At 42.6% G+C, this 61,271-nt stretch overlaps 4 protein-coding genes across 4 annotated transcripts; 3 read left to right on the plus strand and 1 right to left on the minus strand.

Annotated features, from left to right (window-relative positions):
• The first annotated feature begins 8,887 nt into the window (after positions 1-8,887).
• On the plus strand, positions 8,888-13,938 carry parm1 (prostate androgen-regulated mucin-like protein 1). Its single transcript, XM_053411037.1, has 4 exons — positions 8,888-9,047; positions 10,053-10,979; positions 12,515-12,593; positions 12,892-13,938. Exons 1-4 carry the CDS (start codon positions 9,017-9,019, stop codon positions 12,968-12,970), a joined length of 1,116 nt encoding a protein of 371 aa, XP_053267012.1. The 5' UTR covers positions 8,888-9,016; the 3' UTR covers positions 12,971-13,938.
• Positions 13,939-20,086: 6,148 nt separating this feature from the next.
• LOC128425325 (dentin sialophosphoprotein) lies at positions 20,087-21,929 on the plus strand. Its single transcript, XM_053411885.1, has 3 exons — positions 20,087-20,226; positions 20,482-20,549; positions 21,158-21,929. Exons 2-3 carry the CDS (start codon positions 20,490-20,492, stop codon positions 21,593-21,595), a joined length of 498 nt encoding a protein of 165 aa, XP_053267860.1. The 5' UTR covers positions 20,087-20,226; positions 20,482-20,489; the 3' UTR covers positions 21,596-21,929.
• A 1,994-nt stretch (positions 21,930-23,923) lies between these two features.
• Positions 23,924-28,615, minus strand: spp1 (secreted phosphoprotein 1). Its single transcript, XM_053410676.1, has 7 exons — positions 28,501-28,615; positions 26,074-26,145; positions 25,855-25,965; positions 25,432-25,476; positions 25,192-25,311; positions 24,593-24,937; positions 23,924-24,301 (listed from the first exon to the last, which is right to left on the minus strand). The coding sequence occupies exons 2-7, from the start codon at positions 26,125-26,127 to the stop codon at positions 23,924-23,926; spliced, it is 1,053 nt and encodes a 350-aa protein (XP_053266651.1). The 5' UTR covers positions 26,128-26,145; positions 28,501-28,615.
• Positions 28,616-47,851: 19,236 nt separating this feature from the next.
• On the plus strand, positions 47,852-58,578 carry sh3bp2 (SH3-domain binding protein 2). Its single transcript, XM_053411463.1, is given in 14 exon segments — positions 47,852-49,684; positions 53,672-53,811; positions 53,917-54,019; positions 54,214-54,331; positions 54,450-54,517; positions 54,790-54,875; positions 54,958-55,035; positions 55,171-55,178; positions 55,180-55,913; positions 56,223-56,340; positions 56,457-56,512; positions 57,257-57,332; positions 57,556-57,615; positions 57,705-58,578. Coding segments are annotated over 14 exon segments (1,935 nt in total). The 5' UTR covers positions 47,852-49,583; the 3' UTR covers positions 57,894-58,578.
• The last annotated feature ends 2,693 nt before the right edge of the window (positions 58,579-61,271 follow it).

Here is a 61,271-nt window from a genome sequence, read left to right on the forward strand (position 1 = left end):
CCAGCTTCACAGTCTCCTTCCACTCAATCAAACTGCACCACTTTGTCTACACTCGCAGATATCAGTCGCCCAAATGTTCCTGATTCTGTTCATCAGGATTCATGAATTATTCCCTGAGGAATTGGTGAGAAATGAAGCTATTTGGAAATGTGAAAGAAAGTGAAAATGATTCCTGTCTTTTCCTTCGTCTCATGGTAATTTGTTCGGTAGTTGTTGTGTAATCCTGCCGACAAACAAACAAACAAACAAACAGACAAACACGCAACCTGGACGGCGGTAAAAACCAATAACCTTCTCCCCAACAATACTCAAGCAGGTTTTCATGGTGAATCAGAACCTCGTCTGGATTCTGAAGCAAACGTTCCTGCAGCTCTTCTCTAAACAAGTGTCCCGTGTTATTAACTGCAGAGACGCTTTGAAAAACACGTGGCAGGAGATTCACAGAAACTGATCAAAGTCACTTTCAGCAGCTTCACGGTAGCTGCTCACCCAAATTATAAAATAGTCAAAACATTCACTCTCCTCACTGAGTTCCCGATCAAACACCAGATTCCAAATTTGGAGAAGAGATGTCCGAGTACTTCAGTAACATAAACCAAGACGAGTGCAGTTCTGTATTTGTTTCCCAGCACAGGAGTTCAAGCCTGTGTCTCTGTTTAGACTGGGAACGATTTATTGTACACAGTGATTTGTCCAAGCTGCTCTTTCACAACGTGGTTTCCATCCAGGCGGCGTTTTGAAATGTTAAATTACGCTGCTTGTCCTGTGAGAAGTGGACTCGAGCCATAAAGCACTCCGACGAGAGCAGACGTGGAACAGACGTTTCCCGTTTGAACCTGGGTCGTGTTGTGAAGTTGATAATGGTCATAATGGAACATGTCCCACAAACACGGTTCCCGGGGGGGGGGGGGGGGGGGGGGGGGGGGGACGTAAGACTGTACACGGCAAGTGCATTGATCCAGGATTATTCAGCCTCATAGGAGTTGAAAACATGACGACAAAAACATGTATGAAAGACAAAAAGATTGGACGACACGGTTGGTGTTCGTCTTAAAGAGTGAGAAGAAGTGCATGCATGACAAAAGAGGTTGGAATAAATAGTGACTGGCTTGAAAAGTGGATTATACATCGTTATGGCCACATTAACAGATAATATTCAGGCCATAAGACTTTTAAACTCCTCTGAACTGCAATAACTCACCAAACCAGCACCGTGGCATATTTGCATATTTGCACTACTGCACAAATTGCACTATTGTTGTTTTATTTTATTTCTCTCTTCATCTGTAAATATTTATATATATATATATTTTATTTTCTATTTTCAATGTTGATGTTCTATTTTATACTATTTCTATATTTTTTGGGGGGTTGTAATTACTTGAGCATTGCTAGAAGAGAACCTGTGACTCAAGCATTTCATTGCCAGCGACTCCTTAATGTTATTGTTGTGCATTTGACATTAAAAATCTTGAATCTTGAATCTTGAATCTAATGAAAAGGGATGTGCACAACCAGCCTGCTTCTTAATTGGACACAAACATTTCTATATGTCGATTTGAGATTAATAAGAGAAAGAGCAGAGGGGTTCAGACCCTGAAGGAACTGGCTTGTTAGTCCTCTTGTGGATTTAAGTTCCAGTTCACGACCCTGGAATAATCGTGTCTTTTTTCTTTTTTTTTGCCACCAGTAATTATTGAGGTCAAAGTATAAATATGCAAGGCTGGAAATTGATATGCACAGTGAAACAGCTCTAATCATCTCCCCTCTTATATCATAACCAGAGCAAAACCAGACAAATGTAGCCATGGTTTTACCTGAAATTACAAAATGCAAAATAAAACTGGCGGCAAAATAGTTCACAAACCTTGCCTCCTCTATGTTAGTGGATGGGACAGAACAGGAAACCAGGGGACGGCCGTTATAGATAAAGTGTAAAATAACCCTTTTCTGTCACATGTTCTACGATGATTTGCTAAAATATCACTAAAACAAAAAGTGCTGCTGTGAATATTAAATATAATGACTGTTATTTGAAATGTTGAAAGGGAAGTAAATGCGATCAGCCCACGGTTTGTGACGCTGAGCCGTGATACATCCAACACGAGTCTGTGTGCGCACGCCACTCAGCGATCTGCCCCGACGCCTCCCGGGGACATCACCTTTCCGAGGAGCAACATGGCAGACGGGCTCGTTGAGAGAGCGGCGGCTCACCCACGAGGCCACTGATGGCCGCAATCAGCAGAAGAAGGAAGAAGGGGACTTGAGACGGCAGCTCATCAGCTCTGATAAGGTCTTTTGTATCACCTCTGATTGAGTTGCAATACTTAGACGATGCAGTTGTAATGACATCCATCTCCGGCCGGGGCCTGGGTGTGTTGCCTGAGAATCACGTTGTGTTCATGTGTGTGCGTGGGCGCCGCCGGGATGAGGGGAGGACGTGAGGAGTGTTTGTGTTCCGGGAAAATGTAAACAAGGAGAAATTCAATCTACAGTCACACAATCGGACACAATGTGAATTCAAGATAAGTGAGAAAGTAGACGCCACACTTTGAAAAGGACGTTTACATTATGGACGTTGTGAATTACAGTGACTCCACCGAAGAGGAAATATAGTTTGTGGTGTTTAACCGACATTAACCAGGGAACCTTCTGGGGATTTATACATTTCTGCACCAGGGCTCTCACGTTTCATTCGGGGGCCTGTTTTCAAATTCTACTTTAGATGCGGATCACACGTCTTCAGTCGTCTAATGATCCAGGAGAGGGTGCTCACTGTCAGTTTGACCTATTTCATGCCCTCTTGACCAATGAGATGAAAGCCAACGATGCTGGTGAGCAAAATCGTGGACAATCAGGACATTGAAGTATTTTACCGGGTTCCACGCGGCAAAGTAACAAACAGAGGTCATGTTGTCTGTTGACTTTTTACCATGCAACTGACAGGTTCACCCTCAGAGTTCACTTTGTCTTTGATTTATATCTTAATATCTCATATTGTCGTCGGTGCTTTCAATCTCAACCAGACTAAATATATAAAAGCTTCTCAGATGTGAGTGGTTCTGAGTATTTCATTTTCTAAAAGCACAAATTGAGAATGTTTTCGTTTTGGACTGTTTGCTCAAAAAGCTAAATTATGTCAATTATGTTTGGAGAATCTGAGAAAGAGCTTTTGTGACAATTTTCTGAAGTGAATAAGTGACGGCTGCCTTTCATACTCCTGCTTCATTTCACCGATCCATCAAGAGGGGATGCAATCTACCTCAGATTCGTCTGATGCAACACTGGTCTGTACATTTGGAATTCAAACCGGTCGTTACTGGTCACTTCTTCCCAGAGCATCTCCTCCAAACCCCTGCTGGTACGATCAGAAGTAACCGAGGCATCTTCACCTAAAGACAAACCCAGATAAACTGCTTTTGTGCAACAGAATCACACCGTGCAATTCAGATTGTGTAGTTTAAAGAATTGTGATCCACAAGAATAAAGACAAATTGAGGTTTGAAGTCCACTTAGTGGCCGTTCAGACCTCTGGGACCTTGATAAGATGATCGGTGGTGGTCCTCGTCAGTCCCCTTGATTACCTGCTTGATTCTGACTTCCTGCTGTTTGCTGCTGGACGAATGTGAACAGCAGGTTGATCACAGCGTCTCTGCAGAAAACAGCTCCCTGCTGCTGCTGCTGCTGGAAACCAGGATGACGAGAGGTCGGCAAAACAACAACAAACCTCATGTACAAAGGAACCATTTTATGAGAATGTTATTTTGTGTCCAAATGTACGGTATCACCAACAGAGAAACAGTGTGTGTGTCTCTCTAAATTCTATTTGAAGGTTTATTTCTAATAAAAACACAGTGAGTCTCTGTCCAGAGCAGAAAGCAGTGAGACAGAAAACAATAAATCCAGAGAAATATGTATATGTCAGTAAAATGTGCTGCCTTTACAGCCTCCTCTTCTGGTTTCAGCAAGATACTACAACCGATCTCTCTATTTTCTATCTATAGTTAACGGAGACATTTGAGAATGAGCAGGACAGTATGGAGCGTGGTCGGGATGAAATGAGAAATCAGTTTCCATGTGACCTATTTTCTCTGGGCTTCAAATCAGAGCTCAGCTGCTGATCTCGGGCTTTGCCAGCGGGTGGAGAGAAAGACGCCGTGGTTCCTTTTGGCCTGGGATTAAAATCCTCTGAGGGTTGGGTGGAAATCTTCTGCCTGTCCCCCGAAGCTCCTGTCTCCTTATTTGTCTTTTTCCAGATTCATGAGGTCAACGTGACCTTTGACCACTAAAATCGGATCAATTCATCTTTGACTCCAGTCGGACATGAGGTGTCGTGGTGAAGGCAACAACAAACATGTTTTGAGAGGCCACCGGGACCTTCGACCTTCGACCCCCCCGATTCTAATCAGTTTAAATCACCATTCGTCCCAAAACTGAGGTGAACCTGAAATATTGTGTTTACAAGACATGCTTTGTTAGGTCCAAGTTATCATGACCCTTTGACCTCTGACCACCAAACTCTAATGAGTTCATCCAAGAGTCCAACTGTTCGTCTGTGCCACATTTGAAGAAGCCAATATCTTCAGCCAACGAATATCTCAACTCGCTTTACCCAACAGTAGATTCATAATTAAAGCAGAAATTATGTTTAGAATAGACAACGAAGCCACTTAACATTCAGATTCTCCTCAGTCTCCTGCTGAGCTCCTGAAGAGCTCCTGCCCTCTGCTCGTCTTTCTGTAAAAGTCACCACGCACAACTCTGTGTAAATAAGTACAGACAAACTTCTTCCCTGTGGCATTTCTTAAAGTTGTGCAGGCTTTCATATGGTGCTTGTGTCTGAAAATACCCTCGAGTGATTACCCAGAATGACACTTTATTCCCCGGAACAAAGCCTCACCTCTATAATCTCAAAATGCCAGAGTTCCTGTCAGTCACAGAGCCTTGTTTATTTGTGCCTTCCGGTTTCTACAGTTGGAAACAGTCTGCAGCAGCAGCCGCCTCACACACGTTATAGAGCAGCTCACAGGACGAACTACTGGAAACCATGTTTATCTCAAAGGAATCAAACTTCCATTAAAATCCCATTATAATTCACGTGAGGACACAGTTATTAAAATGAATTAGTAGGTGTTTAGACAGAATTCAGATCCTCAGGGAGAAAACATCATCGTTCTATCAGTTAGAAAATGCCCATTGAAGATAATTGAGCTGGACTGATATGAGACGCCTCAGATAAAAATCACGATGATGAAATATCATTTAATAGCTACAGATAAAATAAGATCAGTCATCAGCATAATTAAGGTTAAATTAATGAACATGCAGGATAACATTTTTACTGGCACGGGTAGTTGTGGAGAAGAGTTGAAAAGTGACCAGAAATGTGTGTGTATGTTGAGTTTAATGGAATTTAAAACTATACGTGTGCTTTGTATGATCCAACAGAACTTAGTTTGCATTGATTATTGATTATTGCCAATTAGCCAAACGTGACCTTTTAAATCCCTGTCTTTAGTTAGATGGAAAATCTAAAACCAGAAGATATTCAGTTCTCACATCCTGTACGACAAGAGCAAAAGGGTTCGTTTAGCATTAATGTCGACGTCCTGCTCATATCCTCACAAATACACTAGTATTATTGCAGTGTTACTAATCACAATCTATTTTGTATGGCAAAGACAGATTTAAACTCTCTGTACTTTCTCATATTGACATCTTCTCCCAGCGGCTGTCGATCGATCGTTAGAATCGACCCCCCCCCCCCCCCCCCCCCCGTCTTCACAGAGACCTGTGGGACTTCATCAGAACAATGTGTGAAACAGAAATCCCCAAAATTTAAAAAAGATAAAAGGTGCCAAAGACCAAAAGGTTCCCGGATGATCCATTTATCTGACTGAGTCCAGGATGCAGCCGCCGCATCAATCACCACATTCCTGCCGTCAATATAAATGCAAATCTTACGGACCTGGTTCGGCTGTTTGGATTACGACTTCGCAGAGGACTGTGCAAAATGATGCTGGGAAATGTCACCGGCTCATTAAGGTCGGGCGACTGCCAACACGGGGACGACGATGACACTGAGAAGAGCAACGATACTTTGGGGCCTTCTTTAAACAGAGAACCATGAAATCACTTCCACCTGCTCATGACAACCAGTGAGCTTCTATCAGTACTAGTCATGTAGTTTATTTCCCATCTTCTATTTCTCCTTGACTTTCTTTATTTAGATATCCACTAATTGATTTGATTTCTGTCTTTAACACGAGATGATGTGTTACACAGGTTTCAGGGTCACGGCTACATCAGGTCATAGGAATTCAGGAGGAGTAAAGTGTTGGAGGAACAGCTATTAAGAAGGAAAATATTAACGTTTCTGGCTTTGAAATCTAATTCAGAATATTATACCCCACTCAGAATTTATCATAATGTGCTTAAATGTTTCTCTTGCTTTGATAGGTCCCCCTCTGTGCTTGTGTTTAATGATAATTAGCGAACATGCAGGGTGAAGTGGACAAACACACACAGACAGACGGATCCCTCTTTTCAGCTCTTACTCTAGAGGTGGATAAACTCCAGCTCCATTCAAACAGCACATTTGAATCAAACTGCTTTCGCCACTCCACAGATAATTACCCCCGTTGTTCCTTTGACTAATAGGCACCTGAAAAAAAATCGCTTTAATGTTGTAGCCTCTTGGTATTTTGCAGCCGCACCATCCCTCCACCTCCGGTGTTACATGAAGTTCTGTCATGACCGTGTGGGCGCTGGTTCAAACTCCAGGAAAAACCAAAGGTCCACCTGTGAGGACTCCAGCTGCTTCCTCACGGTGCTTCTAAACGTCCTCATCATCACTTGCACCTTCAAGATCTATCACTTATGCCACGTTCCATCTTACTTCTCAGATATTGGAGAAGTACAGTTCTTGTTATTCATTCAAGCCAGGCTTTCCTTCACCGCCCTTCCCCACGGAGGTTTCAGTGGCACAGCGTGAGGAGTCCGTTATCCTGGCCTCTCACTCAGGTGCATGAGAACCTCTCATTAATACAACACTGACTCACATTAGAAATGGTGCTGGTTCCAGCTTCTTAATCATGAGAATTTAGACGTTTGAATTCATGTCCCTCCAGGATTTTATATGTCGAGCAGACTGAAAATGAATTAAACACAAAGTAATTAAGTGTATTTTGTCATGTTGTTGACAATATGACCAGAGCCATGTATTGTGAGCTCAGTCAACTTCTAGTCTTTAGTATTTTATCATGTTTTTATCTGTAGTTTTTATTTCTGCCATGAATTACTTTCATTTTTGAAAGCACAGGCCACATTGTAAATGAATATGCTGCCATCTGCTGGTTCATAATACAAACTAGAGTTCTGGCAATTTTCGGGAAAATGTTTTCTAGAGGCCTCCAAACAAATTTAAAAATCACCTACATGTCTTCATTGCTTACTTGTTTATTTTTAGGACATTTTTTAAATCCTGATCTCCATTTCTAAACTTTTAGTCCCATGACTATCTTACTTCAAACTCTAGGACATAGAGTCTGTGTTGTTGAAACCAGGGTTTGCTGCAGCAAGGTCTCTCCAGGGGAGATCACACCAGTCGTTTCAAATCCAACATCACATAATGTCTGAGACTGAGCAGGTGACATTTTCATATCAAGCATTGAAAGACACTTTGAAAGAGACAAAAGGACTTTCAGCTCGTTCTTGTGAAAGTCTTCAGGGACAGAAACAGACACAAAAAGAGACACCAATGTTTTTTTGGAGTCAATAAAAATGTTCTAGCTTCAGAACCCTGGACAACTTGTGGGATCCTTTTCATTGAAGACCAGATAAAACCACTGCTAAGTTTGTGAGCATTGTGAGTTTCCACACTTTCACTCTTTCTTTAAACTGGTTTCCTGATAAATGCAAACACAACACGGTCAGTTCCTCCCTCCGGCTCCTCTGATCAATCACCTGCAGCCAGAAGCTCGACTGGACACCACAGGGAGCAGAGAACTTAGAGCTTCATGAGGACTCTCGTCTCTACGGCTGCTGGGTCTCTAGATGGAAGTTATGATGGTGGCCTTCAACAATTCTTCTTTATTTAAAGACATTATATTTATATTCAAGTGTGACTGAGTCAACAGAATTAATCAGAGACTACAGGACAGATTCCCATGGAAATTGTTGGAAGGATGTGATTAGTCAGGAAAGAACCAGCCAATCAGACTCAATGAAATGTTTATGTGCTGCCCTCTGCTGGCGTGGATTTATAATTACAACCAAAATGATTTATGATTAAAATTAATCTTATCTTTATTGACAGAAAAAGAGCACATTTGATTATTTATTAATTCAATGAATAAAATGACATCAGCACTTATCCAGAATAATAAAAAAGTTTAATACATTATATTAATATTTACTAAAATATGCTCTATTTCTACACTTAATAAATCCTCATGCAGAAGCACAGAGCTGTGTATGAGGAAATATTATTCTTCTAGAATATTTCCGAAATGTTCACATAGTGTACATAGTTTTGCTGCAGCGACATCATAATAGAAAACAATAAAATAAAGTAAATAAATTGATTCGTAGGCTTAATAATTAATACATCAATACTGTTTACACATTTATTTTTCATTTAATGACTTCTAATACAGGTAATACATAAATGACATGCTCATGCAGTAGTAGTATAGAACACTGTATGGGAAGCTTCAGTGATATTGGTGATAATAACCATGTAGCTGTACTATGAAGTACAATGAAATACAAAAAGAATAAACCAAAACATGTCAGGTACTGCTTCCCTTTGGTGTTGAGTTTTAACGACTGCTTTTCTTTATGATCCTCTGTGGTCACCGTGAAGCCTCGCCCCCCCCCGGCTTCTACAATCAGTCACCAACATTCACAGCCACACACACACACACACACACACACACTCACACTCCAGCGTCCCACAGGGGAGTCGAGCTCAGAGCTGCAGCAGTTTGTGGAGATACAAACGGTAGAACACACGATGAGGGTCCGCCTGCTCCCTCTGATAACATGTGAGTACTCTGTTTCGTTTCCTGACTCAGCCTCTCAGCCTCCATTCGTTTCCTTCTGCTGTGAACGAGGATCTCGGTGTCATTAGACGTAATAAAACTTACAATAGTTGTGAGATTCTGACCCGAGGAGGGAACACTTATCTCCATTAATGAGTTAGTAATACTGAATACGCAGGTTCATTGTAGGAGAGTTCTTCTGACTGGGTGATGGAGCTCGGATCTGTCCAGGTGTTGCTCTAGTTTCCGTTTGTGTCAGATTATTTCCTGTACACTAAAGTCGGGCTTGTTTCAAAGCTTCCTTGTAAATATTTAAATTCTGATTTGTTTGAGCTGGTATACAGATGAAGTTAACTTTCACTTTAAATGGCAGAGGGACATAAAGTGACACAACCAAATGTTTCCTCAATGTTTAATGATTGATGTGGTGCAGAGCCTCGACATCTCTGTTTAACAAGTAAAGAATTACAGGAAATATTTATAAACTACAGGTTCTTCTTCTTTGACTTTGACCTTTATTGGGAAACCTGTGGGTAGACTGAGGTAACTGGAATATACATGACCGAAACCAACCTGCCCACGTCGCAGGATGATAAAAACACTTTCCATTAATTTCCTGTTCCCTAAAAAAGTCAGTTTAAAACATTCAGATTTATTCTTTAATGAAACTCACCACAATCACAGCGTTGTTTCCTCTGACACAGAGATTATGTCTTCACTGCTTCTGTTTGTATGATTGTAAGAAGGTTGTCGAATAAATTGTTAAAGAGGCAAATACATCTTGGTGTAAATCCCGATCCCTTAACAATGTGGAATTTGAAGTAATTTGGACACGAGATCCCTTCATAGCAGATCTTTACTTCAGGTTCTATGATCTTTACATGATGCAGCTCAATTACTACAGGTCGCTTCAGAAAGAATTCTGCAACCAGCAAACAGCCGGGTTTAGAACCAGCACCGCAATAGTTTAAAATATACGACAAGTAACAAACATGATTTGTCTTGAAGGTCTACTGTTGACATGGAGCCATTCAAACATGGCAACAAGCACTTCATCCACAGCAGCAGACTCCTCCTCACCTACACCAACCTCTACAAGCAACTACACCACTTCCATCCTCTCCATCACCAGTGATATCTCTCCTAGCACCACCGCCAGTACCTTAGCAAGACCCATCATCAACACCACTGCAGGAACCTTAGCAAGCACCACCACAACCACCACCGCCAGTATCTTACCAAACACCATCATCAGCACCGCCGCAGGAACCTTAGCAAGCACCACCACAACCACCACCGCCAGTATCTTACCAAGCACCATCATCAGCACCACCGCAGGAACCTTAGCAAGCACCACCACAAGCACCACCGCCAGTATCTTAGCAAGCACCATCATCAGCACCGCTGCAGGAACCTTAGCAAGCACCACCACAACCACCACCGCCAGTATCTTACCAAGCACCATCATCAACACCACCGCAGGAACCTTACCAAGCACCACCACAAGCACCACCGACAGCACCAGCAGCAGCGACAGCACCTCCAACAGCCCCACCGACATCACCACCGTCAGCCCCAACGACAGCACCACCACCACCACCTTACCAAGCACCACCAACATCACCACCGACACCACCACCACCAACAGCCCCATCGACACCACCACCACCACCTTACCAAGCACCACCAACAGCACCTCCAACAGCCCCACCGACATCACCACCGTCAGCTCCAACGACAGCACCACCACCATCACCTTACCAAGCACCACCACCATCACCTTACCAAGCACCACCAACAGCCCCACCGACACCACCACCGCCAGTACCTTACCAAGCACCACCTTCGGCACCACCGTCACTACCAGCACCACAAGTACAACCCAAACCTCGACACTGGATCAGGACGGACACAAGTCCGAAGCGCTGAGCTCAGGTACAAAGCACCATAATGATATTTGGTTATATTTTGTGTTGGTAAGTCTGGGAAAGCCAGCAAGCTGTATGATGTGTGTCTCAGTCTGAAGAATCTGGTCATGATCAGCACTGAGAGCCCGGGTAGGGGGCATGCGGCCAGGTGGCAAAAGTTATATTGTCAAACACTATACAAAGCTGTGTGTTAAATTCAGAAAGAACACAATATCCTACAGTATTATCTGTAAACTATGTGTGTGTGTGTGTCAAAATGTGGATGAACGAGTCAGATATTGTCGTATGTTTGCCCAACGCATGACCCCTCCCACAGGAAACCAGCAAATAGAAGGTGACGTGCACAGAGTCAATGCATCCTAGTATCTGTTCCTCCTCCTGTGTGACCTGATTAAGTGTCTGAGGTTAATCTGAGGTTAAAGAGTGAACGTAAGAGCCTCTCACGCTGCTCTGTTTGCTTTACAGTCAAGTCTTCATCACCAGGATGTTCTTCCCCCGCCCAGTCTATCACTCCCTAAACTGCGTGACCTTTGACCTGACCTGCGTTACATAACATACACAGCATTGTGAAATTGTAATGACTCATCACAAGATATTACAAGACAGTTTACCCTGGTTTGTAATAATTACCCAGTTGTGTTCTCTACTGCTAGATATTTGTATTCAGCCATTTTTTCTAATTACTTGTGTCTGAGCTGTTAAACAAAGACAACTTCCATCTCAGGATCAGTCTATATTAAATCTGATAATACGTCTGAACTAAGAACTTTTATGGTGTCCTTCTCAGGTGGTAGACTTTGAACTACACTCTCTGTGAGGGACCAAATTAATACTATTCCACAGCAGAATTAGCAGGTACACAAACACGCAGGTGTTTTTAAATGCCGATTGTATTTATTCCCATTGCAGACAAGAGCCCGATATTACAGAGTTCTTTGACCAGTAGAAAAGGGGAAATTGAGAATAATGTCAGGAACTACATTGGAAATATTTCCCCTGCAGTTATGTGCCTTAGTGGGTAAATACGAGTTCAGGAACTACAGTTAGATACTGGCTGCACGATAGAAATGAAGTGATTTGGATTTTTGGTTTGTTTTATTGATTGAATTCTGGACTTACCAATTCTCACACACATACACACACACACACACACACACACACACACACACACACACACACACACACACACACAACCCACATAACACAAACACACACACACAGACTATCAGGAGGGTGTTGCACCAGTTCCCCGTAATGAGATAACTAATTACTGCTGAAGCTCAAAGTTCAGTTTGGTTTGCTGTAAAACAGAAGTTATCATTCTGAAGAGATGTGTCCATAAAGTCAGAGTTAGTTATCAGGACAAGTCGGTCACACAGAGAGAAGTGTAAACAGCCTGGACACCTCAGGGAACGTGCGTCCTTCTGAACCCACCGAGCTCATTGACACACCTTTAGAAACTGTTTACAACAAGTTTACAACACATTGATTGTCTTTTAAACCTAATAATATTTGCATATTCTCCTATGTGTCTCTTTCCAGGAAGCATTGCAGCTATTGTCTTCCTGTTCCTTATTATCGTCCTCGTAGTGCTGGGCGGACTGTACTACTACAGGATCCAGTGAGTCCTATGCTTTTGATTATTGTCAGATTGTTTAGCTGTTGTCGTTTTTTTGTATCTGTGTTCCTCAAAAATGTCTGCCTCCAACCTGCAGAGGAAGAATCCTGCCGGACTGTTATTTCTGTAGAAAGCTGCTTGCAAAATATTAAATTAAATTAATGAGAAATCTTCGTACAACCGAAGGATCTATCTTTATTTCTTCTTATCCTCCGTCAATAAAATTACAGAGAATAACTTTGTGTGATTTCTGTCGTATTGGTAAACTAATTTATCTCTCACTCTATTTTTCCGCTTACAGACGAGCATCCTATGGTCGTCTACAGGACAGAGAATACAGCAATTTGGTAAACTTCCCCAACCCTATGTATGACCCCTGATGTCCCACCTTTGGACCTCCGACTCTGGAAGTGACACCGACAGTCCTCGGTCTGCAGAGGGAGCCGTTTGAATCCAGTGTTGTTATCGTGTGTAATTGTGCTCGTGTGTAAAAGTTCTGCAACATTACTGTGATACTTGGTCCGATGACTTGACTGCACTCAGCTGCAAATGTTTTATCTCCATTGATCTTTGTTGTCTTGAGCTTCTGAGCTTCAGTTGCAGAGAGAACGAGCACATTTATCAGAGGTGAAGTGATTCTCAATGGACAGTTGTACAAAATGTGAAGACGTGGCTGTAAATGTTAAGACGGGGGGGGAACTGACAATGAAGTGCAAACCTTTCCTGTCGGGATCAACAACACTCATTGTTTGATTAATTAACGTTCAGTGGATTTACATCACGTCTGAGCTTGTTCTCGTTTTAAACTTTCTCACTTATAACTTACTGGAAATAATGAGATTCTGCTCATTTGAAAATATTCACTTATCGACTTAAACTTAAATGAGGAGACAAAGCTCGAGTCTCGGAGAACACACGTATCGTTTCATGCCAAGTTTACACTACGTGAGTTTAGACCTGCTTCTTTTACTAGCTGACACATTTGGATCGGAGCCACTTCCTTTGACTTGATTTCTAGCAGAACGCTGCAGAGAGACGGGCCTATGAAAATAGAGGGTTGAGGGTTCGAGCCTCATTCATTTATCCTGCTTTAAAGCACAATCTTCTCCCATTGTGATCCGCCTCTGATCAACTTCAACTTAAAAACAGACTTTTTCATTCTTAATTGTTATTGGTGATAACTATTTTTGCTTTGCTTTGCATTTCTGACTGCAATTCCTTTAGTATTTATGGAATATCATTTAATTACTGATTGATAGCGTGAGAGTTTAGATGCCTTTCTCTAAATTTCATTGTTTGACAGGATTGTGTTAGATATTTTTGTAAAATAAAAGTGATAAAATAAAAATGTGAGTCACTGTGATGTTTGTAAATGGAAAATTAAAAGGCGCAGGTCATAGATGTGGAATCAGATGGAGGCCATGACGGCTCTCAAAAGTGAAACCAAAGCATCTCGGCCAGCCCCTGGTGGTTGGCTGTTATACAGGTCATAAGCTCTGCCTCCTCAATGGCTTCATTTCTGGATAGTGAGAGGAAGTAGAAATGAATCGTCTATGGTACAGATCTAAATCATAAAAGCCTCTATATGCTTTTAGCCATGCTAAAGGAAGCTGGAAGTTGGTCCACCACATCAGGCCAAACTCAAATATCTCTAGAGCTATAGAACAGATTCCGATGAATAGGTAATGAATCAGACAATATCTTGTCTTGTAATTTGGTGCAGACGTTGATGTTCCGGTTTGTGACTCTAATTATTGTAATAATCCGTAGCTGTGTTTGAGGACAGCCATATGTGAAACAAAAAAAAACGATACGACACCACACTGAGGCGGCTTCAGTGCGATCTCTGCTCCTCACTGGGCTGCAGAGCGTTTATTACTGGGAGCTTTAATAACAGTCCTGTCATCGCTGTCCTCCCATTGTTCCTCTATATCCAAAATCCTTTCTCATGAAATCCTCCTCCTCTCCCGCCCACGCTCTTAATCTCTCTCCCTGCTTTACCCAAACCAGCTTCCACAGGTTCTTTATTCTCCAGTCTAAAGATTTCAAACCAGATTGAGGGATTTAGTTCATCTTAGTCTCATGTGACTAACATACGATGTGTCACCAGTTGTGTTTAACTCTTTCCTAACTTTTGTGTTACAGTTAAACAATTGATTTCACCATTTTTGTTTCTAGAGCCAGACCGATAATATCCCCCTTTCATCTATTTCACCTTAATTCATTCTCTAAATTTAAGTTATACATATCTCAGTTTTCTTTTAACATAGAGTAACTTAATGTTGTTTATGGTTAAATTGAGTATCAAGCCTCAAATTAAATTTCCCTGCAAGTTTAATGTCAGTGTGAACGACGTAATTTTTTTTAATTTGCACAGGAGGGAAATTGTGTATGTATGTATTCAATATAAATAAGAAAATAAGTAAATACAAAAAAAAATCTTATTACTTTGCATCACTGGTTCACCACATTTCTATCTACAGTCATTACTGGGCAGCAAAAGTAATAATAGAGGGAGCAGATTCTCAAGCTGCTCTGTTATTATCAGGCCCTAAATAGTGTGTGTGTGTGTGTGTGTGTGTCCGTTTGTGTGTGTGTGTGTGTGTGTGTGTGTGTGTGTGTGTGTGTGTTAGTGTAGATAATTACATGATATAAAACATGGAATTTAACTTTTGAATTCACTGTTTGAATAATACTGATTATATAACAAATACAAGATGTAAAAAGAGTCAGTGTCGCTGGTACTGACTGGTATGATTATTAAAACTACTGGAATTATTGAAGTGTTTATTCTGATTGAAGAAGCAGAGCAGACACATGAGGATGAAGAGGAGGCGGTTGCTCATTTCTCGAGAAACAGGAAAAGGTTCTTTCCTCCCTCGCTTGACTTTGAAACCACAGACTGAAAACAAGCAGCATGAACATGAGTCAATCACAGACTCATCTTCTCCAGAGAATTCTGCTTTTACCAGATTCAGAGTAGACTCATCCATCAATCTGATCAAACCACCTCTGAATGAATGGGACAACACTGGAACAAAGCAAACCAGTCAACAAGAAAACTGATCATATCCTGATCAAGCTGCTGCTAAATTGACTGAAATATTAAATTTGGAGTTTTAATTGTATTGTGAACATACCAGTTCCCATTTGAACCAGTTTATGTTGAGCTGAATATTAATGACGCTGTTAATAAAAGTGTTTTAACAAACTTACTTGGTATGATTCTGTTCATCTCTGAGCATGAGAAGCTGAAGTTAGTTTAACAAGGTTGCACTACACTTTAAACCCAGCAGATGTCCCTAAGAACCACAGACGGCTTCAGCTCAGAGTGAAGGATGAACATTTTCATCCTCAGTCCCTGACTGGTTTAAACAGCTACCACGGTCCTGCTGCTGGATGACAATGGACATTTAAGGCATTTAAATTATTCAAAATGTCTTCAAGAGGTTAAAAATATATTTGAAGCCACTAACAACAAATAAACCAAAACAGAAAAAAATGCTGATTAGAACCTAGGTTTTGTTTTTAAGTTACATTCTTCAATCAAAGACAAAGAATCATCAAAAACCTTCAGATGAATTAATCAATTCAAAAGTTATGATAAAATGATTAGATTAGATTATATTAGAATCAACTTTATTGTCATTGTACAGTACAAGTACATATACAATGAAATGCAGTTTAACATCTAACCAGAAGTGCAAAAAAAAGGCAGTAAAAGTATAGGAAGTACAGTTAGAAATATAAATGGAATATGAACAGTATTAAGAGGTAAGGTATGATATAAGAATGATGAATACACTATGAGCAATATAAATATATAAATATGAATACACTATATGTGGGATAGGTGGGATGACGCCTCAACAGACTTTAACTAAATCACAACATCTTTATATTGTGTAGCAGAACCTCCAGTGTTGGACGAATGATGGTGAGATATTCTGGGTAGTTTCCATCATATCAATATATCACTCGTCTTTATCAGTGAACGTTTTAAATGAGGTTTTAAAAAAAAAACGTTTGTATATATCTGGTGATAAAGCTTCTGTGTTATCTTGTCTCTTGTTAATCTGCTGTTATCAAACAATTCATAATTTTTCCTTTCCACCATTTTGACCTGAACATCTCAGGTAAACACAGTAGTCACTGTGTTTACCTGAGATGTTCATATCAAGATGGCGGCCGGGAAAAGTCCAGTTTGCTTGGGAGGCTTCCTCACGGCGGGAAACCGACCCGGAAGTGATTCAGCAGCCTCCACATTGAGGTCAGTTAGAATTCTCCGAAGGATGAAGAAAGATAATAAGTAAGGGACTGATGAGATGGTGACCTACCTGCTGCAGCCGGCTGGGCTCCATCCTCGTTGGAGCGGGACTCGGGCGGAGACAGGTGAGCGTCCAGCGGTCAGGTGGTCCAGTGGTCCAGCGGTCAGGTGGTCCAGCGGTCAGGTGGTCCAGCGGTCAGGTGGTCCAGGTGGTCACGTGATTGAGGAAACACCAGCCGCACACTGAAAAGTGACGCGGGTCTATTCGTGGTCTTACGGTAAAAGTCATTGGAGCTGAAAAAGAGCAGAAAAACAAACGTTGAAAGTTTAAAGAAACTTATTAATGACGTTTGATTTGATTTCCACACAAAACATTAATAAGTATAATGAGATGAAACATTAATAAGTTCTTTTAAACTTTATCATGAAAGTTTCAACCTCTGTTTTCAGCTCCAATGACCTTTACCGTAAGACCACGAACAGACAAGCATCAATTTTCATTTTCCCTATTAGCATCTTTAGCAATGTTAGCTAGCATTCTTATTAAAGAAGAAAAAGTCAAGAAAGATAGATTGTTGTTCCAAATGAAACTTTCTCCGATAACTAATATTTCCTCCTTTCTCTTTTACGTGGCGCCTGTTTTCCACGATGGTTTCAGGAGCGGCTTGTTTTCCGGGTGTTTGCTGATAAACTCCCACCGGACCCATCATCCTCCTGACCCAGAAACAGTAAACAACCCTTTTCTTTTCTCATTTTCAAACAAATAAACACTTCAATCATTGATTCACACTCACAAACAATAACATGTGACTCTCTCTGAGGTTTATTGTCCTGTTTAATACTTTTCTTTTGGTAGTTTTATTGTTGTTCAGAACAGGGGATGTTAAGATCTATGAGACAGATTGTGATATGTGAATTTGAGCTGTACAAATACAACGGGAGCATGGATTTTAATATCTTCCCACGGTTTTCTGTCTCATCAACTTTTCTATTGATGCCCTGATTAATACCTGGTATCATGATACTGTTGTAAGCCTGTCTGCCAGCTCACATGACTCAGGATTCAACCACACACTCATTATAGTGTTACTAACAGGAACACACACCGCTGCCTTTCATTGTTCATTGCATATTGTGACGCATGCTGGTGACCTCACGGCTGTTGGTTCAGGGGAAACACAGATCTTGAGATAAACCTGCAAGCAGCATTTATTTAGACTTCTTTTTACTCTCTTGTCATATTTTAATATGAAAAGTAAATAAATATAACCTAAGAATACAATAATAATTTTAGGGTGAGGAAAGGAAATGTATTTCATAATTTTTTTTTGAAAAATGTGGATGAAATTTGACATCAGAAGTGTTATGCAGCTCTGTTTTGCAGCAGCGGTGACACAACCTTCAGGAAATGCTGTAAGTTTGATTAAGACACTCGGCAGTCGCTTATGTTCAACTACACACTCTTATGAGCTGGATGTCCTAAAATAAAATGAAGACAGACTTTATTCCTGAAAACAGAAAGAGGAACCAGTCTGACCTCAAACAGTGACAGGTGGGGCGGGGTGGGGGGGGGGGGGTGTTAGTGTTAACTCATACATCCATGGTTCATATCCTAAACCACCAAGTTTCCTGTTGTGGTGGTGTTTTTGTTTTTAGAATGGAACCAACAGCTGGAGTTTAGCTGTGTTGGTTATCATGTAACCTGAGGAGAGTCTGTGGTTGGATGATGGTAATAATTGACCCGCTGAAATCTTCCCATGAATAGTTCTGGTCTGGATGAAGTGTGTAATTGATGTGGCTGAAACTTTCCCCGGTTATTTCTGATTCCGCCGTGCTCACGACAGGAAGTGGGTTCATGTCTCATCCTGGTCTTCGGGAACTGTCGACAAAGGGATAGACGGATATTCCAGAATGCGTTATGAACGGACGAAGCAAATCTAGATGGCAGCAGTTGGGGGTAAAATACTGATACATGGAAGTATGAAATCTTGAAAAATCGCTGTTCACGCACTAAAAACTAGTCTGTAAACAGTCAGAGTGAAGAGTTATGTTCTATACTCCCGTGTTCATATATGAATTTGAAACAAAAAACTTCCTGGCTTGTGTTCTAAAGTCTTCAGTTCTATAGACTAACGTTGCATTGAAATAACCAATGTAAACAGTGACTGACGGTGTAATGATCAATCTGTCCTGCGGCTGTCAGATGTGTCACTGATACGTGGTTGGTTGAAAGTAGATTTTGTTTGTCACTGTAATAACGTTGGTTGGCTGCTGCTGATGAGGCGAGTGGCGTCCCAGTGAGAGACGCTTCATAAAGGGGCAGGGTTAATGGAGAGGAATTGAGATATCGTGATTTGCATTTGATTATGAGCGAGTTGTCCACCAACCAGAGGCTTGACAGTTCTATCCCAGTCTGAGCAGAGTGTGAGACAGAGAAAACGCTTAAAACCAGAAATGTCAGCCTCACGATGGTGCTACTAATGTGGCCAAGGTGATGTAATCCTGAGGTGAGTGTGATTAACGTGACAAGAAGAGAGCGGAAGAGACGGTGGGGGGGAATGAAGTAACATAGTGGTGTCACACACACAGACACACACACACACACACACACACAGGGCTGTTTGATCAAAGTGTGTCTCCACTCTAGCTCCACTGTAAGATTCCACTGACTTGAAAACGCTCCAGGAGTCTGTCTGTGTTTATCTGCCACGTCATCTTCGTTTCTCAATCTAATCCTGTCAACACGTCTGATTTTCATTTAATCTTGAGAAAACTTCAGTCCAATGTCAACATCAACCATAACACATTTTTTGTAAGAAAATTAAAAATATTGTTGATGTCAGGAAATCTTTCACTGGATCCATTTTTTTTTTTTTTTGGATCTGTACCAAATTATATTCATGAATTATTCTCTGAGAAATCAAGGAATATGTTGACAATTTTTATAAATATTTCATAATGTTACAGAAAGTGAAAAATATATTTGTGGATCCACACAAGCATCGAATGGCATTTTGGGAATTATTTATTTTGATTATACCACAAATATTTAAAAACATAACACATGCGACCAAATAAAAACTTTTCCCATCTTACTCACCCTCCCGCTTTAGTCCCTCCCCCCCACCCTAACCTTAGGCAACCCAGTCTTACCCAATCCTCACCCCCCCCTCACCCCGTGCCCATCGCCGCCCTGCCCAGCCCCCCCCCCTCCCCCCCGGTGTGCACAGGCAGTATTTATGAAGCCGCCCTGGATGGATGTGGGACATATTTCTACACAGAGACAGAAAGTGATCACGGCTGCACAGAGTCTCATTGTTTTAAACCGGATTTAGGTAATTTTCAAAGGATAAAATATCAGACCTGCTGGTAAGTTTCAACCTTTATTTTACTATATTGTTTAAATTTGATGCTCTTTTTGTTTTGATTTCTATCTGACGATGATGGACAACTTCTTTCCAAGTATTTTAATATTTATCTCTGTTGAGAACATAATGGTTAAATGTGAGTTTCATTATGTTTTCAGTCCTGATCTTGTTGTCGTGCTCAGCCTGAGTCAGTGTTTTGTTTCTGGTTGTGTATAAGTGACTGTTTTTGTTTGTGGCTTCGCTCCCTCGCTGACAGGAGGAGAGATGAAGCTTCTGACATCCGCCCTCCTCCTCATCGTTCTTACAACCAGCTCAGCTAGGCCGGTGAGTGACCCACCGCAAATTCATCTTCTCCGTCTGACAGGGCCTCAAATCTCATGTTGCAATCCCACAATGTAAAAATTTGATTTGTGCATATCTGTGTGGGTAGAAAATGAAAATAGTTTGTGGACCCACCCAGCAGTTAATCAGGGGAAGGACATTCTTAGCTGTTTAACAATTGACATGCTGATCCCAAAAAGCTGGCACGGCTTCGCAATAGCACTCGTCCAAAAGTCGGAGTTTAGCGCCAATGGGAGGAGAAATTATATTTTGTATGGATCAGTGAAAACTCATTAAAGTTTAGTGCAGGTGAAGGATCCAGGAATTCCTATTCATTGCCTTTGTGAGAAAGTGTTTGTGCAGATCAAGAAACTATGGATCTAGTGAATGTATTTGTGATTTCCTAAGGGGACTTTCGGCCGTGGTGGAGGTATATGAACCCTCTAATATCCCTTCAATCTCACCATATTAAAAAAATATTCCTGGATCTTCATAGAAATTGAATGCCCTTCTTCCACCGCTCTTCTGTAGTTTTTGGTTAATCCTGGTAACTAAGAAACTAACACAGATGAAAACAGGACTGAGTGTGTAACGACTCATTTCCTCCACAGATCCACTCTGACGCCGACATCTCCGACAGTGACCTGAAGCAGGGATGGCTGTTCGGGAACCACCGGAGATTCTGGCGCTCGTCTGAATCTTCTGCCCAAGATTCCAATGATTCCACTGACTCCTCCGATTCCTCTGATTCCTCCGATTCCTCTGATTCCTCTGATTCCTCTGATTCCTCGGAGTCAAGCGAGTCTTCAGAGGAAGTTCTTGTCACAGATCCGACCAGCCCACCTATGACGAGTACTGCTGCAATGACCACCATGACGAAAGGAGAAGAGCTCCCCACCAAACCAGGCATGATCACCACGGATGACCCGACTGCGACGGAAGGCTCGACCGACACCACGCCTGGTTCCCCGTCCACCGATGTGACGCATTGTTTTACAGAAGAGATTCTAACATTCGCTCCCATCACCGACAACAGAGGAGACAACTAAGCACCTGACACAACTGTTAAACCACATGTTAACACATTAGAGCTTTGTCTACAAATGTTATTTGTCTTTGTGGATCTGTGTTTGGACTCATCGTGTTTATGAATTTGTTGTTTTCTTCACGCTTAGTTTTTGGATTTGTGTCTCTTTTGGTTTATTACTTCCTGTTTTATTTTTTGGTACTTCCTGTCTTTGTCTGCCCTGCATTGATTAGTTTTACGTGTGTTTATCTTATGTCTGTTCTTCTCATTATTCTCTACTGTAGCTTGTGTTTATTTATCATGTGTTCGAGGTGCACCAAACCTGTCGGTCAAATTAAAGACGGTTTACTGGAAAAGTCCTCGTGTGGAGTCTGCATCTGTTATCAATCCTGACAATAAGACCGTGAGGCAGGTCTGAACTCAGGCCACGGTCCAAATCAAGGTTCATGTCCCATTCAATCACGCTGTCTCTATTAACTGGTCAGTATTCTATAAAAATTGTGAAAATAAAAAAATAAAAGTATTCCTAAGGGGAATCAGTTGGGTCACAAGCTGTAGTATTTAGAGACAGTTGCAACAATCAACCTTTTTTCAAGAAAAGTGAAAAGTATTAAAACCAAGAATGTGTATCTGTCAGCAGGGTGTGTCCTGTTGGTCTCGTAAGCTCTCCGTTAAATGTACGTGTTGGCTTCGGGAACTTGGGGATTAATAACTTGATGTCTGCTTCTGTTTTATCTTGTGTTTTCAACTTGTTGAACACCGTTGGACACAGAAAACCAAAAAGGAAGATGATTAATGTGTTGATGAAGAAACTGTAAATACATTTGTGAATTGGTGACAATAAGTATGATTAGATACGATAGGCCACTTTTCTATTTACTACATAAAAATCTTCGTATTCATTGCCTTTTAGATTAAGTTTTTGTTTTAATTTGCATTATTGTAGTGAGGAGACAAACTTTCAAATGACTCAGCCCCATCTAGTGGGGGAAGTTATTAATTGCAACATTTAAGTTTGTAATCTGTACTTTAAGGACGTCCTGGAGAAGGACAGTGATGAAAGGAATGTATATAAGCATTGTGAATGTTGATTGATCTGTTTGATTTGAAGTTGAAGTTTTGATCTGTTGGAATCTCTGACTTTACCAAAGCAAACAAATCTCTTCACTTATAATAGTTATGAACAGATTCATGACTCTTTATTTCTGCTTTTCATATTTCGTCGTCTCACTGGACCTCCTGTCTCTACGTCTAAAACAGACTGTAAATTACAATGGATCATAATTGGATCTTGAGCACCACCTAGTGGCTTGCGTCAATACAGGTCATAAATCTGTCTCCTGCATTTGCCAAATACATTTAAGGTCATTCTTAACACACTTCTTAACACAGTGTTCATGTTTGTCATTAGTTTGGTTTTAATTAGTTGATCCTATGAAATATAGTGAAACGTCATGATTGATAGCTGCGACTGACTGATTGGTCGACTGCATGTGATGACGGGACCTTGATACCGAAGCTCCTCCCCTGATCGCTACCGACTGGCTTCAACATATAGGATTGTGGCGTTCGGGATAATTTAGCTTTACGGTCTTTGATATAAAACAACTGGACACAAACATCCTGTCTTTGTTACGAAAAAGAACTTTATTAAAATTTTATAAATGGTACAATATGATACATTACAGTAAACGACATGAGACAAACAACATGTAGTGTAGGTAGGAACTGTGCAAATGAACTGGACTGTGTTGTACGTCTGAGCCCGGGATGGTTTGAGTTTCTCCATCTACACCAGCAGGTTGGATTCTAGCAAGCGACAAAGCTAAGCCACACAGGAAGACGACTTAATGACAAGTTTTATTTTTTGTTAATATGCTTGAAATGATTATAAATATTAAAACTGTACTTTGCAGTTGTTAATTCGTGATTAAATGCAGTGTTGTGCTAGTGTAGATATTAGAACTCAAGTTTGTGTCTTTGCTCTTTTTGCAGTTGTGACCTCGGACCCTGAAGCAACTCGACAGAGAGGCGGCGGGACAAAGGTCAAGAGGTCAGTCAACCTCCTGTTGAAGGTAGAACTCCTCACATTCAACCACTTTCCCACTGCAGAGTCAAACATGGTGGTTTCCAAGACTGGTCAAGTAAAATATATATATATATACCTGTTTAGAAAAAGCATTTCTGCCTCAACAACAAATAACCACAGAAATATAATCAATAATAATCAAGCCTGTTCAGCTCCTGTTTGGCCCGGCAGTGGAAAGAGGTTGTGGAGTTTTGGTTTTATTCTTGCACCTGGAGGCAGTTTGCCCACATCTTTATGGGCCGTTTCCTGGGTGGGTGGGGCTTATTTGGCCGTGATGACCATTGGCACGTCGGTGGTAGCGTCAGGTATGGCCCCCTCCTCCTCATCCGAATCGTTCTCCGTGCTCTCGTCCGAGTCGCTGTCAGCGGCGCCGGGCGTGGCCGTGGCCTCCTCGCTGCTCTCCTCGTCCTGGGACTCGGCGCTGGCGCTCGAGGCACTGGTGCTCTCGTCTTCCTCTTCCTGTGTCGCGCTGGAGCTTTCGTTGGTTGTGGCATCGCTGGTGCTCTCGTCCCCTTCCTCTGCTGGAATGGAGGCCTGGCGGGGGGTGATTTCCTGGTCCTGAGTGACGTCCAGGCCCTGGCTCTCCATCTCAGGGGTGCTGGTGTCCTCCTCCAGGATGTCAGTGTGGACCTGAAGAGCCTGGAGTTGTAGCAGGGGAAGGTAGAGAGGATTAGATTAAACCTTTAATGGAAGAGTCTTCCTTATACTTGTTTGATATATTTAATATATCCTAGTTGATTTATATTTGAATACTTCGCTTAAACATTTGAAACCATTGAATCTTTTCAGGTTTTAAATTTTGTGGTAGAAAAGGCTTAATCTGAAAAATGTACCCTATAACTTGTGCTTATAGCTTAATGCCACATTTCATTCGGACTCTACTGATGAATCGCTACCTGCCCCTCACACAAAGCTCAAACTGACCTTTACCTTATACACTGGCATCGACTTCTCCACATCATTGCCGTCGGTAATGTCATAGGCCGCTTTCTTCCCTGTGCTGACGTACTCCCAGGACTTGTAGGGAGAGGGCAGCTTGTTGTAGGATTTGTCCTCCACGTAGATGATGGACTTGTATTCGTTGGGGTATTTTCCCAAGCTGTCGCCGCGGGCTGTTTCCTGGTCGATGACGATAGTCGGCAGGATGGGATCCTCGGTGGTTTCAATCATGGGCTCCTCTGTGAAGACCGTGGGGCTGACGGTGGCCGGAGCCGGGCTGGAGGACTCGCCAGACTCCGAGCTGTCGCTGGATTCATCCTCCTCTTCCTCAGTTTCCTGGAGACACGGAGGTGAGAGAGGATGAGTGAGGAAAAACGGGATTTGGTGTTTTAGGAGCGTCCCTGTGTCGTGTGTGTTATATAGTTTTTGGTGTTTATAAAAGGTTGTGTCTTTGTGGTGGAATCTTATAAGATCGGAACATTTGAAGATTCTTAAATCTGTAGGAAAGCTTTCGGGTTAAATATACCTTCATCCTGGTTCCATTTGATAAAACTAGCCTTAACCAAATCCATAAAAGTATTTTTACTCACATCTGTTTCATCATCATCATCATCATCATCATCCTCACTGTCCTGGCTGTCGGTCGTGTCTGAGGTCGGGGTCGGGTCAGGGCTGACGGATTGGTCCTCCACTACTGGAGCCACTGCTGCCTGTGTTGTCAAAATCACACATAACCGGAGTCTTAAACTTCACCAGAATAGTTTTCAGCATCAACAGATTTGAAAAGTTATGATTGTTTTGTTTAATTTTGGGGATTTAATGTCTCTCACCTGCTCTGAACTCTCTGCGCTCTCGTCTGAGGCGGAGGGAGCTGCCTGCAACAACAGAGACAAGCAAACAAATGTGATTAATGCTCCTTTTTAGGGTTTACACAGCCTTTGCTGTACAGTCAGTGTTTAGAGAAGAAAGAACTGGAATGTGTTTTGATCCACAGGAACCACACACCCACCCTTTTCCTGGGTTTCAAAAAGTGGGTGACAAAATTGTTCCTCCCCGACAACACTGTTATGTGGTCTGTGGAGGCTGAGCTCCATAAAACTCCCCAGACTCGATCAGGGCTGTTCCTGAGGGTCAAGGCCCCTGCTTCATTTGATTATTCATTCAGAATGAATGGGTTGTAAAAGAAAGTGAGTGAATTGGGAGATTAGAAAAGGTGCTGAGGAGGAAAGATAAGACAAGAGGAAGTGATTTACCTGAACCGGTGCTGCACGGGTCTGGGGAACCAAAGCCGCCTGCTTCCTGGCAGCTTCTCGTCTCAACACCTCTTCAGAGCTCTCTGAACTGTTGAGAGAAACTTTCCTCGCCTGGAAAGCAAACAAACAGATTCATCCAAGATTAATAAGGTAAAATCAAGTTAATAAATCGATCGACTGATGTTCTGAGCTCAGCAAAACTTGAGAGAAACGACTCACCGGCCGACAGAGAACTGTGGCGAAGAGCAGAATGAAAACAACGGCAACTTTCATGGTGTCAGAGTTTGTTGTCTGGAAGAAAGAAAAAACAGAAACACACAGGTTGAAGTTACACAATAAAACGATGAAGGATAATCACACGAAATACTCATAACTCAATGATGATGCCACATTCAAAAGTCTCGTCAGCTAATTTTCTCGCCCCAGATTCCTTCCCTCAAAACAGAGGCCACCCGGTCACCTGACCGTTAACTAGCGGGGGACACTTCCTGTCTGTGTCACAGGAAGTCATTAAGGTCCTTGATTACAGAGTCAAACCAGCAGTAATGTGACCTTGACCCCTCCTTCTTAACACGATGAAACGTTTGCTCTGTCATCAGTGGAGGATAATCACATGACTCTGGAGGGCGGGGAGTTACAGTACCAGACCGGATGTTTCTGTTTCAGAAAGTTTGGTCAAAAAGACGTGAAAAAATAACGGGTGTGATTTAGAAAAGAGGAGGTTTGGATTTAAAGGAGAAACCCAGAATGATTATAATGTAGAGTTGTGCTGAAAAGAAGATTGTTGGACCAAATTGAAGAATTACTTAAATTTTGCACACACCAATGAATTAAGCGTGAATTTAAAGGTAATAAATTATATCAACACAATTGCTTACTTAATTTAAAACACTATATGAACAGATTTTAAACTTTACTGTATTAATCCAGGTTTTTAGTACAACCTCAAATGTGCAAAAGGAGAATTATGGACATATAATGGGTAAATCTATTGGCACCAAATATTTTCAGTTTTCCCTGCAAAGTCGCCATAAGAACCGTGATTTGATAAACAATTCAGTATTTTCTGTTGTAGATGAATAAGCATGTTATGCCTGAGTCAGCTATTCCAGCCGCAGGAAGGTGTGCGTGTGGGTGTGCATGTTTGAGTCAAAAATAAACTACAGTGTGTGACTTCATGTTTTTAGAGGAACACAAGTGCTGCTGTGTGTTTTTAATACTAAGTTGTAAAAGGCTTTGTCTAAATGGGAAATGCTCATTAGTAGTTTGTGTGTTTTAATGGGTTTTATTGAAAGATGGCCGTTTGTATTTGATGTATTTTTTTACTAAAATGGAGTTTTACAGTAATAATTAAACGTTTTCTTCTTCTCCCGTCTTTTACTGTAGCTCTAGTTTTTGTGTGTATGCTGTGGGCGTGTCTTCCTCCATCTTTAATGATGGACTCTTCTTATACTATATAATTCACCAGGTTATAACTGGAAAGCCACAGCAGCAGAAACATGATAGACGCCCTTATGACCGTATGTGTGTGTGTAATTCTTTACATCTATCTTTGTCAGGACCGGCTCCAGCTTTAGACCTTGTGAGGACATTGAGTCTGGTCCCCACTATGTGTGGTTTTCAGACTAGGATTTGGCTTAAAGTTAAGCTAGGAGCGGTTTTCTTAGTCCGGCTTTGTTCCGAATTTAACGAATAGTTTTCTGTCTTTGTGTTTCTAAGACCGAATGATTTTAAACGTAAAGGGAAGACCACGTGCTTCTTGAAATGCGAGTACCTCAGAGTTTTGCAGCATGTCACAGGAAGGACGGGTTGTAAGGAGACGTGGCTTTTTTTAAGCTAAACGTTATAAGTTAGTTTGTTTATGAGAAGCTGAACCTGTTAAAAACTCCTCAGCTCGTCAGTGAGTCTGCGTGTGTGTGTGTTGTCGTTGTCATTATTCTGTGTGGTTTACCAGGTCCCACACTGGTCATGTCACACATAATCCAGTGGTGAACTTCCTGCTGCCGGTAGATTCCTCTTCCTCACACACACACACATGTTGTAAAACTAGATGTTACTAGATAAAATCCATAAAGAGCATACGTCATGTGGCCAAAAGTATGTGGACACCCTGCATGTAAACCATATAGGACAGTTGGACCCGGGAGTCCAGGACCATGCGTCCACTCTTCTGGGACGACTTTGCACAAGATGTTTTTGGACCCGGCTGCTGCTCAGAATCACGAGTGAGGTCCAGAACTGATACTGGACTCACAATCAACACAAGCAGCGTTCCAGTTCAGTGTAGAGGACGAAACACAAACTGTTGCTGCAAAGTTGTAAAAACACGATTGTCTCAAATTATCCCAACATGCTGTGTAATTCATTTTGCACTCTTTGATACAGAGGAGACCGAATCCTGAACACAAGCCCCAGACGGAGAATACAGCAGGAGTTGAGTAGTTATCCACATACTTTTGGCCACATTGTGTGTTTCATGCATGGAAGAACTTGAACTTCAGGGCTAATCTCTTAAGTGTTGCATCCTTTAAATTAAAACAAGCACAATTCCATCAACTTGTTCTAATATGAACCTGCACTCCCAACTCCCATCACACAAAAAAACTCCCAAACACAACATTCAGTGAGATAAATATTCACCCTGACCTTGTTGTGAAGCTGCAGGGACGAGTCAGGCAGAAAGAGGTGGACGAGGTTTTCTCTTGAGTTTATCTCCTGGGTGGTGTTTGCTGCTCGGTGATGCTGCCGCTGCAGCCGAGGTTTATAAACCCTCCATCCTCTGGCAGCAGCCAATCGGCTCGCAGCACGTGATATTGTGTGGTTAACCGCGCAGTGGTCCACCTCTCGTCTCCCTCTCCCACTCTTCCTGTGGTGGTGCGGGGGCAAAACACACACACACACACACACACACACACACACACACAAATGGATAAAGACATGCAGACACTTACAAGCCAGACAGAAGCATGTGAATGTATTTGTTCTCCTCCGCACACACGTGTATAAAGTTAATTTAAGGACCTGCAGTGACAGGCTCTGGGAAAAACAGCAGCGTATAGCGACGGGTGGTATGAGAATGATTCAGCTTCCTCACAGACAGAAAATCATCTGACTCTGATTCGTCTGAAACTGTTGAAAACAGAGAGGGGAAGTTGTGTGGGGGGGTTGTTGCATGAAAAGGAGCCTGTGAATACATTTTTAACACAAAAAAGTTGTAAGTTTTGCCTTTAATTTGATTTCTCAGAGAATTATTAATGGATCTTGATGACAAATTGGTGCAGTTTGGTGCATATGAATTTGAATGTGGGTCTTCTTCCCCAACTTAGTAGCATTAGGTATAAACTCAGTATTAGTACATTCATGGATGAATCCAGACAGACGTGCATTCCTTGAATTCCCAGGTAATTTGTATTTTACGGCGTTATTGAGTCGACAGAATCATTAAATCTGATTTGTTCGTGCAGTAAAATGTCACCTGAATCCAACCTGTAATTACAGTAGAATGTCTGAGTCTGTCGCTGCTGGTGTTTGATGCTCTCACATGCAGACGTACAGTTGTTTACATTTAAATGCATTTCAGTTTGGAGCAGACAAACAAGAAGATTTGATCCCTCGAGCAGCATCGTTAGTAAGGCGGGAAAATGTGCTCCTTCGCAATCAGCTGTTGTTTTGTGAACATTTCGGTTTGCGTGTTCCAGTTTGACCTGCAGCCAATCAGAGGGCTGATCAAACCCGATTGGTCAAACTAGAAACTGGAACACGAACCTTGTTCCTCGCCGACAGATTCTGCATATTCACATGAGGACTCTGTTTATAGAGGTCGCACAAAACGATGGGAGATGTTTCCATAAGACAACACCTGCACAGACACTTGCAGTCACAGCGAGTCCAGACTTTGATGGTGCAGGCGTGTTGAGCTCTGACAGCTTGATGAGTTGTGAGGCCTCGAGAGTCACAAACGTACAATTACACAACACTTTCCTCTTCTACCGACACGCGGAGGTATGCCGCACAGGAACCACGGCGGGAGCCTCCTGCTCAGTCTTGTACGCCCCCGGAGAACTGTCACTGTGGTTCGAAGCTTAAAGATCTGATGTTGTTTGTTTGTGTTTTTAAAGTTGTCTGCGTTGAAGAGTAGCGGTGGATTTGTCACCATTTGTGTGTTGCTCTTTCAACAAAATTGTTGCGTATTTTACCTCAAATGATGTAGTTGCCATTCTATATATGTGAGGAACTCAAACAAATGGTGATTAGTTATTTAAACCTCGAACCCTGGACACAAGGGTGTGTGTTTGTGTGTGTGTGTGTGTGTGTGTGTGTGTGTGTGTTAACGTTATTGTATTTGTTTTGGCATCGGTTTTTATCAAATCATCATGTTCAAATCTTAATCTGTGGGACATTACAAAGACTTCAGTATGTGCCACCTGTGTGTGTGTGTGTGTGTGTGTGTGTGTGTGTGTGTGTGTGTGTGTGTGTGTGTGTGTGTGTGTGTGTGTGTGTGTGTTTGTGTAGGTGTGTGTGAGACAGAACATGAGTGATTTAGAGTTTACAGTTGTTGGAACAGAGTTAATGGAGGAGTTAAGCAGAATGAGACATCAGACGTGTCTGGAGTGAATCTGTCGGGACACGCTGGATAAAGTCTGAACCTCTGTTAAATGTTTTGTTTATGTATTACAGATTTCCCGCTCTATGAGGCAGGACATGTGGTTAGCTAGTTAACGTCATGTTAGCGACGGTGCGTCACTTCTCACAAAAAAGTATTTTACTTTGGATCCATGTCCCATCTGCTGACCTGGAGATGGTGGGGTTAATGGCCTATACTGCAGCCAGCCACCAGGGGGCTTTGGCTTCACTTTGGTGTTAGTCATGTTCGTATCATTATTTGTGTGTGTGGGTGTAATAAAGAAGAAACCAGGGTCACCAAACAGTCCGAAGAAGAAGAAATCTAACACAAACCACTGCCGCACTAAAGAAGAAACAAAGGTCGTAACAGTAAAAAACATCAAAAACCAGACGAGCCGAGGATGAACTGGTCTGGAACACAGTTTGAACTGGTCTGGAAAACTGAGTCTCCTGTGAGGCCTCCGACAGATTCCAGCATCTGGAATAAAACGAAATAAGAGCGGTGAGAAGCGTTGGTGTGAAATGTTTATTTTCGGAATAAACGCAGAAATGTCGTTAAAAGGGAGAAAAGTAAGAAACAGACACAAGCAACACACAACGATGGAGGACGGAGTTCTATGAACAACTCTCCATCAACACACAAACACACTCGTATTGTGAGGCTGATGTCATCGGTCACGTTCTAGTGGAAATAATCCCTTTTTAACAGCGACCTCAGGACGTTTGTGGTAATTGCTGCGTTTTTTCTAATAGAACATTAGTCCATCAAATTCTGTGATTATAAAAACAAGATCATTAATAAATGTTGCTCGAGGTCAGATGTGGTGGAGATGATACGACTCGCTCTGGAGTTTCACATACACACACACACACACACACAAACACACAAACACACACACACTGTTCAGCCTATAAATGTGGTTGACACTGGCTGGCAGACAGGAACACAACATAAAAGAAGATAAGTGAGAAACCAGCAGTGTGTGTGTGTGTGTGTGTGTTGGTGTGTGTGTGTGTGTCCACATTTGTGTTGTTGTGTTCCTGTGAAGACCAAACCTTCAACTATTTTGTCAAAAAGTTTCATCACCAAGGAGATTACCCTCAATTAATCTTCTGAAGACAATAAAAATCTGTATTTGTTCGTCTCGGAGCCACTAACAAGGCTTTAGATCCTTTTTGGAGTTTACAACTGCTTCTTCTTAGCGCTTGGCGGCACGGTGGTTCAGTGGGTATCACCGCTGGCTCACATTGAGACAGTTCCTGGTTCAGATCCCAGGTCTCCACGTGTGTTTTCCATGTTCTCCGGCTTCCTCCCACAGTCCAATTAGTTGATTGGTAACGCTTATTAAACCACAGGTGTGATTGGTCGTGTGCCGTCAGCCCAGCGCTTCGTGGTCGATCGGTCCTGGACGTACATCGCCCAATATCCAAATCTGCCTCCAGCTGCTTGTCACTGAAGTAGAGAAACAGCTAAAGTCACTTGCAGTAAACAAAAGTGCACAAACACTCAGTTTGGAGTTGAACCGTTGGTGAATTCTGCTTCTCCCATAAACAATTAAGTCTGAAGGAGCCGCAGTTGTTGAGGCAGGAAGTAAATACAACGAGGCTGCGGCTTGATGTGGTTGAGGTCGACCAGTTGCAGCCGATTACTGTCGACTGCTGGACGTCTGCAGCACAAACAGAGCTCCGTAACAATAATATTGTTAATCTGGTGGAAAGCTCTAAAAGAACAACTGACCCTGACGAGGAATCAAACCTGGGAACCGGTTTAGTTGCTGATTTGAAAGCAGACTTGGTTCTCGTGCTCAAAATGAAATCATAAAAAGAGAAAAGAGAAGAAAAGACAGCTTCACACAAAACAAGTTTTTGAATAACACAAAAATAAAATTGTTATTTCTGGGTTTTTATCACTTCCGGATTCTTCATAGACCACAGGTCCTACTCTCTCTCTCTCTCTCTCTCTCTCTCTCTCTCTCTCTCTCTCTCTCTCTCTCTCTCTCTCTCTCTCTAGGAGGCCACTCACTTCATGGAACCAGCAGCATGTGACTATGAAGGATTTTTTAGAATCACGTTTTTAAGTCGTGGTGACACAGGAGGTCACATGGTCATTTACAAACAAGGAATGTGAAACCTTTACAAGTAGCTGAGGCCTCAGATTTAGGCTCAAATCTTAAACTTGTGTTCTATCAGTCTCAACACTTCCAGGGTCTGATCGTACTGCACATCGGATTTAAACTCGAGTTTGAATCAACGATGATTATATTTGAAATCTGATTCTTTGATGGCTACAAATGTGAGTCTGTGTCCAACAGGAACCACGTGCGTCCAACTCCAAGGTTAAAACTGTTTTCAAGACCTAAACCGAAATACGACTACGGCAATAAAGTCGACTTTGGTTTGGACGAGAGAAAACTAAAAGAGAGTGGCAGCGGGCCTCTGCTCACAAGGCGACGGGCGGGATGCTGTTTGATTGTCAGGCTGATTGTCATGTGGGGTAATACGACTGGTGAGTTACTGGTTTTTAATGACTGGGAATCCACACGATGCAAACAGACCTTTGGTTTTTCTATCGTAGTTTTCATGAATGAAGCCGCAGCTTCTGATCTCGTTGCATGTTTAAAAATAAATAGAAGCTCGAGTTGTGTCAAACATGTTTGCGCGCCCACTCTGGAACTTTTATCCGTCATTAAAGTTTTCGAAACAGGTTCGATTTGCTGCTTTTTACCTCGTCGCGGGTAAAAAGCTAAACTGACCTCATGAAGCAGTGTTTCAGATTCACTACATTTCCTGGAAAGCTCAGGTTGTTTTACTTGCTTCACTTTTAAAAGGCACTTGTGATGTTTATTTTAAGTTTTTTTTGTTTGTGCCAGAGTTGATGTACATTTATTATGTTTATTCAGCCGTAGCTAAATGTTCAGCTGCTGTATAATCACTTCACCCGCTGCTGTGCCAGTGCGTAGCTTTCCCTCTCTTTTAGATCCACTCTGACATTACAGCAGGTTTTCTGTCACTAATTACAGACGCTCGTTTTCGTCCTGGTGTAGTCTGGCACAGACACGGTTCGCTCTGTATATAGAGCTACAGCTGAGTCTACTCTGCATGAAACTGGTTTCCACTGGCACTGGAGATGAGAGTTGTATAATGAGACTTGTAGTAAAGAGAGATATCTGAAGTCCTGCACGAGAGTGATGCAGCACAATCGACTCAGAAGCCTTTGGAATCAGGCCTGTGGCAATGATGGTTGTCTACGTAAGATGGCTGCTTCCGTCTCCTGCGTCCGTTTGTTGTGCACGTCATAGATGTATATATAAAGGCTAGATGTCTTGGCCAACTGTGTCGAACGTCCGCACATGGTGGCCATCTTGCCACAGTCAGCTTGCTCACCTATAACATTGTGTTGTAGTGGTACGTACTTTTTAAACTGCTTGGTTTGTTATAAACATCAGAGATGTAGTTATGACACTGCATACTTATGAATAATTATGTTATTTTCTAAATAATAGAATAATGATCTATATAGGAACAAGATTTCCCTTTACAAATATACATTAAGAATTATTTTATTTTATTTTAGCAAGATGGCCGCCATGTGCGGACGTTCGAGACATCTAGCCTTTATATATATATCTATGGTGCACGTCCTCAGAAAAGTACCCAAGATGCAACACCCACATACAGCTCGGTGCAGCGGCGAGTCCTTGACAGGGTCGGTGAGCACGTCGTCAAACCATCTACGAATATGCATACGTCACTTTTTCTGTCCTGATCGCGACATTAACCAAATGTTTTATCTAGAAAAGTAAAAGCACGCCACCCTCTTCCCAAACTATAGATTTTTGGACATGAGCTTCTAGAGTCATATCCAGTTTTTAAGTTGTCACCAAACGTCTTTAATTTCTTCTAAGAGCTTTTCGTCTTATATCTGATGGCGTTCAGAGAGAGTCACTCGGACATTCGGAGTCCGGACAGCGCTGCACTTTATGGTCGCTCGTAATGACGGAGCTCTAAATGTAGAAACCTACTGTTTTCCTTTTCTTTTTTTCCTATAAGAAGCTTCAGCTAAATTCGGCATCTTAGTTTTGGAGAAGCTGAGCAAGGTGCACATTTGAGGGGTGTTTTTTTTTTTTTTTACTTGGATCGTTGTCAGATTCATTCACAGAGACGCAGAGCGGAGCCGCTTTTGAATTACTGGTCTGAAATATACGTCAAGCTTCCTGCCTGTGTGAGGGGCTCAGGGTGGTTCCCCACCAGCCTTTGTCAGACATTCCTTTTCTAATTATGAGCCTAAGGAGAAAGTGTGTGTGTGTGTGTGTGTGTGTGTGTGTGTGTGTGTCTGTGTGTGTCTGTGTGTGTGTGTGTGTGTTAAGCACGTCTGCCCACGTGTCATCGCTCTCATGTCTACAATCATCTCCATCAACGCAGAGAAACTCAGACCTCTGTTTACTTTGGCGTTTCAGACGAGATATTATGTCTTCTGATGTTTTTGTCTGACGATGTATTTCATTTTATTCTGGATTCATCCTGGGTGGCGCTGAATGTGGGTTCAGATACAGATCTCGATGTTGAGCAGTACAACTTTCTTTTGCTGGAGGAGACGATGGATGATGTATCGGCTGCAATGGAAGAAGAAGTCCTCGTTGTCTGACGTGTGATCGATGCTCCCCAAATATAGTTTTATTTTACGCTTTATTCATTTGAGGTTAAAGGTTTCACTCATACAGGTGCTTTAAAATAAATTGATTTTAAAGGAGACGTATTCTTTTCCAGTTTGTGTTTGGCATATTTATTCAGGTCATTTATTCGCTGTGGTGGGCGGCTCTGCTGCTGGTTGTGTTTCTGAGAAAACTTGACTTGACGTGACAACAACCATCAGAGGTTTCCGTCTCACAGGAAGTTCAGTCTGTGTTTTGGTTTATTCTTCTCACTAACCCTAACCCATAATATTTAACAAGCAGTGTGTTAAAACCCACCATAAAGGCAAACTCTGACATTGTTCCTTTGCACCAGAACAGGGAAATTAACCAATGTGGTGCCGTTAAAACAAAGAAATGTGTTGGTTAGTGTGTTCCTGTTGTAGAGTTGTGGTCTTTAGGATTGTTTGTGAATTCTTCTTTTGCTTGATTTCTTTATATTCAGGGGAGGGAGACACTCGGTCACGTTACCTGTCCGGTCGTCACATCTCTGAGGAGATTTAGGTCGTTATTGTAGCTCTGTATATGTTGGGTATAGTTTCCCACAAACGCCTGTGTAGTCTGTGTGAGGGTGTGGCTGCACCGGGTATTTCTGTCTGTGAAGATGGTGAAGATGGACAGTTGTGGCCATGTTGTGGTCAGACGCTCCAGACAGCTCCTCGCTGCCTGAAAGGAAGTGAAAAGAGGATTGAAGAGGAGAGGAGGGAGGGAAGGGAAATTTAAAGTTTCGACATCTATGTTTCTAATTGAAACATTTTTGAAAAATGTCCCATGTTGCAAATTTAAAGAATTTAGAAGTGAATAAAAAAAGCCTAATCCACATCTGTCCCAACATTTTAAGAGACACTTAAATGTGTGTTTTAAAGTATAAATTAAATTCCACGAATGTTCGTTGACGAGTCACATTAATGCTGAATATTATGGGAATTTCTGGGTCCGACATGGCTCATAACGCCACCTAGTGTTTCAAACCGTGTTGGACTTTGCAGGCCCAATGCTTACATCAAGACAACTGTTGTTGGACGTCTCTACGACATGAAATTTATATGCTTTTAAAAAAAGTTAACACCCTCTAATCAGGGTGGGAGCCCGGAGTTTAGGTTTAGGTCCAAATTATGGTCCATCCAAAGTCAAATAGAAAAATCTGTATGTGTTGGGGCGTGGCTACTGTGATTGACAGCTAGCGTCCAATTGGAGCAGGTGACGGTTGTAGGTCGGCGTGAAGTTACCATTAGCTTTCAGTCAGGCTACACCCCCCCCCCCCCCCCCCCCACTCCTCCAAATATGGTTATGTCTGGTTTCAAAAAGCCAAGATGGCGCCGGACAACGTGCTAAACTCGAGGCTTCAAACCAGCGGGAGTATCTGAGCCTTCACATAAAGGGATGAGGCCAGAACCTCCTTCGTAGAAACGTGCCTCCTCTTCAGTGACCTGGTGAAAAACCCGTCTGCAGTTTGTTTGGACCTGAACAGTAAAGAACAACAATCCAGCCTCAGGTTACACACTGCCTCACTGTGGTGTGTGATACAGCACCACTGTGGTTTACAGCAGCCTCAGGTTCATATCTATTGTTCTCTCAACCTACAACATAAACGATGGCAGCTGCAGTTGGAAAACCCCCGTTGTCTGTGGTGCGGCGTGTTATGGAAAAGACGACAGACCTGCAGTGAGTTGACTGTACAACGGCGTCTGTATATATTCAGGTTACTTTATTGAATTCCAGTCAGACAGATGAAGATTTAAAGAAACAGATATAATATGTTGTATGGAAACCACCCAGTGTTTCCACTGTAACATCCGAAAGAGAAAACTCTTAATAATTCTAAACACAAGTTATGGAATCATGTCTCATGGACTCGCTGCCCATAAACATCTGGTTTTCACTTTCTATTTAAAGAATAAAGTTTTCTAGCAGCTCCTGACCCCAGTGATTCATTAATGTCTAATAAACAGACTTTATATGTGATATCTGAAGGAAACTGGACCACGACGAGGCAGTAAACACTGGTCGTAAACGTGAGGCTGGTTTCTAATGAAACAAGCCTCAGTCGATAGGATGAGATCAGTGTCGTGTTTTTCACTGTGGGACCGGCAGCTCTCTCTGGTTTCTATCTGTGTTCACATATAACTACATATTATATTGTGTTAACTGATAATAATATTTATTTATAGGTGAGAAAAGCACATCGACAGGAAGTAGGTGTAATATTAAAGTTGTGAAGGGCAGGAGTTCAGGAACCTGGTTAAAGGAACCTAAAGACAAAACACGGCCACAACAAGGGAAGAACAATTTCACTTGTCAACTCTTTACATGGATGTTCAAACAAAATGCGCAGAAGTAGCACAAGGACGAGAGCTTGAGCTCGAGCTGGAGCAGCAAATCCAAGTGCAAGCAGAGAATATTAGAGCGTGAGCGTAGGTTTCTGAGTGACAGCATTACAAAAGGTTGAGTCGCGTGATTAAAGAAACTATAAGGACTTTAATCCGATGATGGTGAAAGATGAAGTCTTGACCTGGATATAGATTACGATCTTGAAAGTTTGAGAAAGTATTTTTCATCCACATTGATTGAAAAGTTTACGTTATTGTGTGTTTTGCATTTGTTTCTATCAAATCGTCATGTTCAATTCATAATCTGTGGGACAATACAAGACTCTGCCGTACCTGTGTGTGTGTCTCAGTGTGTGTGTGTGTGTGTGTGTGTCTCTGTGTGTGTGTGCAGTAGTGTGGTCAGTGACACGACAGCAGACTCATCCTCCGTCTGCCCTCAAAGAACTGCAGAGAACTGTAAATTCTAAATGTGTTTTTGAGAACCTCAAGATGTTTAGTTACGTGCACGAGCTTGAGAGTGTGTGTATGTGTGTGTGTGTGTGTGTGTGTGTGTGTGTGTGTGTGTGTGTTTAGGTACTTGTGTAGGTGGTCACTTGTTTCTTTATTCTTTGCCACGAGACAGGACCCAGCCTGCATGATGATCGTCTTTAATGAGGTTTCGTCTCACATTTTATTTATTTTAGGTTCGAGTTGAATCATTGAATCTATTTAAAACTACAATAAAGTCGCACTGTTTGTTTCTCAGACCTTCACACGAAACCTCGAGGCAGCGAAGAGGTAGAAATTTAAAATGCAGCAGGTTCAGTGGAAAGAATTTTCAACTTCCAGATCTGTGAGTGAGGCCATTTTAACTGACGTGTTGCATTGTCCTCGTGTCTCATCTTTGAAAGAGTGAAAAAGGATCTGCTGTCTTTGCCTGGAGACGCTCGTGCACACACAGCAGCATCACGTCCTGTCAGAACCTCAAATCATGGTTTTGATATATGAATATAAATATGTTTGGTGGTCACCGTGACATTCCATACCGTAGTATGCTATAGAAGAGCTGAACGGTCCAGTGAGCGCCGGAGGAAACACAGCAGACATAATAACGGCATCTCATGCAGACGCCAAAGCTCGCTCCGCGTCCATCGCAGCTCAATGTGGCCTCAAGAATTTGTGTCGTGACCACAGAGAGCTCCGTACGCTCGTGTGCGTCGTCCTGAAATAACGCAGGAAGTGAAGGAGCCGTCGCCTCTGGACCTGGAGTGACCTCACTTCAACCTCGTGTTTCAGTCGCTTCACAGAGAACGGTCCAAACTGCTTTTACTCCGGTGGGAATGTGGACGCCTGATAAGTTTTAATTCATTAAGTTCAAGGTTAAATATCTTGATTGGTCCGGTGAGTGTTTCAGCTGAACTTTGGAAACAAGGCTTCTTCCCCCAATTGCTGTACTCCACAGACTCTTCCTTGTTTCCGCCATCTTTCACCGTTGTTCATGGTTAGTGGGAGGAAGTGGAGATGTCTGGTTTACAGTCGATGGTCGGCCTCAGACTCGCAGACAGCTTTGTCCTGGAGAGCATCTGTTCTGAGAAGTTCCACCCCTGATCCAGTTGGCAGCTGACTCAGCTGTCACCCCACTCGCCCCGGACTGGTCTCTGTACTGCCCCATGGTTTTGGAGGTTACCCATTTTTCCGACATGTCATAAATCCATCAGTGAGATTCCCAAAAGGCGGGAATACACAAAACACGCTTTGTCACTGACCACTGACCACGAGGACACCGCTGACCTGGGCCTCCGATGGCCAGTCAGCACATTTCTCAACCTGAGGGAGAACGCTGCGATATTTAGATATTTCATTTCCCTTTTTCAGTTTTTCATATATTTACGAGACATTTCTTTCTTCAGTAAAGATTCACTGCAGATATTACTAATATAAGGTTTTGTTGTTTGGTGTTTAGAGAACTCAGAACAGAGAGACATGGCGATCTTTAAGAGTCTCGATTTATCTCATGCAGGACTTTTGTTTTACTGGATTTTGAATTTCTAGCTTCACTCAGACTGACCTCTGACCTTTACTGTATGCCCAAGAAGCTTGGAAGTAAAGACGTTGGCTTTTTACCGACACCTCTGCTATTTACACCGGGTAGATTTTCATCAGCAGTGGTGATGAGGACAACTCCCATCATCCCACGCTGCTTCACAACCTCATCAAACCTTCATTTGATTATACGTTCAAATTAAACTCCTCTTACATCAAATACATGAACCTTAATCCAGCTTTTATACATTTCAAACATTTGTGAAAGGTGTGAATGTGTAAAGTGTTTTTTCGCCCCTACCCACACACACAACATGGGTAGGTATAAGCACATATTCTGTTGGAGCTTCCTGCACATGTGTGAATATGTGATTACATGTTTACACACGTGTTTTCTCGGCTCTAATTGGAAACACGTTTGGAGGCAGCTCCTCTGGAACGTGGCTCCGAGGCTCCGAGGCTCTGCAGCCCTCCATGCAGAGACCATCAGTAATTACAGAGTGCCGGGCGGAGGAGGCTCCCAGTCAGCGAGCTCGGCCAAGAGGCCCCGTCTCTGGGGGAGGAAGTGTCCTTACATGGGCACTCGTCCCTGGACCTGTGGCCTGAAACCCGCCCGTGTTGTTTCACTGGAGCTGCTGCTGACCCACATAACCCTCCTCTGTGGCGCGGTGGACGCACGGACAGGGGTTCTACTTTGTAAATATGTTGTGAGCGGAGACAGAAGTGCTGGACCGTCACTACATCACTTTGAGTCAGAGAGAAACGTCAAAACAACTATTTGAAGGCTCGGTCGTGGTTTTCCATCGTATTAAACATGATATCATCTACACTGGATTCTCCCTTCAGCTCCACATCAACCTATCAAACTCTAAACGTGTTCTAAGGACTCAGGTTTTGACCTGAAACACAGAAAACACACACTTGGAGGCAGAAGGATCAGAAGCAAACTGTAAGACACACCTGGATTCAAGAGAAACGTCACTGGAGGAATTACAGACCAGACGATATAGAGGAATGAAGTTCATGAGTAGATTCATTGAATTAAAAACTAAATCATACCGTGTTTTTTATTAAATATTTTCACTTGATAATGAATGAACATTTAATTTTGACTTCGGCAGCGGAAACGTTCTCAATCAGAAATAAACTTAATAAATCCCTTTGATTTATTCGAGTTGTTTGCTCTTAAAATTTAAATTTAATTCCTTGAAAGTCACTTCTTTATGTCGCTGAAACAGTTTTTACCGGCTAACATCAGGATTTTTATCTAATATATTAAAAAGATGTACTTTATTTGTGGTTCTGAAGATGTCTCTTTATAATAAACCCACTCTGAGACAGTTGACAGCCACAGGTTATCATAGAAGCCGCATAACAAAAAGTTATCCAGGGTGGATGTTGACCTCGCTTCACAGTTCAGGCCCCTGTCATCAAACTGAGTGTGAGTGAACATAAACAAAACAAATACAAACAAAAATAATAACAAATTTTCATCCACTGATGTTGCATATAAGAGAATCAACAGCAGGAAAAGAGACGGAGAGGAAACGAGAAGAAAGAACGAAAGAGAGCAGACGGAGAGAGAAATCTATTCTCACCACATTTTCCACGTTCGGTCGTGTGTCTGCACAGATGACGTTTTCCATTAACTGGAATCAGCTCAGTGTTTTTGAAATCCTCACCTCAGCCTGTGTGAGTGGGCGAGTCAGACCCGCCTCCACTGGATAAACATTTACTCAAATATGTCACTCAATGTCTCACTTGCTATTTTTATAAATCCGCAGGTTACCGTATTATTGTGAACGAGTAAATTCACTAAAGGTTCAAATGAAATCCCCACGCGAGTCTATTTTTACTCCAGAGGTCATTTAGTGGAAGTGAAGTGTGAATGTTTCCAGGGAACATTTATAAATCAGTAACTTTCCATCACAAATAAGGCCTTACAGGAAATATGTAATTTGTTTCCATCTTTGTTGCTTGTGGACACTTCAGCAGCAGCAGAATCTGTTCATGTTGTAGAGTCCGGGCAAGAAAGTGTTGTTTACATTTAAAACAGTCATTGTATATTAGATTAACAGAAGATAAACAAACTCCTGCTTTTAGCTCTGTCAAATCCAAATGAGTGATTATTAATTATCATTTTCTTGTGGTTTCCACAGTCACCTCTAAACGAGAAGGTTCCTGGTTTGAATACATATTTTACACTGAAGCCTCAAGTAGCTTTATCACTGGCACCCCCTCCCATCAGTTGCATCACTATTCCTACACCCTAGGAGGCGCTAGAGAGCTGTAAGAAATGCATCCACTGGGTTGACACTTGACTCTAGTGCCTCGTCTGTGAAAAGGCAGAAATGCATTTATTCTTTCTCCCACTTATTTTGTATTCACAAGGAAAAATTGGTGTTAAAGAACGATGTTAATTCTCTACGACCTCGTAGAAGCTGTGAGAGTTGAATTTCTTTGCTTTATTATAACTTCTGTTTAAATTCCTCCTCTCCTGCTTCCCTTTACATTCATCTGTTCATTAATTATCTGTATTGTATTAATAAGGCATTAACGAGTGTTTTCAGTGAAGAATGAGAGCGTTTTTTATTGTTCCTCATTAATATGAGACACAGGCGTATTTCTGGGTCCGGTTCAGAGAAGAAACTCAGCCTGTAAAACGTTTAATTAGAGGAAACCCTCTTCTCTTTGTGGATTTTATTGTGTTTGCTCAGTTCATTTGACACTAATTGGCTCCGCGAAGCTGCTATTTTAATCACTGATGGTTTTCTTGTTATTTCTTTCTTCCGTTTCCTCAAAGGTTTCAACAAAAGCTATAAAAAGCTGTTTTAAGGAGCTCGAGAATCGAGGCAGAGAAAGAGCGATGGTGACAAAGGGAGAGAGAGAGAGAGAGAGAGAGACGTGAAAAGGAAGGGGAGTTTAACATCTCATTTAGTTGCTGAGCAGCGATAGAATGTTTTTATGGAGGATATTATAAATGTATTTAATATTATGTATTATTATTATTTTAGAGAGAGGCAGAGACACAGAGAGCGAAAGGTGGACCTAGAGTGTGCAGTGCAAGCAGTTCGCCACTATGTGGTGCCATTGTTTTATTCTGGATTTGAATTTTCATTTGCTATTCACCAGTCTTTTATTGTTTTGTGTCTGCACTCTATTCGCCACCAGGGGGCAGCATCCCCCTCTTCAGCCACAGCTCCTACACACTCAGTGGTCAAACATTTATATGAATGAATCAGACAATAACCATCTTTTACAAACTGTGCAAAAGCTAAAAACAATGTGGAAATAATATGTTGGACATTAGTTTATTTCTGTCCAGTTTTTACTTTCTTGTCTTTTCTCTTTTCGTCTCCACAGACACATGTATATTATATTATTATATTATTACTTTATTAAACTGCAAAAATAAGATACAGACAAAAGTACAAACTTTTTATTTTTTAAACTGTGCAAAGACATTTAATTAAACACTGTTTAATCCACACATGTCACACGAGTCAGATTTACACTCCTTATGGTCAGAGAAAGAATTTGGTTTCAGATAAATGTAGAAATTCAACTTTCAACTGTCTTCTGCTTTAATTCATCATCGACTTTTCACTGTTAAAATCTGAAAGTTATGAATTTTGAACTCGTAAATGTTTATGTTGATAAACCGTCAGTATTTAAAGTCAGTTGCAAATGTTGAATAAATGTTTATAAATAGTTTTGACAGAAAATAGTCCCTATGTGCAAGTTGGTTTCAATTCTCTAAGCAACAACAAACAATAATTAATATATTCACTAGTGAGAGTAACAGAGAAAAGCAGGGGAAGTTGTGATCTGGTCATTTCAGGTCATGTGCAGGAAGCAGAAGAGAAAAACTAAAAGTCCTGAAGCAGAAAATAGAAAGCGAGCAAGAGCGAGCGAGAGAAACGAGCGTCAGAACAAACAGAGGAGAGGAGGAGGAGATGAGTCAGAGACTTGGAGACGAGTGAAAGTCGCCTCAGTTCGCTGGTGTGGTTCAACATGTTTCCTGTCAGTCATGATAATAATAGAGCCGTGGGTTCCTCTCTGTGAGAAGCGTGGGAGGAGGAGCTGCAGTGTGACGTGTGCTGCTCACTGTCCCGACAGGGCGAACATCCCCTTTAACACTCTCACAAACACACACCCACTGGATCCTCTCGCACACAAATAGACACGCTGTTATTTGTGTGTAGGTTCTTTGGAATCTCAGGTCTCACAAGGACGTCTTTAAGAACTTCAACGTCCTGTTGCACCAGAAGCTCTGCTGCTACGCCTCAGTCTCAGTCTGCAGACTGCGTAGATAGATTGAATATAAAGATCCAGATATCCAGAAGTAAAGCCCAAAACACTCGACTCACAAACCATCTTGCAATGAGGCTACTCATGCAAGCTGGCTGCTATCGGCCACTCAATCCCGCTCAGAGGCTTCATTCCACCAGCAGCAGGACTCGTCTGTCCCGATTCATAGACTCCTTTAAATGCATCATTCCACTCCCAGGTAACGAAGGCTCCAGCAGGATTTCCCAGGATTCATTGCGGCCACACCTTGGCCTCCGGCATGGCAGTTTGGTTCACGTAGCACATGTCATTCGAAGAAACTCAGAGAGAATCCATTAAAACTAAATACACAATTAACATACACGGGAATGTTATACAATGCATCACAACATCCATGACCCAGTTCCACCTGGATCTGATTCCGGGTATGACCAGTCCACACGTTGAACCTTTATCTGTAGCAACAGTTAGATTCTCTCACAATGTTTGAGATGTTAGGTGATTACTTTATTTTAACGCACAAACACACACATGACTGAAGTGTGTGTGAGAAACCCACTGTACAGACGCAGTGAGAAGGAAGTCAGTCGTCTGAAACGGACGCAGCAGTCGTTCTTCAAACACAGGAAGTCGCCAGTTGTGTGGTTGGCTCGGTGCTGTATTTCTTTTTGTGTACACACGGAAACACACACATATATGTGATTGTCTCCGGCCGCCCACTTAAATAACACAGGGACTTTTAACTCAGCACTAAATATACCTGCATTATTTAAAAAACTGAAGCCGAGAGACGTCTTCAGTTTTTCCATCACTGGCTGTTCAGCTCGAAGACTGTGGCTCTGCATCAACGTGTGTTCTGTGTGAGATGTGATCGGTGATTAGTTCCAGGCTCAGTTAAGCTCTCCCTCTTCTTCCACGCTGCCATTAACTGTACTGTTTACAGACAGATGTTGAGGGGGGGGGGGGGGTTCACTGGAGCTGTTTGCAGCCGAGCGTGAAGCAGGTGGTCGTCTGTGACCTCCAGAGAGTCACTGACAGATTGAGACTGCAGATGCAAGCAGCCGAAATGTATTTTCTCTGTCGGGGGGGCTGAGCTCGGCCTCAGAGACGCTGTGTGGGGAGGTCAGACGTCCGGGGGGGGAGCTCGGACTCGAGCCGCCGCCCCTTCACATCACAAAGGGTCAGCTGCGGTGGCTCGGGCGTCTTATCAGGCCTCAAGGGGGGGGCGACCCCAGGGTGGATCTCCTATCTGGATGCAGCAGGGGAGCAGGATGTCTGGAACATCTCGCTGCTGCCACTGACACCTGACCTCAGATAGGAGGAAGAATATAAATGGATGATACCAAAGACAAAATGTCAAACAAGCCAATAGAAAAAGATCAAAACCAAACAGTCTCCCACGGATGAAATATTCAAATAAAAAAATACTCATGTGTTCAAGCCCCTAAACATAAATATCAATGTTCTCAAGACAGACCTGAGATGTTTCTATCCCCGTCTGTGTTTCCACACCACGCCCACCAACCCAAATCACCCCCCACCTTCTCACACCCACACCTACACACCCGTCTTCTGTCTTTATCCCGTTCACAGAAGAAAACCACAACATGCAAATCACTCCAACACACACGCAAAATAATTCAAATTACTTCACTGGGCTTCCCATGAACTGGTCCAGGTTAGCTGAGTAAAGATAGATACGCAAATCTGTGTGTCAGGAAGTCTTAAATGGGATATTAGGGAAATATTCATTATGTTCTTCTCGCTACGTTTCCCACGACTTTTCTTTTGTTTCAACCTCAGCACAGAGGGCGAGTGTGAGACTCTTGGTTGGAGATGATTGTTTATCGGCAGGACAAAGCTCAGACTACACAGACGCACCCGACAGATGAGCTGCGTTGGAGGAAAGTGTTCACTCCCCAGCAGATCCCTGTGATTACCGCCGGCACACAGACAAAGGGAAGCCACAGTGAACTGACTCTCCCTGTCTGAGGTTCAGATTCCAGACTGACACAAAATATACCTAGAAATGAGCCATGAGATGAATGAGCTGAGAAACCAGATTACAGGAGTCTCTCTGTACACCTGAGACAAAGGATTGACAACACAACAACAACACAACAACCTGGATGTGTCGTACATCATCGAGCTGTATCGTGCATTGATAGTTTTCATCATTAAAGCAGCTCTATGTCACTTTCACTCAGCAACACCGCCCCCTGCAGCCACATCGTGCCACAACAGGGAGAAGAAGAAACCACGGAGTGACACTAAAGTCGTTAGGAAACCGGCCCTCATCACCAAAAGCTCTGGAATCTCCTCCTCTTTCCAAGATGACGTCTTCATCTTCTACGTGTCTGGCTCCTCTTCTTCATCCTGAGATATTTGTGTTCTTCCAGTTTCAAACCTCATCAACACGTCCACTTGCTCACGCTGAAATTCTCTGGACATTTTCCCTGGAGGCTGCAGGAAAAGTTCTGGAGCATGATTTGGTTAAAATGAAAACTGCTTATTGTCTCCAGCACTTTCAAAATTCACAATAAAATCTATAAAAATGGTCCGTGCACCCAGAGCTGGTTGAGTTGGAGACTGCGCACACAGAGTTCAGTGTGGGTGTTTGTTTGTGACATAATTGCTGAGCAGACGTTGGAGGAATGATCCGTCTGCAAAGGGGAAGTTATTCATGAAGTCCTGCAGTCGTGCAGCCGCTGAAACCTGATACGTGTGTGTATTTAAATAAATACACAATGTTGTCACAGTTATGAGCTGATTCCTGATACAAAGGACTTTCCCAAATCCTGTAAACCGGGGGTTTGTATTACACCATAACGTAGTAAATACTGCTGAGGACTGCACTCTGTGAGCAGAACCACGCTGCAGCCAGTTTCTCTTGTGGTTGGAGGGAGGGTGTCACGACACTTTGTACAGTAGCTCTGAAACGCCCGGAAGTGAAGTGGGCAGGAGCGAGGCTGTGCGGGACTCAAACCCCTGATGACAGTCACGGACAGAGGAACTACACGGCTGATGCATCGCTCCATGGGTGAGTTTGATTCCCACAGTTCTTTCTGGATTTGAACTTTATCGACTGTTTGGTTTTTTAAAGACCGAGACGACTTCTTTAATGAGAGGAAGAAATGATTCTACACAGACTGGTAGACGGCTGCTCTCTACACACAAGTCACCCAGAGAACTTCTACTAGTTTGTGTCTAGTTTGTGTTACGGTTCAGATAGTGTGTTGCCTTTTGATGGTTTTATGTCACGTCAGTTTTATTTATGTAGTGACATACTTTCATAAAGAGCAGGTTCAGACCGTATTCTCACAGGAGGAAACCTCAGGCTGAACCAGAGTCTGACTCTGCAAACACCAGCCTCAGCTGTTTGGGGGGGTGGAGCAGAGCACAATAGTAAAATGTCAAGTTCCACATGGGGATGAATAATCATAATCAAAATGATAAGTGTTGATGTGAACCGTGAGGGAAGTCAGTGGTTTGCAGTTCCACAGCAGCTCTCTGGATCAGGCAGCCCGGGGATGAGGATTTGTAATAATCCAGAAGCGTGGACTCGTTTTTCTCCGTCTTCATTTGTCGGCGAGTTTTGTCTCCGAAGCAAAACTCACCAAGTCCGACCCGACTCCATCCAAATGTTTACAAGAAGTTGCACTGTAAAAAAAAAGGCCAACGTGACCGAACCCAAACCCGAAAAAACATTGCACAGCCTTCGTCCAAATGCTAATGTCAACTATAATGATATCTTTAAATATGTGTTTGTGAGGTGTCTGCAGGCCGGAGGTTGATAACTTGGGCTTGGTAGCAAAGGTTTTCCAAGTATTTATGTCTTTAAAGTTTCATTTGGCTTCATTGATAAATATAACAGCGTATCATCTGCATAACAAACGATTCTCGATTTCAGACGTAGACGACAGCAGCGTCTCTTTTGCAACAGATGTTTATTCCTCACTAACTAAATAAATCTATGGATTCACTTCACACTCATCTGTTTGATGCCAGTGTCACGGGGGGGGGGGGGGGTCACAGCAGCACCTTGTTGGTTCCATTTGAACACTCGACTTCTGGCTCCTCTGTGGAGAAGCAGCTGGATCCTGGTGAGGTGTGTGTGTTTGTGCAGATGCTTCTCTCGTTGTCTCATTTCAGATTATGTCAAATGTTTGGTGACACGTAGGCGTTTGTCTACCTGTGGATTTGACTCATTACACTCCGCTGTGTTGATATAACTCCAGTGGGGTTCTAAAGGATCTTAGCAGGTTAGTTTATTCTCACAGAATTCGATGAATGGTGTTGGCACTGTGTGTGTGTGTGTGTGTGTGTGGTCCAGGTATGACTCATGTTGTCACATCATGGGGAGATGTCTTCCATGTGGGGACAAAAAGCAGGGCCCCATAATGTGAATGATTCAATTCTATGGTTGAAAACTTGTTTTAAGCTTTTCAAGCAGGAGGCGTGAAAGTAAATGAGCACGAAGCAAATGATTGTTTATTCACATTGTTTGTTTCATCTTTGTATGTGTGTTGCTTAAAAAAAAACACATCTGCTGCTCAGACTTCCTGTGCACGTCTCGGAGGAGGAGCCCCCCCGACATGTCCTGTAGTGATAGGTGGCTCGTGGGGTCTCAGTCTTACTTTCTGGGGTCTGCAGAACAACTTGACTGTTAGATTAGATTGGGACAAGATAATGATAAGATTGTGATGTCAGGACACTGGGAAGCTGAAGGTTGAGATCCCTCATTCCTCAATTACACACTTTAGATTTCAAAAACATGAAACTTCCCCTGCAGCCTCACACAGGAACGTGGTTGGTTCATATCTCAGTTGATTCAGGACCAGTTTCCATACAAGGTGGTGTGCACCTTAATGTTGTTTGTGATCCACCAGTAACCAAGAGAAGAAGTAAAGTTCTCACCAAAGTTAACACGCTAACGGTGTCGATGCTTCATGTAAAGTTTCCTCGTTCCAGGAGGATTCAACTCTTGCAGGCAACCTTAGCTGCAGCTGCCAGCGGGGGGGGGGGGGGATCAGGTCAGATGTGTTGACCACTTTGCATTTCACGTCACAAATACTGCACACAGCCTCGTGTGCGTCCACTTTCTACACACCATTGCCTCCCATTACAGACACTGATGCAAACCTTCCCAGGAAACGTGGGTCTGCTCTCATGCAAATCAGTCGCTGCTCAAACCTTCACAGGAACTTCTGCGTTTCAGGCCTTCGTGTGTGTGTCTGTGTGTGTGTGTGTGTTTGACCTTTGTATTGTTCCAGCCTTACTGAATGGAAAGTCCCCCCAGCCTCTTTCCCAGGTTCTGTCTGAGTGTGTGGTGTATTTGTGTGCAATGTTGTGGTTTGCGTCCGGCAGCCAATCACACAGTAGCTCTGAGGAAGCAGGAAGGAACCTGCCAGCGCTGCTTGACCAATGAGAGGCCGGGGCTGGAGAACATGGCCCCTTCAGGAAGCGAGTGGCGGTGTACGAGGGGCGCAGACCACTGACAGACTCTCTGCTCGACACGGCCGACGCTTCTCCGCCATTCTTTTCACTAGGCTTCCTCCATTTTCTCCATCAATCCCTCTCTCCATTTGTTCCTGCTTCTTTTCTGTCTTTCCTCCACCTTCGGATCCAGATTCTCCAAATCTCACCAGTCGTCTACTCTCGAATCTACAACTCAGGCCATTCCTCCTTTGTTCAGTCCAACCTTACCTCCATCCTCCGGTTGCTCCACCTGCTTTAAAAGTATGCTGGCGTACCGCGCTGTGCCGCCGCCCTCATGTCCACCGACATGTCCTCTCCGTCCATGAGGGGGAAGTCATTCGCGAGGCGCACCAAGCCGAGCACTAGGACATGCTTTCGGGAGCAGAGGAGTGTCATGTAAGTTTCGTTTTTCAGTTTGCTTGGTGTTTTTAATCATGTAACTTTTACTTGACGACTGGTTCTGAAACCCGGTCGACACGTAGGTTGGTTTCTGTCTTCATGTGGTTTTCAGAAACTTGGCATTTTTGTGATTATTCTTCTTAACATAGGTATAAGTTGTCATTTAAAAAGAAAAAGGTTTACGTCACCTGCATCGGTTATCGTTGGATTTGGTTTCTTCCCCATTAGTCGAGGACGCTGAGGCAACAGAGGGATTTCATCAACCGTGTGAAAGCTGCAAATTTCAGTTGGAGACGCTGATGATTGGTTAATATTTGAAATATGAAGTAATTATAAATGTATCTGCTTTTTGCATATGCTGTTAGGATAAATTTATTTTGGTGTTTGCATCGCAGCTCAGAAAGTCAGAAGTTAACTCACATAGTTTCTCATTATGGATTTAATATAGATTTACATCTTTCTTCAGACGTGAACCTGAGACACTCACACTGTCCTCGTCCCTGTGAAGTCGTGCAGTGAAGTTTCTCTGAATCAACGTTTGTCCCATGAAAACTTAATAACCAGGCTTCAGAGACACTTTGGTTTTTAACAAGAGCCAAACGAGAAAGAATAAAAGCAACTGCACAAATTAAGATGATGTTTCTCCCCTGTGGTTCAGAGACATGAAACCAAAAAGAAGATTATCTGCATGTGTGAGATATGTGTTGATGTTTTTATTTGCCATGGATTAATGGACTTTGATCATAAAACGAAGATTGTGCAGATTTTCTTTTCAGTCTCTGAATGTCACTGATGAGTCTGTTGTGTTGATCCGTGTGAGTTTGGCTTGTGCGTCGTTGCCTTGGTCACTTCTGAGGACGTGTTTGAGGAAAGGCTTCGTTTACAGGAAACCCGCCCTTGTGTGTCATTTGGTGAGCGGGGGGGAGCGGGGGGGGAGTGGGGGGGAGGAGGGTGGGCTTGTAGCCAGATCTAAATCTCACTCTTCTCTTCCTGTAAATCCATCTCTGTGTGGTTGTGCCACCTTCGCCAAAGGAGCGTGACGTTGGCACAGGTCCTGGATCTGTTCATCATGGTGATGTGGTGTTTCAGAAATGAAACCCATGACCTCAAGGTTTCTGAGGAGGACGTTCCATGGAGACATCTTTACAAACCACATGACGCCGATTTAGTGAGAATATTGTTTGTGGTCTTCAGTTTTTTTAATTTCACTGGTACGTGACTCTGAGCAAGTGTGTATGAAAAATGAGGAAACACTTACGTGGAGTCAATTATTATTTAATTGTTACATAATGTGGTCCATTGTTTTAAGCAACATTTTTATTCCGTACATTTCACGTATAAAAGAGTTGTAAACAGTTTTAGTATTTGAGGAATTGAACAAAATGAATTCTCCTTCTACTGATGTTCTTTTGGACAAGAATGTGAACCTGGAGCAAAGAGAATATAGATAATAATAATAATAATAATAATAATAATAATAATAATAATAATAATAATAATAATGATAACAATAAACTCTATTCATACAGAGCCTTTTAAAACAAAGTTACAAAGTGCTTTGCAGAGTTAAAACAAAATAAAATATGACAGGACAAAAGCAAAAGAAATCTGTCAATAATACAAAATTGAAATCTCTTGTAATGTAGCAGCAGTTCAGTTATGAATCTTGGAGCTGAACCACAAAGAGCTTTATAAGTCATGAGTCACATCTTAAAATCAATTCTTAAACTAACAGGTTGCCAGTGAAGAGGGGCGGACACGGGGCTGATATGATGTCATCTCTCGGGGAGGATGAGTCATCACTGAAGCTGTTAGGTTTGTAGAATAAAATGTGGGAAGTGGGAAAGTTGCCAGTTGGTTGGAAAGAGGCCCGGTGATTATTTTCCATCAGGAAACCAGTGGAGAGAATCCATCAAGTCCAATAAAGTAAGTTAAGAAAAGCACTAAGTTGATAAAGAGTCTGATTTGTGCAGTGTTTGTGATGAGGTGTCGAACAGCGTGAGAACGTGTCGCTCGTGAGATCTGAGCTCGACTTGCGGTTTGTGTTGCTTCTTGGTTCAGCAGCTAAGACTTGGTTAAAGAAGTCTGAGGCTGTGCGAGCTCGAGGGTTCGAGACCCTGCTGTGGTGCTTTCAAATCAACTCCTCCTCGGGCTGAAGTGGTGAAAGCTCTTTGCTTCTTCAGAGGAAACAGTTGATGCTGAGCTACTGGGCAAATCTTCAGGGGCCATCATCGTGAAGATAAACATCCAGCAGCACAGCTTCTTCCTCCGTGTCGGGAGAGAGACGGGCAGAGAGGGAGTGTGGGAGGGTGTTAACCCAGCCAGAGACACTAAGTCAGAAAGGTTATATCTTTCTGGAGAACGTGCATGGACGTGATGAGTGAGGCACTGGAGCAGTTTGGGTGGAAGGCAGATTGCAAACCCCAGAGGAAACGTTTGTTCCAGATCATTTAGATGGATCCAAACATCATAATCCAGGAGGAGCAGGTTTTGGTTTCAGTTACCAGACTTTTCAGGAGGATCATTTTTGAGTTTACACGCTGGAGATGGTTGAGATTACAGCAGCTTTACGGTGAGTAGAAGAGATGGAGGACGGTTGTTCTGTGCACAGATCTGATGAGACCTGGTCCACCTCAAGCACAAGGAGGCCGGGGGGGGTGACAGACTGACAGATTTACAGCAGGTGTGGAGGAGGCAGTGGTGCTGGAGAGAAAATACCACATCTGCACTTTTTATCTCAGTGAAAGGGAGGAGATTCTGGCAAGACATCGTTCTTCATTCCTCAGCCTCACACACACACACACACACTCTCCCACAAACACACACACACAAAGACACACACACACACACACCCTCTCCTTCCGTATGAAGTCAGTAGATGATCTCGATAAACTGGAAGTTACGTATAAACAGAGGATTAAGAACTTTAGTTGGGATGTTTATTTGACCACTGCTCGCTCTCTCTCTCTCTCTCTCTCTCTCTCTCTCTCTCTCTCTCTCTCGCTCTCTCTCTCTCTCTCAAGAACCCAGGACATTATGTGTTTCCTGTCTGGACTGGATGTGTGTGTGTGCATTCACGTGTTTATCTCAGAGTGTATTTATGTGCGAGAGAGGGCGAGGGAGATAGAAATCAACAAAGGCTTCCAGAGAGAGAGTGAGAGAGAGAGGGGGGGGAGAGAGAGGGAGGGTTGAGAGGTCTGAGTCCGCTCCGCTGCCTCGTCAGTCCGGCTTCTCTGTGATGAACCTGCCGAGCTTCACCTCCACAGTCAACCTGCTGAGGGGGAGCGCTGCTTTTCAGAGCGTCAGCAAAAGGCTCAGGAGGAGGTAGGCAACACCTGAGAGGTGTCAGAGTAGAAGAAGAAGAAAAACTCCTTTCTCCTGCACTGGTAAAAGGATTCTTCTGTTTTCACCCATTCGTTGGTTTGTTTGATTGAAATCAAGATAACACAAAAGTGTTTCACGGATTAAAGAACCTTTTCGTTCATCGACAATCAAAAATGATTCCCTGACGAAGGAACAGGAAACATTTCAGGAAATTTAATTTCTGTACATGAAATTATTACTTTGTTCTGAGCTTGTCTACAAATCTGAGTAAACGTTTCCCGTAATTGTCGATCATTAACTTTGCCGGAAACACAGGCTAAGAAAGAAACAGATTTAGATTTTTAGAGGGTTTTTTTCTTGCCTCTCTCTTGTTTTATTTTACCACTTCTCTAATTTCCCATAAAATTATTTAATGAATGTTGATGAAAAGAATTGGGCACATTAAGGCGCCTGATGTCTGTGAGTGTGTGTAATTTGGTGCAGATCCAGATAAAGGTTCAGTGGTTTCAATGGGGGACTATTGGGCCTCGGTGGAGATATTAGCTCTTTTATGAATATAAACATTTCCACGATCCTGCACAAACTCCAGTGAAGAACCTTCGCTGTTACCTAACACGCCGCTCTCCTCCTCCTCCTCCTCCTCCTTTTCCTCTTCTGCAGAACCATGTCGTCTCCAGAGGTCTGCTGGCCTGTGCCGATGCGAGCCATCGGGGCTCAGAACCTCCTCACCATGCCCGGAGGAGTCTCCAAGGCCGGGTACCTCCACAAGAAGGGGGGCAGCCAGTTCAGCCTCATGAAATGTGAGTTCATGATAAAGAGATTTTACACCCCAAGCTTCACTTTATGATGTAAAATCCAAGAAATTATGTTTTGAAGATTGATAGAAACCTTCTTATATCTTTCAGGGCCGCTGAGATACATCATCATCCACAAGGGCTGTGTGTACTACTTTAAGACCAGTACCTCTCCAGCCCCACAGGGGGCGTTCTCTCTCAATGGCTACAACAGGTCAGTGAAACGTTCACCACTCACTGCAAATAAAGACATAGGGTTAGGGTTAGGGTTAACCCTAACCCTAACGACATGACAGCTGAATGATCTCAGTCGCCCCCTGGTGGCTGGCTGTATTACAGGCCACAAACGTGGACATGTGTCAAATGGACAGACATTAGTTGCAGCATGACATTTGTTCTTGTCCACAGAGTGATGAGAGCCGCTGAGGAGACGACGTCCAACAACGTCTTTCCTTTTAAGATCGTCCACTTCAGCAAGAAACACAGGACGTGGTTCTTCTCTGCCGCCAGCGAGGACGAGCGGAGGGTGAGATTTAATCTCAAAATACATTTTACTATCAAAATGTGTTCTTCTGTGTTATTTCATGTACTGACTTTGTTCATCATGCACAAGCACATAACACTGTCTTTTGGTTGTCTCATAGAAATGGATGCGAGAGCTGCGGAGGGAGATCGATCACTACAACGACCGGAAAGAGTCTCTCATTCCCAGGTAGCTTCACCTCACACGTCTCACTCTCTGGGGGCCCACGTGGGCAAGGGATTGTTTTCAATTATCTAATTAGCTTAGAGTAGAAAAATAGGCCAATCCATCTATTTATTAATCCAGTTAAAGGTTCAGTGTGTAGAGTTTAGTGACATCTAGTGGTGAAGTTTCAAGTTGCAGCTGAGTACCAGACACTAGATGAAACACACAGGATTATTATATATTTAATCTTTAAATTTGATGACTTCCTCTTAATGACGTTGTCTTCTTTTCCGTAGCGACTCTGACTCCGACGCCGACAGTTTCTACGGCACCATCGAGCGGCCGATGGACATCAAGCACCACGACAGCAACGCAGACGACGGTAACACAACCCGCAAGGAACGCACTCACAAAACACACCCGATAGGTTTTAAACAGTCGTTAACCCTTTCTGCTGTGTCCAGATTACGTTGAGGAGGACGATGATGACGATGAGGAAGACTATCTGCAGCCCGACGCCGACTACTCGCCGCCATCTACAGGTGATGGTGCCGCACAACACACACACACACACACCCAGTCGGAGCTGACTCCTGCTCTGTCCCTTTGTGCTCAGTAGGTGAAGGTGAAGTTACTACAAACAGGAAGTCAGTCTGATTTATCTCTCCCCTCTCCAGGTCGCCCGACGGGGCCCCCCCCCCACCTACCCTCCCCCTCCGGTGCCGGCAGTGTTCCAGTTTCGTCACGACTCTGGTCTCAGTTTCCACAAAGGCCCGCCCCCCCCCGTCCCGCCGCAGCACAGGAACCCGACCGCCCCGCTCCCCAAAAGACCTCCGCCCACTTTCCCACCTCCCTTCATCCTGAAGGAGCCCAGCAGAGGCCCCCCTCTTCCCCCTATTCCCATTACGTCCCACCTGCGCAGGCCCTTGTGTCACGACTCTCCTCCTCCTCCTCTTCCTCCTCCTGTGAACAAGCCAAAGAGAACTCCTCCTCTGAACAAGCCGCCCTCCCCAGGTGAGCCGGGGATCCTCAACAGAGAGTGGCGGCCTCTGTCGACCCTTTCTAACCAGCTGGTCTCCACTCTGCCCATCTGTGAGCGCTTAGAGACCAGGATGCTGCCAAATGGCCCCGCCCACTGCTCCCTGAATGCTTTAGGGAGCCAATCGCTGGACAACAACCGTCCCCGCCACAAGCCCACCCTGCTGAGCCACCATCCCACCACCAGACCTGTGACTTCAGAATCCCTGACCCCGAGTCTGATGCCCCCCTTTCAACCGCATCACCCTGGTCTTCCCCCTCCGCTCTCTCCTCTGCACAAACCTGGACTGCACAACAAGCCGATGGCGAGCAAACCTCCTCCGCCGGCCGCCAGACCCCCGACGCCTGCAGCCAAGTCCAAGCCACCGGGAACCTCTCTCCAGTAAGCTGCTCCCAAATGCAAAACAAATCAACTCCACATTCATTTAAAATCCATCTGTCTGCCTCGTTGCATTAAAGGATGAATGAAAATTAACATCAGATTTGATTCAGTCAATTCAGCGATTTAGAACAAATGCAGAAATAGAAAGTTAGAAGGAGGAAAAACCCCGTCCACTTATACACAACTTCCACAAACTAAAAATATCCTCACGTTTTACTTCTGTAATTTCCCCTGATACTTATTTCCTGTAGTCTACTAACAAAGTGATTGAGGTTGATTCTTCCTCACTGAGACATGTTTTCCCACCAGAAGAGCGTCTCCCGAGGGACAGAGCTTCCGCTCGTCAGGAGACGAGACGCCGTCGGAGTTCAGGTGGAAACGGGATCCGGGGAAAGGAGACGACGACTCGGACGACGACTACGAGAACGTGAGAAACTGATCGAGGCTGATGGAGCAAACTCAGAGCTGCTCAGTTCGACCTAAAGACAAATATTCATACTTTAAACAGTCATGCAACACGTGTTGTTGTGTTTCTTTCCACAGGTGCAGCTGCCGGACTCCGTGTTCATCGACACGACCGAAACCTGCTTCGTAGAAAAGTACGACTTTATTTTTGAATATCGAGCTTTAAGTGTGTTTGCTAGTTTCATACCTAGAATAGTTTAACTAGGTGTAGATCAGGTGCATTGTGGGTAGATTTCTATACAGAGGCCGTCGGGGTGTGATTGTGGGTTTAATGATAAAAGAGCATCGTCTAAAATCAGCTGAAGTGAGTTTCACTGTTATTTTAAATGCACTTTATACAGAGAGTGATATAAACTGTGGATTCTTACAAGTTGATGCTCGGCTCGTAAGTGAAAGTGAAACCTTCTGTCTCACCATCTGTCTCCTTCAGCATCATAACAGCCACTCATTAAGATGCATGGGCAATAAAACAATATCAATAGTTAAAAACATAATTTTCATCAATTGAATATAAACCTCATTTTATATCGACACACATTCTCTGCCCATAAAGACAATAATCTACTGAATTGTCTTAATTCAGTGTTACATCATCAAACCCTGATGGAAGTGCACCTGACCATCAAGGAGATCATTAATAGATTAATTACAACCGGATGCAGCCACTTCTTTTTTCCTCAGATAAATTTGGACGGTTTCATGTTCTTGTTATGAGAAATAGTGACGTTACTGCCCTCTAGTGGTAAAAAAAAGAAACAGCTGTCCCTTGCTGATCTATTTCATCCAAAGATTGAACAGACTTTTATTTGTATCATGCAAACAAAATGATCTGAATGAAATAAGTTGATTTAAAGAGTCATCATTGTTTGTTCCTGCAGGATGTTCAGAGAGGGTCCCGACCCCCCCGAGGACGGACTGTACGGAATCAGAAACTCTGGAACCAAAACCTCAAAGGTAACAAATACAAAAGTGCAAAGCTCAGTGAAATCAAAACCAAAAGTCTAAAGATTGAACCTCTGCTGAGCCTCATGTTGGATTTTCAGTTCAGGATCCAAATAATGTTGATTTCCTGAAAAATCACCTCATTATTTTCACATCAAATTTGCAAAGAGCAGATATATTATACTGAATATACATATATAAAAAACATATTTGTATTATATGATGTGTTGTCCAGGTGCTGGTGGTGTGGGATGGCGGTTTAGGCAAAGCCAGAAACTACCGACTGTTTGCAGACGTAAGAAACACACACACACACACTTGTCTCTGTTGTATATGAATTGTCTCTGTGTGATGACGGGACTAACTGATGTTCTGTCCAAACAGGAGGACATCTTGTTCCTGGACTCCGAAGTGACCTTCCCCTCTCTGTCGACCCTGATCGAACACTACCACACACATCCTCTTCCTCACCACGCCTCGCTCTGCCTGCAGAAGCCTTTCAGCAGACCCCTGGGATCCAAACAGTCGGCAGAGCTCGAGCCTCTGTCTTGGCCCACTCACGCTGCATCGTGAAGTCACACGCAAACAAACAGACGAGTGGAAACGGGTGAAACCATAAACTGAACTGAACAGCCACTGGAACCAGAGTTTCTCCTGCCGGACATCCACAACTCATGGAAATAACAGATTGGAAACAACTGGCACAGATGGTTAAACTGATCTGAACATCCACTTACACCAGAATGCTCAAAGCTTCATGTTCCTGCAGCTGTTTGCAAACAGGAAAGTGTAAAAAGATAAAGTGATGAAGTCCAATCCAAGAGATTCAGATGGAAGTGGAGTGTTTTGTCCACAGGGGGCGCTGTTACACAAAACGACACGGTTATTTCCTATGAGTCACATCTTTGGACCATCGAATCAGGATCAACTTTACTCTAAAACTTTGAATGAACTATGATCTGAATAATTGAATGAATGAATTTGTCTCATCCGGGATTTTCCACTTAAACTGTAGTTTTTTTTATAATGTAAAAATAGACATTTTGAAAGTATAACTCAGTATTACTCAACATTACTGGTGCCACATGTTTGAAAACAGCTGTTCTAGTTTGTGCAGCACTGACTTTAATACTGTAAATGACTATATATGTACATGCTGTATCTACTGTAAAATAAATGTGTCTATCAAAATGTAAATATAACGTTTTTTTTACAAACGTGTAATATGTTGAGAATTTATAAAGGATTGTTTAGAGCCTCTGGTTGTTTTTTTTTTTCAAATTTGAACTTGTGCAGCTTAGAAGCATCAACATGTGGTCGCACTGTGTCACTCCCATGGAGAACAGGTAACTTGGGACATTGGCACAGGCAAATCTTCCCCAGGAAACAGGAAGCACACGAAGGGTTGGGTGGATGTATGTGTATATATAATCAATAAGGCCAGTTTAGTGCACTCATAACAGACAGCGACATCCATACCATCATGTACGGGTCATCCAGGCGGGGGGGGGGGGGGGGGGGGTGATGTAATCTTTCGACCGGACCACAAAGGGGCCTCCGGGTCGGTGGGGTATCACACCGGTGTCAATAACTATAACAAGAGCACAGAGCACAATTCAACAGCTCGGCTTTAATATAGAATGAAATGATGCCAAGACATTGTTTTCATTTTCTTTTGCCTTTCACTTTCAGCACTGAGGGTCAGGTTGTATTTGATACGGCAATTATATTATAAGTTTTATACCAACACACTTCTTTCTACTATTCATACAAGTCTGTATCTGTTTGTTGTAGAACCAGGCCTACCTCCTTTGGGCAGTAGGTGGCGCTATCACTATCTCTACCTACAGACTAATGGATCTGTTCAGGTCAGAATGACTTTCTGTTATTTCTCTTGTTTCTCTTCAGATCGTATAAATCTAAGACATCAAAGGAATCAATGACCACTGACACTGAGGCAAACTGACGACAGGGAATTCTTTGCTTAATGAGACCTTTGAAGTGTAAATTTACATAAAGCCAGGTTGGAGTTAATTAGTAAGTCACAAAGCAAGTGTTATTCTTTCAACTTAACCCTTTGATTCACTTTGATCACAAATCCTTATTTTAAAATGTTACTCTGTTACCATTTGAATAGAAATCCTTTTTGTATCACTTCCCTTCTAATGCAAAACATTGGTAAAATTACCCGTGTTCATTTCCTGTGTTAATTCATGTACTCTTTTGTTATATGTTTGAAATAAATTTATTTTATCATTTATTATTTTAAGTATTCATTAATATATTTTACCACAAATCATAATTTAGCTTTCTTACTTTATAAGCAAACATAAATTTTGTATTTCTACATCACTTTTACACACATGGGTGAAAAATGACCCGCACATTATGTATTCAATACAGAAACACCTGCCATTCATTTCACACATCTGATGCATGTGAGTCTTATTTTACATCCATTACTACTGAGAAAGAGAAATATGTACAATACTAACTAGTCGTTAGCTAGCTAGCTCTTTTTCTGGCTAACTAACAAAATAAAACACAAAATATAACAGTATATACTTTTTTTTAATAGCTTTTCTTTTTTAATTACTCCACAATACTCACATTTTCATCAATCAATCTTGACCTTTAAACTCCGAATTCTGGATGATGTTAAGTTTAGAAGACCAAGAACCTGTTTTGTAAGGTCACAGTGACATTGACCTTTGACCCTCCACCACCAAAATGAAATGAGTTCATCGTTGAGTTCAACTGAAGATTTGTACCAAATTCTAAGACATCGTGTTCATAAGAATAGGATGTTGATAGAGGAATCTAAATTCTGCCTGTTGTTTTTTCAAAGCTATATTTTCCCAAACAGACAGAAACAGGTAAATTAGAGAAAAGGATGTTAGATTCTCAGGATCCTGCTTGTGAGCCTGAAAAGGAGGATTTTCCATTTTCATATTCCATTCAAAACAGATCTGTGTGGGTTACACAGACATTTCCACAGTACAGAGCTGCTCAGTGGTTTCATGTATGTGTGTTTTGAGGGGATGTAACAAAATCTGGGACAGAAGCCTCGGGGTGAATCAGCAGCCATCACTGAAGAGGAGGTTCAATCCTCTGATAAAAACTGCGGGAGCCGATAGAAGCTGGCAGCTCTCAGCCGTGTGGATCATCGACAGGCGAGAGGATCAGAGCCGGGGGAAATAACGTGTGACACATGGAGGGTGAAGAGCTGAGGTCGGTGACAGGATCTGACTTTGAGAGGAAGTATTCATGAACTTTATTTATACAGCACCTTTCAAAACACATGTTGAAAAGGCTTGATGAAACAAATGATAAATGTTACTGCTATTAATACGAGATTATGCTTATTTTATATCTTAACATGATAATGATGTATTTTGTCATAATTTGATGTGTATTTATATATATATATATAGTATTATTGCTCAGGTCCTGTTTCACTTGCTCCATCAACAAGAATCAGAGAATCTTGGGAAATGTATGCAAATGTAATTCCACCATTGGTCCTGCAATTCCACTTGTGCCCACAAGGGGGATAATTATATCACAACCCAGAAATACTTCTCTATAGATTACTCTGTGTAAATTCAATAATAATACTGTGAATTGAATACTTATTTTTCATGTCTTGATATATAGATGTATACAATATACTGATAATATCAATATAGATAATAAAAAATAGGTTAACGGATCAGTTAACAGAAATGTGATCAATCTGTAGATAATCTATATTTCTATATGCATAATCTATAGATCGATAGCCTTCTTTGTTTCATACCAATAACAACAACAGTGATTGTTTGATAATAAATCTATAGTTTGTATATAATAATAATAATAATAACCTGTATGTTAAATGTGTTGATATAAAGACAGTTAAATACTCAGGATGTAAATCTACAGTATAGCATTATGTAGAAGTCATGATTT

The sequence above is a fragment of the Pleuronectes platessa genome, chromosome 19 (genome assembly GCF_947347685.1).
Source record: "Pleuronectes platessa chromosome 19, fPlePla1.1, whole genome shotgun sequence".
Lineage (NCBI taxonomy): Eukaryota > Metazoa > Chordata > Actinopteri > Pleuronectiformes > Pleuronectidae > Pleuronectes > Pleuronectes platessa.

Bases quoted from the DNA above. Each gene is read 5' to 3' on its own strand.
- LOC128425325 (XM_053411885.1), top strand. From the start codon at position 20,490: ATGAAGCTTCTGACATCCGCCCTCCTCCTCATCGTTCTTACAACCAGC. The intron at 20,550-21,157 runs GTGAGTGACCCA...TTTCCTCCACAG, and splicing joins CAACCAGCTCAGCTAGGCCG to ATCCACTCTGACGCCGACAT.
- spp1 (XM_053410676.1), bottom strand. From the start codon at position 26,127: ATGAAAGTTGCCGTTGTTTTCATTCTGCTCTTCGCCACAGTTCTCTGT. The intron at 25,312-25,431 runs GTGAGAGACATT...TTGACAACACAG, and splicing joins GCGCAGAGAGTTCAGAGCAG to GCAGCAGTGGCTCCAGTAGT. The intron at 24,302-24,592 runs GTAAAGGTCAGT...CTACAACTCCAG, and splicing joins AGTCGATGCCAGTGTATAAG to GCTCTTCAGGTCCACACTGA.
- parm1 (XM_053411037.1), top strand. From the start codon at position 9,017: ATGAGGGTCCGCCTGCTCCCTCTGATAACAT. The intron at 9,048-10,052 runs GTGAGTACTCTG...TTTGTCTTGAAG, and splicing joins CCTGCTCCCTCTGATAACAT to GTCTACTGTTGACATGGAGC. The intron at 12,594-12,891 runs GTGAGTCCTATG...TTCCGCTTACAG, and splicing joins CTGTACTACTACAGGATCCA to ACGAGCATCCTATGGTCGTC.